This window comes from Homarus americanus, unplaced genomic scaffold (genome assembly GCF_018991925.1).
Source record: "Homarus americanus isolate GMGI-L3 unplaced genomic scaffold, GMGI_Hamer_2.0 scaffold16712, whole genome shotgun sequence".
In the NCBI taxonomy this organism is placed as follows: Eukaryota; Metazoa; Arthropoda; class Malacostraca; order Decapoda; family Nephropidae; genus Homarus; species Homarus americanus.
The window spans coordinates 7,323,257-7,395,345 of record NW_024757794.1 but is presented as its reverse complement, the minus strand read 5'-3'; the positions used below and the strand labels follow the sequence as shown (position 1 = coordinate 7,395,345).

General features: G+C 39.5%; 3 protein-coding genes across 5 annotated transcripts in view; 1 reads left to right on the top strand and 2 right to left on the bottom strand.

The window, feature by feature from the left end:
- The window catches only part of LOC121857685 (phenoloxidase-activating factor 3-like), a 12,987-nt gene extending 8,300 nt beyond the window's left edge, over nucleotides 1-4,687 (top strand). Inside the window, exons 4-7 of the mRNA XM_042353757.1 lie at nucleotides 214-319; nucleotides 2,108-2,313; nucleotides 3,315-3,604; nucleotides 4,192-4,687. Coding sequence (XP_042209691.1) covers nucleotides 214-319; nucleotides 2,108-2,313; nucleotides 3,315-3,604; nucleotides 4,192-4,302 — 713 coding nt within the window. The 3' untranslated portion in view covers nucleotides 4,303-4,687. The remainder of the gene's footprint in view (nucleotides 1-213; nucleotides 320-2,107; nucleotides 2,314-3,314; nucleotides 3,605-4,191) is intronic.
- An 11,999-nt stretch (nucleotides 4,688-16,686) lies between these two features.
- Nucleotides 16,687-24,869, bottom strand: LOC121857707 (phenoloxidase-activating factor 3-like). The gene is made up of 8 exons (XM_042353794.1): nucleotides 24,740-24,869; nucleotides 23,373-23,542; nucleotides 22,432-22,735; nucleotides 22,170-22,281; nucleotides 20,309-20,505; nucleotides 19,770-19,966; nucleotides 19,292-19,387; nucleotides 16,687-18,176 (listed from the first exon to the last, which is right to left on the bottom strand). Exons 1-8 carry the CDS (start codon nucleotides 24,834-24,836, stop codon nucleotides 18,066-18,068), a joined length of 1,284 nt encoding a protein of 427 aa, XP_042209728.1. The 5' UTR covers nucleotides 24,837-24,869; the 3' UTR covers nucleotides 16,687-18,065.
- An 8,766-nt stretch (nucleotides 24,870-33,635) lies between these two features.
- LOC121857688 (zinc finger protein 420-like) lies at nucleotides 33,636-52,805 on the bottom strand. Of its 3 annotated transcripts, none has more exons than XM_042353762.1 (4): nucleotides 51,487-52,805; nucleotides 49,154-49,251; nucleotides 47,124-47,279; nucleotides 33,636-38,951 (listed from the first exon to the last, which is right to left on the bottom strand). In XM_042353762.1, the coding sequence occupies exons 2-4, from the start codon at nucleotides 49,170-49,172 to the stop codon at nucleotides 36,811-36,813; spliced, it is 2,316 nt and encodes a 771-aa protein (XP_042209696.1). In that variant the 5' UTR covers nucleotides 49,173-49,251; nucleotides 51,487-52,805; the 3' UTR covers nucleotides 33,636-36,810. The 3 variants fall into 3 exon arrangements, with proteins under 3 accessions (XP_042209696.1, XP_042209694.1, XP_042209695.1); XM_042353760.1 differs by having other exon boundaries at nucleotides 52,206-52,805; XM_042353761.1 differs by lacking the exon at nucleotides 51,487-52,805 and having other exon boundaries at nucleotides 49,154-51,399.
- Between the last annotated feature and the right edge of the window lie 19,284 nt (nucleotides 52,806-72,089).

Below are 72,089 nucleotides of genomic sequence, written 5' to 3'. Positions count from 1 at the left end.
GAAGTATGGAAAGTGAGAGATGGACAGGAGGTAGGTAAGGGGAAGGGGAGGGCGGTAAGGAGGGAGACGGAAAGGGTTAGTAAGGGAGGGAGAGAGAAGGAGGCGGGGGGAAGAAGAGGAATTAACCAGGATAAAGAGGAGAGACAGATAGATTCCTCATGGTCATTATCTCTCACTCATTATCTCACACCTCATTATCTCTCACTCTCTCAGGTCAGTCCCAGCCAACTTGGGGGTGTGGAGGTGCGCTGATCACTGAGAGATACGTCCTTACTGCTGCTCACTGTCTGGACCTAGCGCATACAAACAACCTACCATTGTGAGTGCCCCTGAGTTAACCAGAGTTTACCCGAGTACACCAAAGTACACCTGAGTACATCTATGTATGCCAGAGTACACCTGAATATGCCAGAGTATACTTGAGTACACCTGAATACACCTCAGTACATCAGAATATACCCGAGTACACCAGAGTACACTCACTGTTGGTATACTGAGTCTCAGGTGTAATCTTATGTCCGACAATAAATCCCCAATATTGTATTTCCTCTCGTCTTTTATCAATGTTTTTCTTTAAATTCTTTTTAATGTTGTTTGTTTCCTTTTCATTAATTTATCGCCGTTTTTAATTTTCCTCTTTTGTTATTTTTTATTTCTTATTTAATTTTGTCTCGTAATTCTTTATTTCACTTTCTTTAGCTTCTCCAACTTTGTTTATTATAGTTTTATTTTGCATGTCTTCTTAACCCCTTGATTTTATGTTGTTATTATTTTTATTATTATTATTGTTATTATTATTATTTTTATTATTATTATTATTAGTAGTAGTAGTAGTAGTAGTAGTAGGAATGATAATAATAATGACACTGATAATAATGACGCTAATAATAATAATAATAATAATAATAATAATAATAATAATAATAATAATAATAATAATAATAATAATATATAATAATAGATGGCCGGCCCTAGGGGCGCCTAGACATGAATTTGTTTATGGTGTAGAAGATGTCGTCAACACAACAACCACACTCCAAATTAACCATTTGCATGACCCAGTGTCAAGGAACAGTCCGAGAAGACCGGACAACTCGCCAACTGCATTGGCTAGCTATTATCCCGGAACACGGTCCACAAACGATTAACATCCAGGTTCTCAATTACTGCTGGGTAGACAGAGGCAAATGGCGTAAAGAAACTTGCCCTTAGTTTCACCCTGATCGGGGATCGAGCCCCATTCCACTCGCTTGCGAGGCGCGCAACAACAACAATAATAACAATAACAATAACAAGAACATTAAATCAAGGGGTTAAGAAGACATGCAAAATACAACTATAATAAACAGAGTTGGAGAAGCTAAAGAAAGTGAAATAAAGAATTACGAGACAAAATTAAATAAGAAATAAAAAATAACAAAGGAGGAAAATTAAAAACGACGATAAATTAATGAAAAGGAAACAAACAACATTAAAAATAATTTAAAGAAAAAACATTGATAAAAGACGAGAGGAAATACAATATTGGGGATTTATTGTAGGACTCTTACCTGTGTTATTATTATTATTATTATTATTATTATTATTATTATTATTATTATTATTATTATTATCATTATTATTATTATTTTTATTATTATTATTATTTTTATTATTATTATTATTATTATTATTATTATTATTATTATTATTATTATTATTATTATTATTATTATTACCCGTCTCTTAATACAGTATATTTTCTATACCTTTTCCTCCATAGCTGGGATTCGTCTAAGGAAGATTTAGTGCACTGTGCGTTATGTTCACACTGTCCCTAACTGGGATCACCTGAAGACTAGCCCCCAACTTATTACACCTCATAATTAAAAAACTTAACTTTACCTGGGAAGATTTAAGTTAGGTTAGGTTAAGTTAGGTTTATCTAATTGAGGTTAGGTTAAATTTCATTTTGTTAAGGTTAGATGTAATTACCTATTGGGTGGTTAATCTTAAGGTGAAATAGATAGGGTAGGGAACCAATCATCAAGTGGTCCTCAATATGTACTACTGTACCTGTATATAAATCATGCAAGTATTAAAGGTGTCTCTCTTCTCTCTGCCTCAGAGCGACGATAAGACTCGGGGAACACAATCTTGGCACAGACCCAGACTGTGTACCTCTGCCAAAGGATGTTGCCGGCGAGGACTGTTCTCCACCCGCTCAGGACTTTACACCCGAGCAAACGATCCGTCACCCCTCCTTCAACAACCGCGGGGTATTCAACGATGATATAGGTCTCATCAGGCTCAATCGAAAGGTCAACTTTAACTGTGAGTGTTTGAAGGAATGTTGTTATTGTAAGGCGAGACAGGAATGTGACCTTTGTCTGGTAATAATCTTCAGGTAGTGAGTAGTCGATAATGCAAAGTTGGAAAGATTAAGAGTGGTAGAACGGTACCGCTCTTGCCCTGCAAGCGAGATGTCACGGGTTCGATTCCCGTGCCGGTGGAAAAGTTGTTTGGACATACTTCCTTGACCCCTTGGTCCCTGTACACCTACCAGTAATGTAGGTACCTGTTGTAAATCTAAAGTTGCGAATTCGTATTCAGGGAAAGTTGTTGGAGCTTCCAATAACTTGATGACATTGATTCTTCAGGCTTCTACGCCCTTGACTAAAAAAACCTATGACCCTTCAAGCTTCTACGCCCTTAACTCATGAGACATAAAGGCAAGCATTCTGGGCGCTGTAAACGCTTCTGAGCTTCACTTAACTCAGGGTGTAGGGGGGGTGCCCAATAAAAAAAAATGTCTGTCTCGCCTTATGTTATTGTTAGTAAGGAGAATGGAACCACTCACCTGAGGTTTAGCTCCCCCCCACTCCCCCAGCTTATTTCACCTGATGATTAAACACCTTAGTTCTAACCTAATTTAATCTAAATTAACCTAAGGTAACCCTATCTACTTTAATATAAGCTTATCTAAGCTAACCTAACCTAACCTAATATAATCTGAACTATCCCCTATGTAGCGTTAAGGTGTTTAATGTCAGGGGAATTTTTAACTATTGAGCTGCCAGATTTTATAAAATATAGTAACTCTAGAAGCCTAAATAGTCATCTGTCGCTAAAACAGACAAACAAACCTTAACATTTACCAACACTTTGAGTTACTTGAGAAGTTTATGAAAGACTTCGGCTGTATGTTTATTCCTGAAAAATAAATAAATAAATGTTAATATGTCAACAAGGAAGCAGTACAAATTGATGATCAGGTTAGAGGAGTTTTTTTTTTTTTGCTGGTTATGTCTCACCTTTCCAACCTGTGTTTACAGCAAACATCAAGCCTATCTGCCTGCCTCCCTCTGGCATCGATGTCCAAGCCTTCATCTCCGGTAGCACCGCCATCACAGCTGGCTGGGGACGAACGGAACAAGGCATTAATTCCCAGACCCTAAAGAAGGTTAAGTTACCTTTCGTGGACCTGAACACCTGCAACCCACTCTATCAAGGACAACTTGTGAACGGAATGATGTGCTTCGGCGGGGATGGTGAACGTGACGCGTGTTTCGGAGACTCTGGAGGACCTTTGTTCATATCAAAGAGTGCCGCTATATACACCGTGGTAAGATCTTCCTCCTCACTTGAATTTTTTTCGTTGATGGTGGTAGTGGAGGGTAGGAATAGGGGGTTCTTATACGTCTATTCTCTCACTATTCATTATCCGGGTATGGGGGTTAGGTATGGGTAGCGGGGGATGGAACTCTGAAACCCCTCACAACACACAAGGACAGGCCCCAGATCCTCACACTTCCTTAACTCCTCAACTCGTATCGTAAAACTCGCACAAGATAAAAACACAAATAATTTATTCTTCCTTCCCCAAAAATAATTTCTACTTACAACGTTTACAACTTGCTCAGGTTACCAAGATGGCGTCGAAATTACACTTCAAACTATATATGTAATCCTTACCATATATCTGTATTTGTGATTCTTAACATAAGTCCCCTCTTGTATTTTAATTCCCTACCATACATCCCCAAACAATGCATAATCCTTACCATAATCCTTCTTGAATGTTTAATCCCTACCACAAATCTCTCTGGTGTGTAATCCCTACTGTGAATCCCTCTTGAATTTCTTCTTAAATGTTTAATCTCTCTTCAATGTTTAATCCCTACCATAATCCCTTTCTTTCGTCCCCCTCAGCTCGGGGTGGTGTCGACGGGAATGCCGACATGCGGGGTGACAGGTGTTCCGGCCATCTACACCAACGTGGGTCTGTACAGAACTTGGATCACCCAGAACCTCAGGCCCTAGAACCTCCCCTCCCCCTGAATCTAGAAGAACCACTAGCAATAGAACTACTCTCCCGCTGAATCTAGAAGAACCAATAACAACAGAACCACTCTCCCCCTGAATCTAGAATCTACACCTTCAGTCATAGAACCATTGGCTCTACGCTCTACTTAGAACCTTTGGAAAAACACAATAGAAATACTGTACTCCTCCTCACCATGCAACACTGCTCTGACGTCTTTCGTATGCATATCTGTGACGTCAACGAAAACAATAACAAAGGCATTATTGATTTTAATCTTTTTTTGGAACTCATCCCAACAGTTCTGGATCTTAGGCGCGCGTAAGGAACGTTGGTTCCGTGATTGTACATGTATGGATTGTATTCATAAAATTGTTAATTGTTTATCCGTTTGGAAATCCTAATGTGTGTGTGTTGTAATAATAATAATAATAATAATAATAATAATAATAATAATAATAATAATAATAATAATAATTAACGGTTTATTGAAAAAGTTCTGCAGCCCGAAGACTGAAAATATACATTGGACATAAATGACTTATTACATGCATTGGTGGTTTAACAAAAGCCTTCATTAGAGAAAGGTAAAGGAACATACAGATTAATGTAGGATTGTACGTGTTGAACAGCAAACACGTAGTGTAGTAACTTCCTCCCAGATGGTGTTAGGAGGGACCTCACGTGATGTAGTGGTTCCCTCAGATGGTGTTATGAGGGACCTGACGTGGTGTAGTAATTCCCTCGCAGATGGTGTTATGAGGGACCACGTGGTGTAGTAATTCCCTCACAGATGGTGTTATGGGGGACCTCACGTGGTGTAATTACCTCACAGATGGTGTTATGAGGGTCCTCATGTGGTGTAGTAATTCCCTCACAGATGGTGTTATTAGGGACCTGACGTGGTGTGATAATTCCCTCACAGATGGTGTTATGAGGGACCTGACGTGGTGTAGTAATTCCCTCACAGATGGTGTTATGAGGGGGCCTCACGTGGTGTAGTAATTCCTTCACAGATGGTGTTATGAGGGTCCTCACGTGGTGTAGTAATTCCCTCACAGATGGTGTGATGAGGGACTTGACGTGGTGTAGTAATTCCCTCACATATGGTGTTATGAGGGACATTTGGTGTAGTAATTCCCTCACAGATGGTGTTATATGAGTGAGGTTTGGTCCCAGGCCTTCCTATCGTAGACGGATTAACACATCGCTGGTTATCACGGGCCGTTATCACTGGGTACCTGGGACCTCACTGTGTGAAGGTTAACTTGGGTACGACTGTTACATAAGAACATAAGAACATAAGAATGGAGGAAACTGCAGCGGGCCTATTGGCCCATACTGGGCAGTTCCGTTTACACCCAACCCCTATTGCTCATATGAGCATCCAACCTATGTTTGAAGCAATTCAGCGAATTCGAGTTAATGATGATATTTGGTAACTTGTTCCATTCATCAACTACTCTGTTTCCAAACCAGTGTTTACCTATTTCACGCCTAAATCTAAATTTGTCTAATTTAAAACCATTGTTACGAGTTCGCTCCTGGTTGGATAATTTGAGTACCTTTGTAATGTCCCCTTTGTTTAGCCCTGTCTTCCACTTATACACCTCTATCAGGTCGCCCCTCGCTCTACGTCTCTCGAGGGAGTGCAAATTAAGATGCTTTAACCTGTCTCTATACTCAAGGTTCCTAATGCCCGGGATTAGTCTTGTCATTCTCCTCTGAATTCTTTCCAAGGATTCTATATCCATTCTGTAATACGGTGACCAGAACTGAACTGCGTAATCCAGGTGTGGTCTCACAAGAGCAAGATACAGTTTTAGGATGACCTCGCTAGTCTTGTAACTAACACTCCTTTGTATGAACCCAAGTACTTTATTAGCCTTGTTACGAGCAAAAACACATTGTTTACTTGGCTTAAGGTTCCTACTTATCATTACTCCTAAATCTCTCTCGCAGTCGGATTTCTCTATGGCATCGTTGTTCATCTGGTATCTGGTTTCCCTGTTTACATCTCCTATACTGAGTACTTTACATTTGTCGACGTTGAATTTCATCTGCCATTTTTCAGACCATTGGAAAAATTTGTTTAGATCTTCCTGTAGTTTTGCCGAGTCCTCGTCAGATTTAATAACACGTCCTATTTTAGTGTCATCAGCAAATTTACTTATGTTGCTGTCTATGCCGATATCTATGTCGTTTATGTATATAATAAATAATAATGGTCCAAGTACTGAGCCTTGGGGAACTCCACTTGTGACGTTGCTCCAATGGGACTTAGTGCCGTTAATGCTCACTCGCTGTTTCCTGTCCTGTAACCACGCCCTAATCCATTTAAGGATACCTTTGATGCCATGAGCTTCTACCTTTCTAATTAGTCTTTCGTGGGGGACTCTGTCGAAGGCTTTGCTAAAGTCGAGATATACCACATCATAATTGTGCCCTCGTCCACTGATTCGAAAACTGATGAAAAGAATGTTAATAGATTAGTTAGGCAAGAACGTCCGCTTGTGAAGCCATGCTGGGAATCATTGATCAATCGGTGCTTCTCCAGGTGATTTCGAATAGAGTTTGAAATGATTGCTTCCAGTAATTTGCCTACTATTGATGTTAGACTGATTGGGACGGTAGTTAGAGGATAGTGATCTATCCCCTTCTTGAAAATCGGTATTACATTCGCTATCCTCCAGGATTCTGGTACTACACCTGTTTTTAAGGACATGTTAAACAACTTTGCTAAGGGCATACTAAGCTCTTCCTTACATTCCTTTAATACTCTGGCAAATATCTCATCGGGACCAGGTGACTTATTAGGCTTTAGTTTGTCTATTTGCTTACTAACATCGTTACTAGTCACTACTATCTCACTTAATTTGTTTTCTTCACTATCTCTGAATAGAGTCGGTGCCTCGGGTATCATGTTTAAATTTTCGGTGGTGAAAACTGTTGAAAAATATTTATTTAAATTATTGCTCATTTCTCCGTCGTTATCAGTGAGCTCGCCGGAGTCTGACCGTATTGGTCCAATCTTTTCTCGTGTTTTAGTTTGATACATTTGGTAGAATCCTTTGGGGTTTGTCTTCGCCTCCCTTGCTACCCTTACCTCATTATTCCTCTTTGCTTTCCTTATCTCGGTTTTAACTCTACTCGCCAATACCCTATAATAGTCCCGGAGGTGAATTTCGCCACGATTTATCCTTCTACCTATAGCCTTCCTTTGGCCAATGATGTTCTTTAAATAATTATTTATCCATTTAGGGTCATTGTTGTCTGATCTGAGTTTTTTGTATGGTATGTTCTGCCTTTGTGCATTAAGTAACTCACTATTTAAATTGTCGTGGAACTCGGCAATCTCAGATCTCGTTATCAGGTCGGTGTCATCTGTCAGGTTCACGGCCAAGCGCGACACCCCCTCTCTCAGCTGCCTCTTTAAACTGTCAAAGTTTGCCCTTCTGAAATCTGGTACTTTAGTGGAATTTTCCTTACGTCTGCCCTGAAAATCTAACTGGAATCGAATTTCTTTGTGATCGCTGTTTGCAAGTTCGTTCCCTACCTCGACATTGCTAATGAGGTTTTCTCTGTTCGTCAGAACTAAATCCAGTATATTATTACCCCGTGTGGGTTCGGTTATATGTTGACTTAGGAAACAGTCCTGGATCGTCTCGAGAAAATCCTCTGATTCTGAGTTACCCGTAAGGACAGTCCAATCTATTTGGCCAAGGTTAAAGTCGCCTACTATACAGACTTTGTTGTGTATGGAAGCCCTGCGCATTTCATCCCAGATAAGTCGCTCATTGACGCTATCGAGATTGGGGGGTCTATATATTACCCCCGTGATTAATTTTTCCCGACCGTCGCTTAATTCTATCCAAATTGTTTCTGTATTCCTCTCAGTTTTTATTTCCTTATTTATTTCACACTTCAGATTATCCCTAACATAGATTGCTACTCCGCCTCCTTTCCTGGTCTGCCTATCGGTATGGAACAGTTTGTAACCCGCAATTTGGTATTCGACTGGTAATTCACGTGTGTCTAGGTTGATCCATGTTTCAGTGAATGCAATTATATCGATTTCTTCGGTACATACCAAGGCCTTAATATCATCCATTTTGTTTCTCATACTTCTACTGTTCGCGTAGTATACATTTAAGTTAGTCGTGTTCTGAGTCCTTCCCTTACCGCGTTTAGTTTTAAACTCCCTGTCTAATTTAGTTTTGTCATCATTCCTAACACTATTTCCCTGTAATCTTTCGCCTTGTTTACCCGCTCCCACTGCAGTCTCCTCCACCCCCGTGCCCCTATGTTCTCTTAGCAGTTTAAAGACTTCGATATCTTTTGAACTGCCCCCTCTAGAGCCCCAGCCAGGGTTGCTACTCCATCCCTAGACAGGTGCACCCCATCCCTAGCATAAAGGTCCCTTCTACTGTTGAGTTGTTCTCACTGACTTAAGCACTGTTCACCACTGTTCACCTCTGTTTAACACTGGTTCCATTCCTTTCCTAAATGAAATTGTAACTTCTGGCGAGAACTTGTTGATATTCCGGTGGGGAGGAGGGTTCAGGGGAAGGGGTTGGTATGGGCCAACTTAACAGTTGACCTGGCTGCTCCGAGAGGAGCGCCAGGTACGTCTTGACCCTTCGGTGGTCAAGGATGTAGTGAGAATATGTGTGTATATGTATGCTGATTAGGTGTACTGTATTTTTTTCATATATTCAACTTCACGTTCATTAGTGTTCATTGATATGTTTGAAGGTTTAACGCTCTCAAGGCCTAACGTGTACAGCGCTGGACATGAAGTTCGCACTCACTCGTCTTTCTGATCGACGAAAATGCCCTCTGGCGGTGAGACTCCTGAGCCACAACAACACCACTTACTCATATCCAAGTGTCACTTTATATCAATACAGTTGTTACAGGCGCCACCGTGGTCCTCCGGCCTGACTGTGACTCCTTGGTGTTGTGTTTACATAATGTCAGCTGATGGTAGTCAGTGGTCACCGAGACTTCGTAGTGTTCGAGTGATCATTATTACTTCAGTTATTACGACAAATTACAAAATATCCAACAATAATATACTTTACATCTATTCTGAGACCTTCACTCTTTTAAAGGTAAGATGTAAGAGTTATTTACGGTTAACAAATTTATTGGCAAAGCTTGAAGTACAATTTGCCTATTATGAGTAACTCAGTTGGGTCATGACACTGACAGAGGTTCATACACAAAGAAATAGATCATATTTATGAACACTTTATATAGGACAGAGTCATGTGGGTGATGTCACTATTCATTGCCACGCAGGACAGTGGTTCATACACAATCGAAGTCATATTTTATTTGAGGACTAATCAGTGTTATTTTATAGAGAGGAATAGCAACAAAAGGCTGAAAATACACAATGAACAAATATGATTACATTGGGGAATGACTAATTTAAAAAGTGCTTTCATTACAAAAGAGGAAAAAACATGGAGAGAACATAAGTTACAGCAGGTGTACCTGGTCTTGTAGGCCTGGTGCAGCTGTGGCGTCAGACATCTGTACGAGGGCGGCACGTGACTATCTCTTCCCAAATTGGTAGTTGGATGTAATGATCAATAGGAGCTGATAGGACCAGTGTATTGAGTGCGTCTTGATAGTTGGATTATAATAACACTAACATTTTCGCCCAGGGATCCATTGTCATGGTGCTCAGCCCACTCGAGGGGGAAGACGACTGGCGGCAGCTCTCATGTGGTCGTGATGGCGGGATCCCAACTTCACACTTGGGTGTGATATGCCAGTCACGACCCTTGTTTACCACCACTGGCCATGACTCAGCAGTTGTATCCACTGTTTGTACTGTAAGGTTAGGGCAGGTAGGTTTAGATTGGATGGGTTAGGATAAGTTAAATTATATAATGGTAGTGTAAATTAGGGTACAATAAGGTAGGGTGAGTTAGGTTAGGTATGATAGGGTAGGTCACACGTATGGGAAAGACAGAGAAAAGAAAATGTGAAAGAGAGGGAGAACGGTGGTTATGGAGAATAGGAAAGACGATGGGAGAGGGAATATGTGAAAGAGATAGTGAAGTATGGAATTAGAGAGAGTGAGTGAGTGGTTCAGATAGCGTGCATGTGGTTGCTGTGTGTGTGTGTGCGTGCGTGCGCGTAAAGAATATGCCTCTGTGGACTTAAAAAAAATTACTGTCACTCCGGTATACCTCGTCTTGTTGTCACAGATGACGTCACAAGATGGCGTCTCATCCTCTCTCTCTCTCTCTAACACAAAAATAATGTAAGTATTAAATGAATTATCACGTGAATAGAGAAACATACAAAAACATTAAGCTCTTTTTGAGTGTGAGTATTGCCAGCTTTTTTTCTCTCTCTTTGAAAATCTATAAGTGTCACAAATTAGCCCCATTTTCCCCCACCCGGCAACTAACAACTAGCTCCACTCACCTGTTGACAGAAACACAGGTACACTCCATCAGAAAGAGACCAGAAGTTGTCATTGGGAACTCCAGCAGGTGGTTGTTGCTCGGGGCGGAAAAAACAAAGGCGATATTCACCTAACTAGCAACTCTAAACCTGTCTCAGCTGCGTCCAATCCCGTTTATTGGAATTATTAGAGAAACCCCGTTAAAGAACTCACACAACTTAACCGGATAATATAATTGAAAGCATTATTACACATAACCGGATGATAGACTTTAAGTATTATTACTCTTTTAGCGAACGAAACGTGTAAACATAACAACGTATCTACGGCAACCTTCATGTAGACGACCAATATGTAAAGAAAACGGATCATTGACCACATCCTCTTCTGTGTTGCCATAACAGAGCGTCTCGCATATTGCCATAACGGAGTCTCTTATGTGTTGCCATAATGAAGTCTCTTGTGTTGCCATAACGGAGTCTCTTGTGTATTGCCATAATGAAGTCTCTTGTGTGTTGCCATAACGAAGCTCTTGTGTATTGCCATAATGAAGTCTCTTGTGTGTTGCCATAATGAAGTCTCTTGTGTGTTGCCATGACGGAGCCTGTCGTGTGTTGCCATGAGAGAGAGAGAGAGGGGGGGGGGTGAGGATCGTCATTTGTTTGGGAAAATCCGCCTTGAAGGTTGCGTTCTCGTGACGTCCTCAGTGTTGCCAACAGGGGGGTGGTGAAATCAGATTAGTATGATGAACAAGAGAACTCGAATAGATCTGAGAAATAATGACAGTGTTAGCTCGCGGTAATTATTTCCTCAACTATGTTACATCAGGACAATTTACCTCTCTTCCGGTAATACATTATAAAGAATAAAATAAATAATTATTTCTGTTATTTTTATGCAATGACGTCACGATCTGTTTCTCTTTTCAGTCGTATGTGAATGAATTTGATTTAATCTCTCAGAAATTTGCTCTCTAGTTCAAAATTCAAAGACAAATTCGTTTTTTTCTTATTTTTTTCCGCTCCATTGTTATATTGATCTATTACATCATAAATAAAAAGCCTCTGGTCATTGTTTCTCAAAGGTTCCTGTGTACAGTTTTCGCATCATCTGAAGATTAAGAACCTTAGTTAATTTCACTTGAAGATTAACCACCAGAACTCTAACCTAACCAAACCTTACTTAACCCAACCTAACTTATCCAAAAATGACCAAACCAAACTTAGATTAACCTAACCTAACCTAACCAAACCTTACTTAACCCAACCTAACTTATCCAAAAATGACCAAACCAAACTTAGATTAACCTAACCTAACCCAACTAGACGTGTTATGTTAAACCTACAGTTACGAGAAGTTAATGTATAAACTTGTTAGACTCTTGAGGCTGTGGGTAGTAATAAAGGTTTAATTTCTAGGTCACCTGAAGATTAAACACCCTTAGTTTAGCTTACCAGATGACTAACCAACCGAACGCTACCTGTGAAGTTAGGTTGGGTTAGATTAAACTAGATTAGGTTACATTAGATTAGATTAGATTAGTTTCAGATAGGTTAGGTTATAATGAACTAAGCTAGATAAGTTGGCATAGATTAGATTAGATTAAGTTAGGTTATATTAGGTAGGATTAGGTTAAATTTAAGGTATCGTTTAGGTGTTTGAGATACTGGACACCTTGACAAAAATTAGCTTAGGTAAGGTTAGGTTAGGTTAGGTTAGCTTAGATTATATTTGGTTAGGTTAGGTTAGGCTAGGCTGCATCAAATATCATCAAGTAACTTATGAGGTAAAAGAGAATAATTGTGGAGGTTTGTGAGACTATTTATGCCTTGACAAAAGTTAACCTCCAGATCGTAATAGAATATAATTTCCTTGTGTATGAAAGTTTCCAGGAAGTAGATGATTATAATGGTCGACTCCTCTGTTTTTATTCACCACTGAGAGAGAGAAAATGTTGCCTGCTCTCACATCTACACACGTGAAAATGGTGAAACTTGTTGAGGTAACTGGAGAAAGTAGTCTAAAGTAACTGATGAAACTAACTGTAGTAACTGGTGAAACTAGCTAAAGTAACTGGTAAAAATACCTAAAGTAACTGGTAAAGAAAAAACTCAAAAAATCAACAAGAAATTCGTTTTAACAGCACAAACTACACTTAAAAAAACTCACTGTTGCATGTTGCTAAAGGAATCTAGAAACTTCCTACATTTAAGCGAGTTGTTCCATGAGTTGGCAATACTGAATGGTGGGAAAACCCGGGGAGGTTCTTTGATGACGGTCAGCCAATCCAACTCTGGCTTCCTCGTGCTGTTAGTGACGTCAATGTTCTTAATTTGTGTTTTTCCTTTCCGCGTTATTCACTAATGATCTTACTTCCGTACCTCTAGTATCGTCATCTGTTAGTTATTTATCTCTTGAGCCACTTCGTGAGTTAGTGGTGTCATTTTATAACAAATGTGATGTTAGCTGATGTCAATTGTTTGTTTATCCGTCACTAACTTTGGTTAGGGATAGAAATAAAAAGTAAAAGTCCAGTTACGTCCTCTGTTAGTTGGCTGTTGGATTTTTCATTTATGACGTCTTTACTCGTCTGTGTCTGGTTGCTTCATTTTGGTAACATTTTTTACGTCATTACTTCTCTGTGATTGGCTGGTTGTTTCAAGGTTATGGCTCGTTAGCCTCTTGGGCGATCGGTCACGTCTCTGTTACTTTTCTTTTTCTTTTATCCTCTTCACCAATTGATCGGCTCGTTAGCCTCTTGGGCGATCGGTTAAGTCTCTGTTACGCACTGTTGGCAAGTACTGGGCATGCACCGGCTCCTGAATGTACCTGAACCTGCTCCAGTGTTGGTCAAGTCTGGTCTTGAAACAGCTCACACTCGGTGTCGTCACAGCACTTTCTGGGAGATTGTTCCAACACTCCGAAAAAGTTTGCCCTCACTGTTTTTTGGACCTGCGGCTTCTTCAATCTTGAGCTGTGACCCCTTGTGGGGCGAGCGTCCGCCAGCTCCAAGTAAGGACACTCGACTGAGTAGTGCCCCTTGAGATGCTTATACACCTCAATTAGGTCGCCCCTTGCCCGTCTGTAGTATAAGCTAGGCAAGTTCAGGCGCTCCATCTCTCAGGGTAGCCGAGGTGCCGAAGTGCAGGCACCAGTCTGGTGGCCCTCCTTTGAACATTTTCAACCAACTGACAGTCCCTAGCATATCTCGGGGACCAGACGGGGTGACAGACTACAGATGGGGAAGCACTTCACACTTGAAGATCGTTACGAGGGACGGACCGTCCCTCGTAGATATCTGAACGACCTTCTTATAAGACCCGATAATTCATTTGTCTGATTTACCTTCTTCTCACAATGGCCCGAGAACTTCAGCTCATTATCAACATACACACCTAGGTGCTTCTCACATTCAGTCTCAAATAGTGCAGTTGCATCATCCCGTTGGGACATATGGTACGCCTCCTTACCGTTGGTACGCCCCAGGTGCATCCTCTTACACTTTGTGACATTGAATCTCAGCAACCATTTCTTCGACCATTCTTGGAGCTCACAGAGATCCTTCTGCAGCTCTTCACAGTCCGCTTGGTTCTTGATTTCCCGAAATAACTTGGCGTCATCGGCAAACATTTGTATGGAGGAGTGTACAACGTCAGGCATGTCATTTATGAAACAAACAAACAACAGCGGGGCCCAATACACTGCCCTGTGGTACCCCGCTTGTGAGAGGTACAGATGATGATTTCGTGCCATTAATCACTATACACTGCTTGTGGTCATGTAGAAAGTCTTCTATCCACGCTAGGACATTTCCCCGAATTCCGTACCCTTCCAGTTTGATTTTCAGCCTTTTGTGGGGATACACTCTCGAAAGGCTTGGCAAAATCTAGGTAAATATTGTCGATATTACCACCCCGTTCCAGAATATGGGTCCAAATATCCAATACCTTGAGCAATTGTGTTAAGCAGGAGCGCCCCGGCATAAAACCGTGTTGGCAATCCTTTACAAGGTTGTTTCGTAGTAGATGTTCCACCGCGGCATCTCTGATAATACTCTCAAGTACTTTACATATTATGCTGGTCAGGCTGAGCGGTCTATAGTTGTTCGTGGAGTGACGATCGCCTTTCTTGAAGATAGGACTCACATAAGCCACTTTCCAATCACTGGGGACCTTTTGTTCAACCAGGCATTTACAAAACAGGATCTTCAGGGGCTCGGCAAGCTCGTTGCATTGCACAACTCTCTTAGCACTCTGGGGTGCGCCATGTCAGGGCCGGGACTCTTATGAACCTTTAGCTTTGACAATGTATTTCTAATACCCTCTTCTATGAACCCAATGTGGGTCAGTGCTGTGTCAAACCGTCTGTCCTCAAGCGCAGGAAGGTTAATCGCACCCTCTCTTGTGAACACCGAGGAAAAGAAGCTGTTCAATGCCTCATCTTTATCCTGGTCAGAGTCTGCGTAACTACCATCTTCAAGCCTCAGGTCTGATACTCCTACTCGCGTTTTTAATTTCGAATTTGCATAGCGGTAAAACGCCTTTGGGTTTGACCTGACCTCGCTTGCAACCAGCCTTTGGAACTCCTTTTCAGCCCTTCTACATTCTATCTTTGCTTGGTTTCTGACTCTTGCATACATCCTCCTGTCCTGCTCATCATTTGACCCAACCCACATCTTGAATTTCTGGGTTTTCTTCTTAACATTGTCGACCACCGCATGGTTCATGTGTAGGGATCCTCTCGTATTCCTAGAGGCACTGGGTTTGGTCTTGGGTATACAGTATATTTATCGATCAAATGGGTCACTTTACTAGTTATGATATTCAGCGTAGTGTCTGCCTTAATGAGTCAGGCCAGTGGATACCCCTCATCCCGTTGTAATTTCCCTTGTAATATTTGCACCTTGGCCTGGCCTTATCTTGAACTAATTAACAGTTAAATCTGAATGACAACACTGTATGGTGACTGGTGCCAACTGGGGCAAGGTGTTTCAGTTTGGCCATCATACCCTCCTCGTTTGTTATGATGAGGTCTAGTGGCTTGGGTGTTTGCTCCCCTCTGTAATGTGTCGGGTCTCTAACATGTTGGAACAGAAAATTATCTCTCAGAGTTTCCACAAAAAGAGTAGCGAGGTTATTCAAGTCGTTTAGGGTGAACTCGTTTTCCAGTCGATGTTGCCATAGTTAAAGTCCCCCATGATAAGGAGGCGGCTAGGGTTGAGCATCGCCGCGTTGTATATTAAGGCTCTTAAGTTCCTTTGGTTTAGTGGGCCACAGTTTGGGATCTGTAGATACACCCGACGATAAGTAAGTCCCCTCCCTTTAATTTAATTTTACACCACTTGGACTCTTCAAAAAATATCCTCTCCCTGTACCCTCGCCTGGCTGGCTCTAAGGTCTTGCCTAGCTCCTCTGTGTGTTTGAGATTTTCCTTATGTAATTACTCGTCAGTGATTGGTTCTTTGATTTTTGAATATGTGGCTTCAAAGGCTTTAAAATGGAACCACGTAAAGTTAATTAAATGTTAACATAAATCTTTTTATTAAAGCCTGTTAGAATTTTTTTTAAATAAGTCCGTTGTCTTATCTTTTAGAAGAAAATTGGTTGAATGCTATTTGACTGATTTTATCGTTAAGTTTATATATAGCGAGATGCACTATATCAATGCTAAATTCCGTGTAAATATCTTTTTGATTATAGTTAATTTTGACGATAAACATTTAGGAACATTATATAATGGTTCGGCTTTATTATTGAATTTAAAAGAAAGAGAATAAAGTATCGTTAAAATTGCAGTGAAACTTTTATGCCGAGTGAAAAGATTATATGTAAATTTACCATCAATCTTAACTATACACAGGTCATATATGACAAGCTATTAGAGAATAAAATAACACTTGCATCATATCTTCAAGGCCGGGATATAGGTAAAGGTATCACAAAGAACAACTCTCAAGAACGGTAGTAATCATTTATTGAGGAAACGAAACCATCAGACATACGTAAGATTAACAACCGGAGAGCGGCGTCCCTCAAGGCCTTACCTTACCCACCTGTTCTCTTTGTCACGTTACACCATTTTATTAACTATATATTAAAAAAAGCATCATAGCAGTTTTACATATTAATACCTAACATAATAAAAATTCTCGCATCACTTGAAGACTAGGCATCCCAGCTTATTTCACCAGATGATTATTACACACCTTCACACTACCTTGGGGAGATAAGACGAGTAGAGGGGGGGGGGTGCGGGATGGCTTAATCATCATCTGATCCGAATTCCTTCCTTCGTCCCAATAGAACCCCCCCTCCATGTAGAACACAGCATCAAGATCTACAAACTCAACCAGTAGTGCACAACGCCTCCTCCCCCCAAAGTTCTTTCAGTGTGAGCGACTTGTGATACAGCAGCTAAGAATATCCTACTGTGATTTGAGTGTGGAGTTACTAGAATATTTAACGAGTCTTTGGTGATCACTAATTCATTATACTACCTGTACCCATGGAGTGTTTGGCCATTAGTTGAAGTAGAAAAGTGGTCGGGTTTAAGTGTTCGTGGTCATGTTAAAGTAGTCGTGTTAAAGCATTCGTATTAGTGGTTATGTTAAAGTGGTGCAAAAATTCAGGCGAGTTCCAAAGATATTTCCACTTCCACCCACACACAGTTTCCACCGGTCAGATCAGGAATGGTTGAGTAAACAAAACTAAATAAAATATTTTTACTGCAATTAAATAAAACTGGAGAGAGAGAGAGAGGGGACATATCGTAAAAACATCATATGTTTTATATACAAATGCTGTCATTGTTTACACCTGTTATAAAAACGTTTCCATTGTTTACACCTGTTATAAGAACGTTTTCACTGTTTACACCAGTTATAAAAACATTTTCTTTGTTTACACCTGTTATAAGAACGTTTCATTGTTTACACCTGTTATTATTTACACCTCCACGTTCTCGCTGGAGTGATTGACACCTTCTTGTTTTGTTACCCAAGGTGAAGTGCGACTTCCTTTGTCGACGTTCTTTTATACGTAGAAAGAGAGCTCTTATATTATGCTGGAGTCCGTTCGTCTGGCGTAGGTACTCCCATAGATATGTTTATTACCGGGTGAAAGAAAATTCCAGTCGCCGATAGAGGCTTCTGCTGGGGCTGGTGAGTGCTCGTGGTGGCGCTGGTTAGTGTTCGTGGTGGTGCTGATTAGTGCTCATGACGGCGATGGGGAATACTCATGGTGGTGCCGATGAGCGCTCGTGGTGGTGCTGGCGAGTGCTCGTGGTGGAGTTGGCGAGTGCTCGTGATGGCGCTGCAGTCTTGTTGTTAAGAGGTCGTTAAGGCTTTAGGTTGCTCAGAATCCATGGCCTATAAGAAGCCACGTTGGTATAGACGGCCGGCACTCCGGCCACCCCACACGAGGGCTGCCCGAACGAGACCATCCCCAGCTGCAAGAGAGAGAGAGAGTATGGGGGTCAGGGAGAGTATGTGGGGGGGTCAGGGAGAGTATGTGGGGGTCAGGCAGAGTATGTGGGAGATCAGGGAGAGAGTGGGGGATCAGGGAGAGTGTGTGTGTGTGTGTGTGTGTGGAGGGGTCAGGGATAGAGTGAGTGGAGGGGTCAGGGAGAGAATACGATGGCTTAACTTCCTGAGTACAGCGTCGTCATACTCAGGGGCATTAGGTCCTCGTATCTAAAGGGTTAAGACATCGTACCCGAAAGGATTACATCAGTGTGCTCAAGGGATTAATACAAAGTACTCAAGAGCTTACGACACATTTATCATTGGGCAAATTCATCGTTAGCATTGTATTCAAGGGTGGAGAGGCTAGCATTGTAGTCAAGAGTGAGAGGTTATATAGTTCATATTTGTACTCGGGGAGGTTAGCATTGTACTCAGGAAGGGTAGGTTAACATTGTACTAAAAAAAGGAGTTAGGATTGTACTCAAAAGGGAAGATAGCATAATGCTTTACATTTTTTTTTATCCTCTTCGCCACTGATCGGCTTGTTAGCCACTTGGGCGATCGGTCACGTCTCTGTCACGCACTGTTGGCAAATACTGGGCATGCACCGGCTCCTGAAAGTACCTGAACCCGCTCCTGTGTTGGTCAAGTCTTGTCTTGAAAGAGCTCACACTCGGTGCCGTCACAACACTTTCTGGTAGATTGTTCCAAGAGTTTACAACTCACTCCAAAAAAGTTTGCCCTCACTGTTTTTTGGACCTGCGGCTTCTTCAATCTTGAGCTGTGACCCCTTGTGGGGCGAGCGTCCACCAGCTCCAAGTAAGGACACTCAACTGAGTAGTGCCCCCCCGACATGCTTATACACCTCAACTAGGTCCCCCCTTGCCAGTCTGTAGTATAAGTTAGGCAAGTTCAGGCGCTCCAATCTCTCAGGGTAGCTGAGGTGCCGAAGTGCAGGCACCAGTCTGGTGGCCCTCCTTTGAACATTTTCAACCAACTGACAGAGGGAGAGGATAACATCATACGCAAGGGTGGGAGGTTAGCATTGTACTCAGGAGGGGAAGGTTAGCATTGTACTCAAGGAAACAGTCACACGTACCAGGACAGAGATAGGGCTGTTGGCAGTCGTGCCGACTATTGGTCCGCCTGAGTCACCAAAACAGGAGTCGCGTGGACCATCACCACCAAAACAGATCTGCCGAGAAGATATGAATTATTATTATTATTATTATTTTTTTTAGTATTTTTTGTATTGGTGTTGTTCTTCTTGTTCTGCCTTAGTATGTTGGTCCAGCACGTGTGGTCTCCGTTAGTAGCAATTCTCTCTCTGTGACCACTAGACCTGTAATAATGATGAGGATAGTGAAGATTGCAGGGAGACTGGGCAGTTACAGCAGTGATTCTCGTTACGGACGGATCCTCTACTCTGTGTGTGTGTAGGTGTGTGTGTGTGTGTGTGTGTGTGTGTGTGTGTGTGTGTGTCCTTACCTTACCATACCTAATTAACAAACTCCTTACCTGACGATGCCTAATTAACTCGCCTGACCATATCTAATTAATTAATGAACTCTCCTCACCTGTTCTTGTAGAAGGCCGTTGTTAAAGTGAGGGTTGCACTCGTCTTGGTTCACAAACGGCAATAACACCTTCTGCAGTATTTGGGTGTCCGGGCCTCTCTCAGTAACTCCCCAGCCTGAGACCGTCGCAAACCGCCCTCCGAGGAAGGTCTCGGTGTCGTGGTTGGCAGATGGCAGACACACCGGTCTCACAAAGTCTGTAATGATGGAGATAGAATGTGACTGATCTGTGGTTGTGAGAAGTATACTACAGTGGTTTGTACGGGACGAATGCGTAATAACGTGTCTTTGAGAGGAAAACCAATTCAATGATTATATGTCACTGAGTGAGTGCAGTGACTTAGTGTATGAGTGAGTGCGTGAGTGCAGTCACTTAGTGTATGAGTGAATGAAGTGACTTGGTGTATGAATGACGGAGTGACTTAATGTACGAGTGAGTGAAAGAATAAAATTATAAATCAAGAAACAACAAAATAAACCAACACCAATAATCATAAAATATAACAAAATAACTAAAATAAAATAATAATCTATCTTACTGTTGAAGATGGCTGGCCTATCCAGTCTGATGAGAGCTAAGTCATCCCCAATCGTGCCGCGCCTGTTGAAGGTTGGGTGAGGAATGATTTCAGCAGGTGAGAAGGTCTGATGGACAGGGGCACAAACTACTCCCGAGGGTAAGGTCTGACAGTCGCCTTCTGTTGACAGGTCGTGTTCACCTAATCTTATCATCGTCCTACGCAGGGAGAGAGAAGGTGGTGTTAAAGAGTCATGGTAAGAGGTGTTGGTTTTTTAGTACTCAAGGGGTTAGGTTTCTTAGTAATAAATGGCTTAGGTTTCTAGTATTCAAGGGGTTAGGTTTCTACTACGTAAGGGGTTAGGTTTCTAGTACTCAAGGGGTTAGGTTTCTTAGTAATAAGAACATACGAGTCTGCAATAGGCCGGTTGGCCTGCGCATGGCAGCTCCTGTCGAGAGTTACTACCACTCTCTTTCATCCATGAATCTATCTAGCCTCCTTTTGAAACTTTCCAGAGTTCCCGCACTTACTACAAAGTTGCTAAGCTTGTTCCACTCGTCCACCACCGTATTTGTGAACCAGTTTCTTCCTATCTCCCTCCTAAACCTAAACTTATCCAACTTGAATCCGTTGCTCCGAGTCCTATCCTGCTCGGATATTATAAGAACTTTATCTATATCCCCTTTATTGATTCCTTTCACCCACTTAAATACTTATATCATATCTCCCCGCAACCTTCGTCTTTCTAGGGAATGCAAGTTAAGTTTCTTTAACCTATCCTGATATGGAAGGTTTCTATGTCCAGGAATCATTTTTGTCATTCTTCGCTGCACCGACTCTAGTGAATTTATATCCATTCTATAATAGGGGCACCAGAACTGAACCGCATAATCGAGGTGCGACCTGACTAGCGCAAGATATAGTTGCAATAAGACCTCTGCACTCGTTACTTACACTTCTAGATATAAAACCCAATACTTTGTTTGCCTTATTTCGAACATTAACGCACTGTTTTCTAGGCCGTAGGTCCGGGCTTACAAGTACCCCTAGGTCTCTTTCACAAGTCGACTTCTCTAGGTTGATGTTGTTAAGGCTGTATACATTATTAGTATTTGTTCTTCCAATATTAATTACGCTGCACTTGCTGGTGTTGAATTTCAAATAAATGGCTTAGGTTTCTAGTACGTAAGGGGTTAGGTTTCTAGTACGCAAGGGTTTACGTTTTTTTAGTAATAAATGGGTTAGGTTTCTAGTACTCAAGGGGTCAGGTTTCTAGTATTCAAGGGTTAGGTTTCTATGATTCAAGGGGTTAGGTTTCTAGTACGTAAGGGTTAGATTTCTAGCACTCAAGGGGTAAGGTTTCTAGTCCTCATAGGGTTACGTTTTCTTAGTAATAAATGGGTTCGGTTTCTAGTACTCAAGGGGTTAGAGGTTTCTAGTATTCAAGGGGTTCGGTTTCTAGTACTCAAGAGTTACGTTTCTTAGTAATCAAGGGGTTAAGGAGTCAAACCCTCGATCCACACACACAAGATTTGAGTTATACTCGAGTCATGAAGTTTAGGTAAGACTGGACAGGCGAGTTTTTGTTCAGGAAGACGACGCCTGAACACCTCACTCCTGTCTCACTACTGCCTAATTCCTGTCTAACTCCTACCTTGCTCTTCCCTCACTTCAACATTCACCCTACCTCGCTCCAGACTCGCTCCAGACTCCCTCCTCACTTCCTCACCCCTCTACTATTCCAGACACTTCTTGGGATAAATATATTTTGACAGGATAATACAAGGTAGGACAGGAAAATGCATAAAATGAGAAACGGAAAATAAATAAAAGAAAAAATATCACAGGTCAATTACTGAGGTCAAGAGGTACGACTACTCACAGCTCACGGTTGAAGGTAAATTCGGGGGAGGTACAGTGGCCGGCGGTCAACACATAGCGGTCGTTAATGAGCGCTCCACCACAACCGAACACTACCTGAGGCTGGGACCTTGCTGGAAGAAACAACAACAACAATGGTGTCATATTAGCAGTCCCGCGAGTCTATTTTTTTAATAACTTCCAGGGGTCTTTAGTTGGTTTTAGGTTTTCTCTCTCTCATCTTGAGTCTCACACACACACAACGTAAGAGCAGGTAAACTTACAGGTGAAGCCGAGGAGAGCCATCCAGGGATAGGTTCCGATGATCGCATCCTCCCCGCCGAAGATGCGAATATTATCTAATAACCTGGTTGTACCACAGGAACTCGGCAGTAAAGCCTCTCCTCCTCCGTTACCAGGCGCGATCGTGGGTTGGGTTGGGACTGTGGGTGGAATGGTAGGTTGGGTTGGGACTGTGGGTGGAATGGTAGGTTGGGTTGGGACTGTGGGTGGAATGGTAGGTTGGGTTGGGACTGTGGGTGGAATGGTAGGTTGGGTTGGAAGGCCTATTCCGGTTGGGCAACACGCCTGTTAGGATGAGAAGATAGAGGAACACTACAGACGACGGTAAGTTTCAAAGAACTTCTTAATCATAAATAAATTTACAGGCGATTGAAATGTTTATAGGAGCCTCCAGTTGATAATCACTAACCAGATGTATTCCTGTACTGCGGAGTGAGTGAGTAAAGAAGACCGTCTATTATGTGTCTTCGAGCCTAAATATCAGTGTTAGGTCAACTTAAATATATCCAAAATTTCAGGAATCTTTTTATGCACACACGCAACGTTGCAAAATAGAATCGTGTCAACTTAAAACCTCTAAAATGACCCCCCCCCCTCCCTCCCCCTAACTGACAGTGGTGAGGGAGCCAGACCAACACACTCCAACCACCTCTAGTACAACTTAACATTCACCGTCACACCTGCAGAGAAACTAACCTCTGTATGTCTTGCTTCTGTTCGTCCGTATGTTCTTGTTAAACAGTTATGGCCTCGTATTGTTGTGGCGCGGGGAGGGACTTCACCACCTATATAACATGCAGGTATAATGGCGCCACTAACCTACCTGTTCCGGTCCCGATTATTGTCACAAATCTGACCACATAAGCCTTTACATCTTCGTCTACAACTACTCAAACGTAACCTTGTTGGTACAGTAACTCACCAGTGGTTGTCGTCGGTTGGTAAAGCCACAGAGGGCACGCCTTAATGTGTTGATGTCCTCTCTGGAAGGTCGTGGACGGCGGTTAAGGAGTGGAGCCAATGTTGGACAATCCAGTAAGTTGATACAGTTGTTGCCCGCCGGACACCGAGGGTCATTTTGTGGGAACGATGCTGAGGTAAAGGAATGTTTTGGGTCATTTTAGAGTGGTGGAGTATTGCATCTTGGAATTTACTTAAGTCATTGTTTTTAGATGAATATGAATTACATAGGTTTGTTATCAGTGCAGGTCAACTTTTTTCATCTTTTTAAAAAAATTAATATTATGTCGTCTGTTGTCATTATAGGATAATGTTTTAATATTTTCACAAGACTTGAACATCTCGAATGTTATCATAAAAAGTACCAAGCGAGAGCCTAAACGGATTCTATTTGTAACCATCATTTCTTTATTTTCAAAGCTTTCCTGGGAGATAGAAGGAATACACATTGGATTATACTAATTGAGAGAGTGTCACCTTGATTTAGAGGGCAGGTGGAGACTTCAGGTTACAACACTGGGGATTCCCCTGGCCTCACAGATACAGATTATTTACAGATTGCCCCGGAGGGGGCTAGTTTATTGGGCACCCCCTTACATCCTGTGCAAGGTGAAGCGCAGAAGCGTTTACAGTGCCCAACTGGGAAGCATGCCAAGTTCATGCTGGCCTTTATGACTCATGCATTAAGGGCGTGTTAGCCTGAAGGGTCATAGGTTTTGTCAGCAAGTTACATAAAGTGGCAGAATGATGAGAGAGTGTGTGTGTGTGTGTGTGTGTGTGTGTGTGTGTGTGCGTGCGTGCGTGCGTGTGGGGGGGGGGATTCCCGGTACATTTCATCTGTTTATAGCAAAGCGTGGCAGGTCCCTAATAATGTCAAGTGCCAGGCCAGTGACTAGGAGGAGGGATATCTGGTCAGGGAGGGAAGAGGTGTTGGTAACGGCTGGGGACCTGTAGGGGAAGGTCATAGGACAAGCCTCACACGCAAACACAAACATACGTCACAGAGGGAGGTTACGACCTCTTCCTAATTATAATACAAGTCTTAAACAAATGAGAAAACTATTGAAATTTTGGAATAATTATTACTTAACCCCTAGAGTATGATGCCAGTGAATTAGCCCATTGAATTAAATTAACCACTTAGGTACGATCCCGGTTAAATCATCGCACTCAAGGGGTTAAATCATCGCACTCAAGGGGTTAAGTCATCGACATACAGATGAAGATAAGTGTAGTCCGCTATATACATGTAAATCGAGTTATAAACGGGTGCAAACAGACACCCAAAGTCAGACGTAAACAATTGTTGAGAAACTAAAAGTAACTTACTTTGCCTGGCGCGTCTTTCATTGGACTCAGCCACGCCTCCCCACACGCCCACCAATACCACTACACACGCCACCGTCCTCCACACGTTCGGTGCCATGCTTTGTCTGTAAGAAATCAGTAAAGTTGTTTGATTTTTTTTTTCACATGCGTTTTTTGTTTGGGTTTTGAGAGGCTAGATGGATGACAGAACGCATTATGTCATCTGTAAACACGGATAATATTTTTTTTAAGAATATATGTTTGCTTATGTACAGTAAAATAGGATCAACTGAAGATCAGCCCCCCAGCATATTTCACCTGGAGATCAAACACCCTGACGCCAACCTAATCTAATCTCACTCAATCGAACTTCACCAAACCTATTCTTATCCAACCTAATCTAACCACAGTAGAAAGAATTAGGGTGATTAATCAACAGGTGAAATATGCCGATGGGAAAATAAGAAAACTAAAGGGTTTGTTAATGCTTTCACCAACCACGAAACCCGTCGAGGTTTATTTGGGTCAGGTGAGATCGTGTGATAAACTGGAGTCTATGTTTACACCGGCAAGGTAAACAGGTGTGAGAGCCAGGTGTTTGAACGTTGTTTATATTTTAAGTGTCTTGTTTTAATGTAAGTTAACGAGGTTTACAAACAACAACAATGATAAAAATATTAATAATAGTTACATAAACACAATGTCATTACAAATCCCCTCAGAAGAAAAGAAGAGTTCCCTTACCTTCAACATTTCGTAATTGTCTCCGTCGAACAAAAAAACTCAAGGGTAAATAAGTAACCTTGAGCTGGCTGACCTTCTAGTCCTCAAGCATGACCCGTCAAACCATCCCAGCCTATCTGGTGTTGTCGGTTTTTTTTCCCTGTTTCATTCCTTCTCTCCATATTTATTACGATTTTAAGAAGCATTTTTTAATTATGTATAAGTAAGAGTGTGTGTGTGTGTGTGTGTGTGTGTCCCCCAGAAAAAAAATATTAATATCGATCTTACATTTAAGAACATAAGAACACAAGAAAATAAGGAGTCTGCAATAGGCCGGTTGGCCTGTGCATGGCAGCTCCTGTCGAGAGTTACTACCACTCTCTATCATCCATGAATCTATCTAGCCTCCTTTTGAAACTTTCCAGAGTTAGCTTGGTGAAGTGCTTCCTAAGACGTAAATTAATTTGGTTGGCAAGACTTGTTTTTATATTATACCTGTACCTGTATTTTGTATTTTTTTCTTTTTATAATTGTTTGATATGTCGATTGTTTTATAAATTTTACTCGTCAGTCAGATGAATATTATTTAGTGTGGATTTACGTGTATGTATAGAACTGTACTCAAGACAAACAACTAACGCTCCATATTGTTAATGTTCACCTTGCCATTGTCACGGCAACGATAATAACAATAATAACAAGTGATGTATACTATATAGACGAGACCACAACGAGACCATTTGCAATTTTAGCCTTTATGTATCACGTGAAGATTACCCCCCCCCCCCCCAAAGTCCACACCTGAAGAGCTGCCCTTCAATTTGTTAACCAACCTGAAGTTTTACCACTTCCAAATTATCTGGGGAGGACAAACAATAAAATCAATATTAACAACACCAACAACCATAACACACAAACAGTCAGCTGTGATTCTAACATTATAGTATCATGGCGAAGTAAATACACATACATACACACAGCCATCCAAACAAACTACGTAGATCATGGGGTTTACCAATGGGTTTTTCCAAGGCTTTTAACAAAGGGCCACATGAACGGCTGGCTAGTCTCTTATATCCAGGAACATGGCATCACAGGCAAAACAAATATTGAAGTGGCCTCGCAAAAGGCTCGAAGGCTGGCGACAAAGAGTGGTCATAAACGGCTTTCATTCAGAATGGGAAAAAGGTTTTCAGTGAAAAAATATATATATTTCGAGCCACAATATCAAGTTTGTAGACGACACGAAGTGAGATGGCAAATCAGGACGACGTCGCAACCATGCAAAAAGGCGGCCCGACAAGTGGGGGCGCCCCAGCAGTGGGGAAACCAACCGAGATTTGTGAATTATAAAGTACACCTTCTAATACAAAGACCAAAAGATGTACCTTCAACTTTATAAGTGTCTCGTAGGGCCTCATCTGGACTACTGTATGTAGGCTTGGAAATCTTTGTTTTAGAAACACTTAACATCCCTAAAAAAAAAAAAGTGCAACACAGAGCGATTGAGATGATGCCGGAACTACGTCACCTCGATTATCCACCCTTCACACAACACAGTAGGGCAAATCTCATCGATATATTCAATTTTTGAAAGGAATGAAAAGCGTCAACCCGGGCCATTTTTTCGTGAAGTCATGCACCACCAACACGAAGGAACAACTTCAAGTTCGCAAAAGTATCATGCAGAACAAATATAAGAAAATACATCATCATACAGAGGGTAGTAGACCTATGGAACAGTCTACTCGATCAAGCTGTGGAATTGGGAACAGTACAGGACGTCAGAATAGACCTTGACAAGGCTATCAAAGGCAATGGATGGATCCTGCACACGTCACTGGCTTTCTTCCCTCGGCCTGACCATCTGTAGTTAGGGTATGGGTGGCCATTAGGTAAATAAGGTATATCACTGCCACTTCACTTGAACATCACCACCACCACTTCCCTTCAACATTACCACCACTACCACTTCAACATCATCACCACCACCACTTCCCTTCAACATTAACATTACCACCACCACCACCACTTCAACATCATCACCACCACCACCACTTCAACATCATCACCACCACCACCACTTCAACATCATCACCACCACCACCACTTCAACATCATCACCACCACCACTTCCCTTCAACATCACCACCACCACCACTTCCCTTCAACACCACCACCACCACTTGCCTTCAACACCACCACCACCACCACCACTTGCCTTCAACACCACCACCACCACCACTTGCCTTCAACACCACCAACATGTAACGTGGGCATATATGCGTTTTGTTTTTTCTTAACTTATGACGGGCATAAGTTATCAATTCCCTGCTTAGCCTAACAACCCAATCTAATTCCAACACATCCTAACCTAACCTAACTTAACCCAATCTAATCCTAACCTAACATTTCCAACTTGTCCAACAGTCGTGGGAGGATATATCCGTTTGTTATTCTTATATAGGTCAAGGGAAGTATGTGAAGGGAGAAAAGGTATATAATTCCTATATTATTAACATTATTATATCATATACCATTATCCCTGTACACTTATTACCGTAGAATGATAAACTCGCTCATACACACACATTTATTACAATAGGATTAAGACTTGTGAAAGTGGCCGCCCTTGTCGACTAATATCACGGCTAACCACACAGCTTTTCACTTATATCTAAACACACACACACACACTTTTCAATTAATCTCGGTTCTTCATGGAAAAATCACTCGTAATTCGCAGTTACTTCACCATCCAATCACAACCTCTATTCCAAACCTCATAAGCCACCTTACTGTGTTGTTAATGGTCATATAATATTGTGGGCGGAGTTTTGGCGTTTTGACAGGAGTTATAGACACAACACCAAACCTCTGTGCCTATAGGAGTATGTTTAAAACACCTGAACACTTAAAACAACAACGTTACTTCTCCAAACACCACAGCCATTTTTGCCTCCTCACCATTTTAAAGCATCAACGCCACTATCCCCAAACACAGTAACCACTTAGTACTTACCCCATCACCACTTTAAAATACCCCTTCCCTACACTGCCCATACAAGCCCACCAAGCCACAGGTGAGGTGACAACATTACCTGTCGTTTACTGAAGCACTAATGACCTTGGGCGGCTCGTACGTTGATTATATACAAAACGGGAGGGCTGACTGTCAGTTTCCAGATACCGCGAGATTTACAGGCATCACTTACCTGCTACTCACATCCGACTACTGTATTACTAATTCCTTTATTGAATGTTTTTTGTCAAATTTTAACAATACAATTATATGTTGTTCTTTATTTTCCTGTTTCAGATTTACCAAAGAAGGAAAATAATTGAAAGGAAATTTCCTGGGAACTTCACCAGGTGAGTGTGCAGTTGCTTTGACTTTGTTCAGTTTCGTGCGAGTACGTAGAGCAGTTTTTATTCGTATTATGCAGGTTTTTAAGTGAGTTAAGATTCCTCAGTTGATGAATTTTGATAGTGTAAACATACAATAAAAGAAACAGATGTTTTTAAATAGTAATTGTCGAAAGTAGCATGAAAGTACAATAACATCGCTCGGAAGGGCATATGGCGGAAGACATTCTGGGAAGCGCAACTAAACGATGGTAATTCCATCACCAGCGGCTTCACAGCTAGAGTCTAGAGTTTCGTACGTTCCTTCTCCGTCCCATTAACAATTGAGCTATCATATACTTTCCTACTACAGTCTCAGGGCAACTCTGTGGACATTTAGACATCTATGTTCAACAGTTTAACTATTCGATGACCCTTGTGTCAGTGTGCGATTCGATGGTCGTTGTGTAATCTATGTTTAAGGAAATATTAAAGGAGTGAGTCACAGGCAGTTGGGGTCGTAGTGGGTTGATGTAGAGTGTAGACGACAAGTTGCAACATCTGGAGATCCCCAGAAGGTAACGCTGCCTCCACACCACTGGCCTCCAGATCTTAGCACACCTGGACACTGTCTTCTACACTCCTGGCCTCCAAACCTCACTAAACATACCTGGCCTCCAAACCTCACTAAACATACCTGGCCTCCAAACCTCACTAAACACACCTGGCCTCCAAACCTCACTAAACACACCTGGCCTCCAAACTTCACTAAACACACCTGGCCTCCAAACCTCACTAAACACACCTGGCCTCCAAACCTCACTAAACACACCTGGCCTCCAAACCTCACTAAACACACCTGGCCTCCAAACCTCACTAAACACACCTGGCCTCCAAACCTCACTAAACACACCTGGCCTCCAAACCTCACTAAACACACCTGGCCTCCAAACCTCACTAAACACACCCGGCCTCCAAACCTCACTAAACATATCCGTCCTCCAAACCTCACTAAACACTTCTGACCTCCAAAGCTTACTTATTATATATAGTAGGGATGTGAGGTCAGATACAGAGTTGGGTTAGATAAAGAGTGGAGAATGTGTTAAGAGTCATTTATAAGTGGGTAAGACCTGAAGCAGAGAGGGGGAAGTGGGGGGGGGGGTGGTGCCGGTGCTGTTATGTCCGGGAGATGTTGCTGGGTTACATAGCGGTACAAGGGAGAGATCACTCGAATATTAAACACCTTAATCTTAACCTAATCCAACCTAACCTAACAAACAAATCTAACTTAACCTACAATAACCAGACCTAACCTAACATAACCAACCTAAACTAATATAGCATGATCAAACCTAACCTAACCTACCTTAACCCACTAGGTGTTTAATGATCAGGTGAAAATAAGCTTGGGAGGGGGGTGAGGGACAAATCTTTCCTGTGATCCCGACAAACAAGCCTTCGTGTGCTCTAGTAAGTCCCTGAAATAAAGAAAGGAATCACTAAACGAAATAGATGATAAAAAAGTTGATTTAAGTAACTAAAACATGAAGCTACTGTACATGAGAGATATCTGGGGATCCTAGTATAAAGTAGTAGACGAGGAATTGAAGGCGGCTTATTGCTAGGCGTAAATTTAAAAGGTTGATTATATAGTACGCCATACAATAATACGCATCTATGTTCATTTATATGAGTCAAGGCACCACCACATTGGAATTTTATACGTGTCCCAAATACCTGGTTCTTTATGAGTTGAAGGTTGGCACCGGGTGAGTTTACAAGTGCTGTGGTAGACTGAGGAGTGGGAAACCCGCTATCAGGTACTAACTTAGACTTCCTCATAAATAAAAACTAATGTGAGAAAGTCCGTCCTAGAAAACGCCAGGGCTATTACCATTATAAGGTTAGTCATAGAGGAATGTCGATGATACGAGTTAATGAAGGCAACAAGTAGGAACAATTATAATAACTTTCTCGTTATTAAGGATTACAGCGAGGTCTTGGATCCTATATAGATCTTAGATTACAGATGCCAGGGAAGAGAAAATTAAGAACTACAGGTGTTGTCTCAATTGCTCTTGTCTTCTTTACCTAACCTAACACCCTAAGTACCGTTAAGGTGTTTAATCATAAGGTGAAATAAGCTGGGGGTCTAATCGTCATATGACCTTCAGTTTGTATAGCACTGGTCGGTACTGAAATAGGCGGAGTACAATAACTTGACTGCATTTCTGTATTCAAAAGTTTGTATTTATACACCAACTCTTGACCTACGCAATCCTTGTATTTTCCTTGTTAACATGTAACTATTGTTTTGAGGAGTGAGGGATATTCTCGGTTACGTTTAGTCAACCCACTTCTGACCTGACATGCATCTTATCCTTAGGTTAAAAGATTATTTCACCTCAGAAAACTGTGCCTTTCTTAAGAGGAGTCGGTTCTACTGAAGAAGTTATAGCTTTCCTAGATTATATAGATGATAAGTCTTCATAATACTGTATTGTACTGTACTGTCAAGGTCTCACAATGTCAGTGAGATATTTACCTGCCTACCTGATTTACCTAATTGCCACCCAAACTACATGTGACCGTGACGAGTGAAGGAGACTAGTGGCCTGTGGAGGATCCCTCTATTGTCAATGATAGATTTGTCAACGGCTACTTTGAAGCTTCCACACCTTCAAACCTTAAGCTCGTAGACTGCTCCATAGGTTTATCACCGTGTGTGTGAAGACGTATATCCTTGTATCTGTCCTACATGACACTTTAGCAAGCTTGAAGTTGTACTCTTGTGTTACTGGTGTACAACAACCCGAAACAAATGTCCTGGGTTTAGGTTTTCCATTCATTTCAAGATCTTGTCTTACGAGATCCTCCACCCTATTGTTTCTTCTCTGGAGTTATTAGTCATAAAAGAAGTGTTGGCATTATATGGTGTTGTGAAGTGCTGCTGTTATGTAGTGCTGTTTAGTGTTGGTGTTGTGAAGTGTAAGAACATTTTACAACACCACATAACACCCAACACTTCGCAACACCACATAATATCAATACTTCACAACACCACATAATGCCAATACTTCACAACACCACATAACACAACACCAAGACTTCACATCACCAACACTACAGTACATAACGCCAACACTACATAACCCCAGTAGTGTTATGTGGGGTTGTGAAGTGCTGGTGTTATGTGTTATTATGAAGTGCTGGTGTTATGTGGTGTTATGAAGTGCTGGTGTTAAGTGTTATTATGAAGTGCTGGTGTTATGTGTTATTGTGAAGTGCTGGTGTTATGTGGTGTTTTGAAGTGCTGGTGTTGTGTGGTGTTATGAAGTGCTGGTGTTAAGTGTTATTATGAAGTGCTGGTGTTATGTGTTATTGTGAAGTGCTGGTGTTATGTGGTGTTTTGAAGTGCTGGTGTTATGTGTTATTGTGAAGTGCTGGTGTTAAGTGTCGAGTCATGTAAAGTGTTAGAATTATGTGGTGATGGGTGATGGAAAGTGTTGACTGTTAATGTGTTAGGAATTACAGTACGGGTACTTGTGTTGTATGCATATGTACTGGGGTTTCTTGTAATAATCTCCTCTATAATGTGTCATCTCTTGCCTCTGAAATTCAAGGTCAATTGAGAATTGGTTATTTGAAGTTTAGGGCAGTGGGTATTCAACTTCATGTCCGAGGTGGTCTATAAGCATTCTACCTCCTGCTGTTGAATTGAGATTTGCTCCTACATTAAATCTTCACTTATACTTACCCTTTTCTTTTTAACTCCACCCTTCCCCAAAATCAGGGGGATATACTGTAACAATTGGCATTATTGTCTGTAAATCACTTTCTTTACTTTTTACTTTTATCCACTTCACCAGTGATCAGCTTGTTAACCGCTTGGGCGGTCAGTCACATCTCTGTTATGCACTGTTGACAAGTACTGGGCATGCACTGGCTCCTGAATGTATCTGAACCTGCTCCAGTGTTGATCAAGTCTGGTCTTGAAACAGCTCACACTCAGTGCCATCACAACACTCTCTGGCAGGTTGTTCCAAGAGTTCACAACTCTCACTCCGAAAAGTTTGCCCTCACTGTTTTCTGAACTGATGGCTTCTTCAACCTTGAGCTGTGACCCCTTGTGGGGTGGACATCTGCCAGCTCCAGGTATGTACATTCAACCGAGTAGTGCCCCCCGAGATGTTTATACACTTCGATTAGGTCGCCCCGCACCCGTTTGTAAAATAAGCTAGGTAGTTGCAGGCATTCTAATTTCTCTGGGTAACTAGGTTCTGTAGAGCAGGCACCAGTCTGGTGACCTTCCTTTGGACATTTTCAATCAATTGACAGTCTCTTGTATACCTCGGGGACCAGACGGGGAAGTACCTCACTCTTGAAGATCGGGACAAGCAACAGACCATCCAGATATCTAAATGACCTTATAAGATCTACTTATTTCGATGCCTGATTCACCTTATCTTACAATGACCCGAGAACTTAAGTTCATTGTTGACATACACACCCAGGTCATTTTTCACATTTGGTCTCAATTAATGCAGTTTCCTCATCCTGCAATCTACTGGTACAGATAAATATGTTATCAAAAGTTGTATAGTACAAGGTACATCTGTTTGTAACACCAATTCGTCTGGAATATTTTAATATAATATGAAGCCACTTGGTTCAAAAGGTGAAGTTAAATGGATCATGTGAATTTTCTATAACATTTCTGCTTTGGGAGTTTTAGGAGTTGTGGTAGTCCTTTGGTCTTTTATTATCCATTGTGTTAAAGCTCTAGGGGGAGGGGGGGGGGTAGTTTGCACAGTAGGACTTGTTAATGGGGTTAAAAAATAAGTGATCACTAAAGTAATTTATTCTTGCACACTAAAAAAGTATATTTTTTATAACCATTTATATAAAAAAATAATCCTCTGAAGTACTATACTCTAAACAGTTTTAAAGCGAGTTTGGAAAATGATCGTAAAACAGTGAAGAAAGAGAAATGCAAAGTGTTAGCTTACAGTAAGAGAAAACTTTGTTCAGTATTGACTGTTGGGCAATATTGACTGAAAATATCTTTATAAAATTCACCATCCATATGAAAACTACACATGTGGAAAATACGATAGCATTGCACATACAGTTTTAATAAATATTTTGGTTCATACCCCAAAAGTCTTCACAGATCCATAAATTTAACAACAAAAACCAGTACAGGTAGTTTCCTTGTCTAATAGCTGAGGATACTAAAATAAACTAATAATAAGTACAGGAGGTCCCCGACTTACGAGCTCCTGCCGATACGAACGGTGTTAAACTTGAAATTTACAGTATTTTCTTTACCAGATGGCTTATTTTACTTTTATTTACTGTATTTTGTCATTTTATTTAATTTTTTGTCTTAAATTAAGTGATTTTAGATGTATGTATGGAATATGCTATGATATAGTGGGATTTTAAGCATTATTTTGTAAGTACAGTATGTACATAGCATGTGTTCCCACTTACATACAAATCAGACTTTAGAAAGTCCTCAGCAACGGAGCCCGGGGACCCCCTGTACTGTACACCTTGGTTGTGTCACTAATATTATATCACAATTCTGGCTCATTGCATGGATATTTATGTTGAGTGAACCAGCCTCTCAATACCAATCCTGAGTGAATGAATGAACATCTCACTTACTGAAAGAATTATTATTAATATATATTTTTTTTACAAAGATCTACTTTAGCAGCTAATAACCACTTTACCTATTTCCTAGGTATGGCATCTGTAGCAACAATTTCAATATAAAAGTTGACTGGTTGCTAAGTGAGTTGTACCACCATATGGATTACATTAAACCTGAAAGAAAAAAATTGCAGGCAGTGAACTCGCCAGTGTCGCAGCATGACTTGGTAGTTAGCAATCGCAATCAATCAACTCATTTATTGCAATTATCACTTATGTTTAGATTTTTCTCATAATCAATCTACTTTGGTTTTCCGGCTAAACAAAACACAAAGATTTCATTGCGATCATAAACAATTTTATATTCATCGTCAATTTAAAAATTAAAAGTTGAAGAGGAAATATACTGCATGCATTTTGGATTAAAACTATCAAGGGTGAAAAATCTTTTGTGTTTTCGAGATAAATTATCAAGAAAGTTCAACACAGCTGCATTTCATATATTTTGGAATAAACTTACCAAGGACAATAAATATTTTATGTTTGTTGGGATACTGGTAAATGTACAGTACTGTATCAAGAATAGACAATAATTCATGGACTCTACATTACAATATTCTGGAATAAACATATCAAGAACATAAAATAATTTGTATATTTTGGGGTAAAAGTATCAAGGGTATATATTTAATGCATTTAGGGATAAAAGTATTAAGAAGTATAACAACACTAGGTTATGGTTCATGTATGTTAAAGAAACAACAGTTAATGTGGCTCTACCAGTAACACTCATGATGGCTCAACTTGTTATCAGTCCAGCTGGAGTTTTTGAGCCATCAAATATTGGTCAAAATGACATCAAGTGCTTTAGCAAACCAACAACTAATATAAATTATATCTTAATTTCTTTGGTTAGTTTAAATACATTACAGTACAGTACAGGTACGTATAAAGGTTTCCAATAATCCCTTCAGACCAGGGATGGGTTGCACCATATCCCCCCTCTCTCATCTAAGAAGGCAAAATAATGTATAGATACAACAGAAGTGAACAATAAAATCAGACGATATGAAACCCCACATTACTTTCCAAACAGTGGCAATAGAGATTATATATTTAATACTAAAAGACTTAAATAGTTATATGGTAACAAAGCAAACACAGGGTCAGAGAGACAAATACGTATACTGCTGATATTTCTTCACGAAAGACTTTATAAAAGGCATGAAAACAGGAATACACCACCTATTTTTCTTTATAAGCATGTGATGTACTCGAGTTCATGCCTTTGATAAAGTCCTTCCCGACAGAATGTCAGGATTACAGTATATACAGTAATTGGCTCTCTGACATGTTTCCTTTCCTACCAAATAAACCTGTAAGACTTCTTCAGCCATAATACAGGGTGGGCGTAATATATATAAAGATACAACTTGGCCATCTATCACTGCTGTAAGAGATGTGATTTACTAGTTTATGGTAATACCCTTCCACAACAAGGCCCTAAATGTCACCCTGGCTTATCCCTGTTGCTTTTGGTGACCCAACATCATCACTTGGCAGCACAACCCTCCCCAGTGATGACAATCCTGGTAAAACAGATTTTTGTCTTCCAACTCCTACTTATTACACAACAATTTTCTTTAAAATGAAGTACTTGTACTCTGTACAGGCTATTTACTGAACAAGTTTTTTCATATAGTACTCCAAAGCTTGATGAAATGTACCCCTTTGTTTGTATCTAGATTTCTTATTTGAAAATCCTAATGAGACAGAACATATTCGAATTGGGGGTTTCTGTTTTATTGAGAGAATGAAGATTCACTTCCAAATATGGGAGTTAGCCTTTTAAAATAGTCAGTGTAAAAGTAGCCAGATATACAGTTGTTTTTCTCCATCTTTTGTATTGCACTAGGTGGCCAGAACCAAGAGCAAACAAATACTCTCCCATCTCTCTTCATGTCATAACATCCCCAATAATCCCTCAAAACCATGCTCTCCCATGAAATGCATATGGTACATGACAAACAGTAATTACAAAAGCACTTCTAGTATTTTGTAAATTGTCCTGGCCCAAATCATAACATTCCAGATATAAACTAAGATGGTTTATCTTTATGTAATAGAATTATTATACAGTACAGTACTGTACTTAAAATATAAATACAGTACTGCAAATACAAAAACTATATAGAGTAGTTTAGCATGTAAAACTTGGCACATAATAGCTAATAACATGGCTAATTCATTAGACATTATAATGACTGGTGCATATACTGTATGTTGTCCAGAAGAAATGCATAATTCAAATGCAGTACACTGAAGCAGTAAGTAACTGACACTTTTATTTTCCTGCAGAGTTAATTATCATCTGACATATGTGTCTTTTGTCGTGTGCTGTGTGTTCGTATCATGTGTCTGCCAAGGTTGTCTTTGCGGACAAATTTAGCCTTGCACAGTTTACATTCAAATGGTCTGTCACCAGTGTGAAGTAACATGTGTCCTCTGAAATTAGATGCACCAGAAATTTGGGAATTACATTCTTTGCACTCAATTTTGTGATATTGTCTAAGATTACTGGACACTTGACTCTGGTGGTCATACTCTTGTGAACCAAAGTTAGTCATCATCTTTTGCATGGGGAATGGCTTAAAGATTACATAGGGGGAGTTGTCACATACAGATTCAGCAGGTTTAACTTTTTTCTGTTCAATACAGCAGCCATTCTCTTCTGGGGACCCAACTGTCTGGGTCCTTTCCTCCATTTCACAATGATTACTTTGCATGAAAACGTCTCCAGCTTGAGTATCATCTAACCTTCCAACATCAATATGGTCAGTGGGCTCTGACTCAGTATCATGACATTCTTGATGTGGATGGTGACAAGAAGTCATATCCCGTATGGGTTGACGTGACACTTGCATTAGTTGAGAGGTTTGGTTGCATGTCATACCATTATACTCAAGACAAGAAGATGGGTTTCTGCCAACCATCACATTATCTTCTGGCTCTTTCTGGTTGTGCTCAAGTGTATGAGTTTGACAATGGAAGTACATGTTCTGGGAGTTTATAAATCTGATACTCCTCAACTCCTGCATGATGCTGAGAGGATAAAAGCCTTGTTCATGATACTGGGCACAATTTGGAGTTTCTATGAAAGTGTATGATGCTTCTGAATGAATCTGGATGTGAGTTTTTAGGTAACTTTCCTTCTTGAAAGTTTCACCACATAACCTACACTTCCAGCCCTCTCCTGTGTGTATCCTCTGATGGCCATCCAGGTGACCTTGAGTACTAAATGTGTGTCCACACTCTGAACACTTAAATGGTCTATCTCTATTGTAAAATTTCTCATGTCTTTTGAGATCTTTAAAGTTAAAAAATTCTATTCTACAGCCAGGACATTGATACTGATTTAATTTTCCTTGAAGAGACAAATGTCCTTGAAGATGTGTTTTAGTGCTGAATGTTGATAAACAATATAAACAGGTAAATGACTTAGGTTTGCAATGCTGAGAGTGATGCCTCTTCAGGCTTAAAACGGAGGCATATTTATGACCACATATTAAGCACTTATATGGGTAATCCATGGAGACTTGCTTTAAATGTCTTTGCAGGTGGCTGAAACTGGAATATTTCACTCCACATGCAAGACATTTAAATTCTTTTACTTGTGAGTGAACCTTTCTGGCATGTCTTTGCACACACTTAATATCTGAAAAGTGTAATGAACACAAACAACATGGTACCAACTTGGTCTGACTCTGACCGTGAACACGCTCATGATTTTTCCGATTGCTGTCCTGTAAAAAAGTGTGATTGCAATAAGAACACTTGAATCTGCCTTCAGTAGATTCAGCAGACACACACAATAGGTGTTCCTTTAAAAGCCTAGACTCCAAAAAAATTTGACCACACTCATCACATTCAAAGTGCTCTTCTTGAGTATGAGTCTTGAGATGTGACACTATCTTAGACTTCTGAAGAAATTGATGTCCACATTCATAACACTTGAAAGTTGCTTTGTTGGACATTTCTATGGAGTTTAGGCCATTTTGACTGTTCCCATTTTCAGAATCATTGAAACTCAACTCACTTATAGCTAAACACTTAGACATAATTTTAGTGGAATTTTCTGCAAAATCCAGCATCATTTGATTTCCTGCCATTTCATAATCCTGAAAAACTGTGCCCCTGTCAGCAAAATCTTGGAATGATGATTTAGTGAACTTTACTAATGAATTCAGTTCACTTTGACTCTTCTCTGTTTTAACATCTTTAAAAAATAATTTCCTCTTTGCACAATTTTCTTCAGTGTCCATTTCATCCTCAGTGTACCTAACATCAAAGTCATTGATATCCACATCACACTCAAAAGATGATCCTTCAACCATCCCTTCTTGATTCTCTGTCTCACAGCCATACAACTCTTTAAAAGTCCTCTCCCTAGGGCTTAAGAAGCTTGTAACTGTAACTCCTTCCTCTCTTGGTTCCACACCATCTGTTAAAGGAACAAAAAAGGTTAATCTGGATTAGGGTTTTTTTTTCTCTGCCAAACCTTTTCTTACCTTATGCAAGTGTCCAGAAACACATGCACAAATACAGTTAACCCTCACTTTACGCGGTCCCACATTCCGCGTTTCCACGTTTACGCGGTGCCCTGCCGGAACCCAGGATGCTCACATTCCGCGGTGCGTGTACCCCTTTACGAGGAGAGAGCGGCTGGCGAGCCGCGCCATTTTTGGATCCAAACCTCCCGCCATACGCCATGTTGTGTAAGCGGCGCGAACATGGTGCGCACAAGGTCGCCCAGTCATCAAAACATTACCAGTTCTTCACCCGCCACCCACCACAGCCTGCCCAAGTCAGTGATAGTGATAATTATGGTGAGGATATGGACTTATATGGACTTTGGGGAGTTTGACAAAGAGGCCCTGCAAGCCTCTGTGGTGGATAGTGATACAATTGATACAAGTGACACAGGTGAGGGCCAATAATCTGCCCTCTGCCTCGGAACCAACTGCCCATCCCCGTGTGCCCAGCCATTTTTTCTACTAATGTAAGTGTTAAAAAACCTAATATTATTGATATTTCTCTTAATTATTAATTGTGTGTGCATACCATCATAAAGTTAAGATAATATTTTTACTACAACATAGTTGTGTGTCGTCAAAACGTGGAGTTTGGGGATCGTCCCGGACTCCATTTCAATTAATCCCATATGTTATGTTATTCACTTTACGCATTTCTCACTTTACGCGGGACCCTCCGGGTTACATTAACCGCGTAAAGTGAGGGTTAACTGTACACACATTTTTCTGCCATTCATTCACATGCACATAGTCCACAAACTTCTCTCTTTGTACTAATCAGAGTCACTGCAAGGTTTTTAGCTACAATAATAAGAGTAAAGAATAATTATACAAAATCAAGCTTAATCTAAAAATCTTAAAGTATATACAGTACTGTAAACACAGCTCAACCAGTAACAACTGTACAGTGTGTGTGATGAGAAGCAGTAGAGTCAGCAGATATGAATGTCATTGCTGAAACTTACTCAGTGTCTTATCTGCAGTACTACAACACAAGATTGAATCAAACATTACTGAAGAGTACCTGAGCAAAATTATATTTCAGAGCAACGATAAAAATATCTTAAATTGAGTATTATTTTCCATTTTACTTGAGGGTACTCTCAATATTTTTAATACAGCTTACAACCTACTCGACTTACGACCTGCCTCAGTCGTACCAAAATTTTGTCAAATAACCATATTTTCGAGTCCCAAGTCAGTGATTGAGCTGTGTACTGACAAAATTTTCGTTTGTAATTCACTTTAAAATGGCTGGCAAGCTTAAAAGTGAGAGTTTTGTGGTGCTGAGAAGAAAAAGAGACACCCATTTTAGATTTTCTATGTACTGTATTCTTTAAGCATTTTCGACTTACGACCATTTTGACTTATGACCTGGATTTGGGTCCCTAACCCCGTCGTAAGTCGGGGGGGAGCTGTACTACATTTGTTTCTGATTATTTGTGAGAGGATTTTCCCATTATCATTTATTTGTATGTTTTTTGTGCATGTGTGTCTACACACATACACACACATATATACAATACAGGTAAAGGAAATTACTGTCTCTAGAATGAATGGTTCCCTGTCCCGGCCGCGAAAATGCCGACAACTTTAAAACTACCCCCAGACATTCTTGGGTACATGTGGAGTGTCATCCACAAATAATAGAAGACCGCGAAATAAAAATCTGCGAATTATCAGGGCGCACTCTACTATATTGTTAGGTGCTTTTGTCGAATATGGAATGGAGTTAGGCGAGTTAGCAACCTGCTGAGAGGGCGTGGAATAATTACTAACTGCTAATCCTTCCAGCATCATAGCCAAAAAAAGACTTACAAGTCTTAGAAAAATTAACACAATTGCCCACTGTTACATGCAGGGATTTTTCAACATAATAGGCTTTTCACAAATGTATATCATTTACCAAGAGTGATACCTTCAAGTGCTAATAACATGTTGATTTTGGTGCACAATTGACATCTACAGGGTGCAGGGTTTAGGGCAAATCAGTCTTTATGGGACCCCTTTAAAAACTGAATACCCTGTACTCTACATATATGCTTAATACAAAACTCACCTTCCCAAAAACATTTTCCCTACACCAGATAATAACCTAACCCTCTCTATGTTTAAAATTAAATTGATAATGAGGTCACTTACAGTACAATCTCAGTCAGGAGTTTTTTCAGTCTTTCAAAGTAATATTGAAAACATAAGACAAAAGCATATTGAACAGTTGGCCACAGAAATAAGTATACACACTGTAGCTGTAAGGTCCGAAAATGGTCTGGTAACGTTGAAACTGCGCCTCCAGACGCATGATGAAACTCAGCTCCCCCACCTGTTATCTCTAACTATTTTTTGTTTCCCTTTCTTTAATCTTTTATTTACTCCTCTTCCTTCCTTTACTAATCCAAACATCGGTGAAAAAAGTAGGGTAAGAGAAAAAGTGGGGGAGGAGGGGGGGAGCTGTAGATAACTGTAATCCCATTCGGCAACAAGTTTACTACCATTGGATACAATACAGTGGCCCCTCGGTTAACGAACTCAATCCGTTCCAGAAGGTCGTTCGTTAACCGAAACGTTCGTTAACCGAAACCATTGTTTCAATGGGTTTTTGGGTAATTGGTTCCAGCTCACCGAAAATTTCCTAACTTCAACAAAAATGGCGGAAAAATTTACTTACTTTGAGGTGTGTATGTAGAAGGCTCCTGGATGATGGTGATGATGTGCATTTGAAGTGGGAGGTGCAGGAGGAGAAGGGAGAAGAGAAGGAAGTGGAGGTGGAGGAGAAGCATTTTACTGCTTCTTGGAAGGTGAGTCACCTTCCATGAAAATGTCAGGAACCTCTGGACTGACAGATTCTCCACCATGAACATCCTCTCTCCTTCTTGAAGTGGAAGGCTGAGGGCTAGCATCTTGTTCCCTCTGCCTTTTACTGAAGAAAGTGTCAATTGTGGTCTGTGGGGCATCTGTCCTCCTCACCATTAACTTATGTTTAAAGAAGGAGACCACTGAGTCCTCAACATGACACAAAGCTAGTTCAGTTTTTTCCACTTCTGGGTGCTTTGAAGCCAGTTCCCTGAACTTCTCCCAGTGGTAAATCACATCTTTCAACTGTGTAGCTGACATATGGTCATCACTTTCAATTTCCTCCTCACCACTGTCAGCCTCTACCCGTAACATCTCATCCAGTTCCTTCAAGTCATTAGGAGTAAGTTCCTCCTCATGAGACATCACAAGCTCTTCCACATCCTTCTCCTCCACTTCAAGACCCAATGACTGACCAATGGACACAATCTCCTGGTCCAACTCTGTGTCATCCTCAAATCCCTCAAAATCATGGACTACTGATGGCCACAGTGCTTTCCATGAAGAATTGAGGGTTCTATTGGAGACTTCTTGCCATGATGACACAATCAATTTTACAGCCTCCAGGACGTTGAATTGTGTCTTCCAGAACTGTTTCAGTGTTAGTTCAGGATCAATGGAAGTTGCCTGATGACACCTCCTAAACATTTTCTTCATGTACAACTTCTTGAAGTTGCTGATCACATTCTGGTCCATTGGCTGTATGAGTGATGTAGTGTTTGGAGGCAAAAACAACACTTTCACAAAGTCAAATTTATACTCCAAATTTCTGGCAAGGTCAGGGTCATGACCAGGAGCATTATCCATGAGGAGAAGAGCCTTTACAGGAAGTTTATTGGTGGTTAGGTAGCTCTTGACAGAGGGGCAAAACACATCAATAGCCCATTCATTAAAGAACTGTCTTGTCACCCATGCCTTACGGTTGGACTTCCAATAAACTCCAAGCATTGTTCTTACCACTTTCTGTTGCTTGAACACCCTGGGGTTTTCAGAGTGGTAGACAAGCATAGGCTTCAGTCGGAAATCCCCTGAAGCATTGGCACCAAGCAATAGAGTGAGACGGTCTTTCATGGGTTTATGCCCAGGTAAAGAGGCTTCATCCTTGGTGATGAATGTTCTTTTGGGCATCTTTTTCCAGAACAGCCCAGTTTCGTCAACATTGAAAACTTGCTGTGGAAGATAATTTTCTTCTTCCATCAGTTTTTTAAATTCAATTAAAAACTTTGCTGCCCCTTCTTTATCAGCACTAGCAGCTTCACCATGCCTAACAACACTTAAAATGTCACTTCTTTTCTTAAATTTTTCGAACCAGCCTTTGCTAGCCCGAAAATCTTCAAATTCTGTTCCTGAAGAACTAGGTTGATCTGTCTTTAAATGTTCATAAATCTCCCTGGCTCTTTCACAAATGAAATCACCAGAAACTGAATCACCTTTCATCTGTTTTTCCCTAATCCAGATGATAAGTAACCTCTCAGTTTCTACGATTAGGGATCTACTTTTAAACACTCTTGTAGATTTGTCTCTCACGTTCACTTCCTTAAATTTGTCTTTTTGTGCAAGAATTGTCGACACAGTTGATGCCGACATGCCATATTCTTTGCATAGCGCATTTGATTTAATACCTTGTTCGTGTTTTTTTATTATTTCCTGCTTCATTTGGATTGAAATCACTTTTCTTGATCTCTTAGGCCCCATGCTGGATTCAAACAATGGCAACACGTATTTTTCAAAGTTAAACTAGCTGTAAATAAAGAATATTTTCTTTAAAATAACACTGCACTGCACTATATATTGTCAATATGTAAAATAATTTTCAAAATGACCAATAATTTGCTTGGAAACACAGAAAAAAAGCGTTTAGTTGAAGAGTGTCTCAAGCAAGATGTTACCTCCAGTGAAAACAGAGAGAGACTGACGCCTGTTTGCTGTGTTAAGAGGCTGGATGCCGCGCATTAAACTAGTCACTTTACCTTCAATTTTGTTCAATAATTGTTAAAATGACTAAAAAATTGAATATTAAACTTTTAAAATAATTGAATAGTATAAACTTCTTGATATTTACAAAAATAGTAAGGAATTTAAGCCCTAGAACCGATTAATGTATTGGCGGACTGATACTAAAGCTGGTTGCCCGGTCAGTGCAAGCGAAAACATGTTGAGGTCGGTTCGTAAGAAGTTCGTTAAGCGAAATTTTTTTCGTTAAGCGAATTGAAGATCCTTATGGAAGGCAGTTCGTTAATCGAAATTACGTTAACCGAGGGTGTTAAGTTAAGCGGTCACTGTATATTACTTGTAATATAAACACAAGACACTAGTCAAACATTCACAACAAATGTATTTATAACAAATATGTTGGAATAAAACATAAATTACAGGTCATTTTGTAATTTTGACTGTTCTGTTCAGGACAGTGTTACCAGATATTTTGTCTCAAACACGAACCGTAGGTGTATACTTATTTTTGTGGCCGACTGTACATGAGAATGTACCAAGGCTGTGCACTCACAAGGACTGACTAATGCGAACTGAAAGGAAGCTTTTTTGAAAGACACCAAACAGCTGTGTGCACTTCCCAGCAGGGTAGCCAGACATGCGACAAGTTTCACAGCCAACACTTGCACCATCTGATGGCCAAATTGGCCACACAGTTTTTAATTTTTGGCCAATATTCTGCCAAATATTTTTGATGGGAAAGCGTAAGGCTATTTTTACAATGCATATAAATTAAACAGTCCCCAATACAATATCTGCTCCAAATGCCTTTAATAAAACAAATTTTCACTTACAATTGAGAGCCCAGTAATTACATGACTATAAGATCCTATCTTCCCCAGGGTGTTGCTCAACGTCAAGAACATTTCATGACCCATAGCCCCAACAATGAGTACAAGGCCACCAAAATCGATGACAAATCTCGATCTTGAATCACTATAGAACCTCACAATAACACAAATATGCTCGTCTGTGGCCACATCTGTTGCTTTGTCAACAAGCATGGAGTACTTCTTGCCCTTTGCATCCTCTTTTAATTCCTCAAACAATGCTGGAGCAATTACTTTGGAGAGCAACTTACTGCACTTTGTGTGACGGAGTTGCAGATTCTCTATTTCACTTCCTTTACCATTCTTTTTCATTATTTCCCAAGATGGTCTAGACTTGCTGTTGAACAGTGGCAAGATATAGCGACAGTGAACTCTAACACAACTCTCTTTTTGTTTTCATTGTCCTGTTTCCATGAAGGGGTCATCACAGGCAGCGCCCTACACATGGATGTTGCAGTTACTCTGCTTGGGTGCCCTTTCAATTTTTCGTGATCTGCCAAAATTAGATGCTTTGGGAGCTATCTGTGTTCTACAAAGTATGTAATAAGCATTTTCACTTCCATCGCTGGCTCTACCAACCCAGACTTATTTTTCTTCCCATGATTTGTTAGATTTTCTACCACTGTCGTAGCTCCTTTTCAATTTACTAGTGGGGATTTTGAAAACTAGCTCTCAGAAACCAAAATTTCAGAAAGTACAGATGGCTTTGGTAGGTCTGTAGCTTAACCTGTATAACTGGACAAGTGCAGCCTGAACAAGTGAAATATGAGAACTAATGAGTCACATGTCAACACACAGCAACCTAGACTCGTCTTCAAAAGTATTAGATGAGAAATTAACTCGTACTGTATTTTACGAATTTTGGCCAAATAGTTTCCATCCATTTTTTCAAAGCTAGACATTTTTTTTTTCACAGCAAAATTTGCGTAATGTGGCCGTGAAAACAGCCACATGGCAATCCTGCTTCCCTGGACCAGACCCAGACTGGGTAGTCCGGGATGGGGTTATAGTTGGACCATCAAGTGTACTGTACATATGGTATGCATAAAATTTTCATTAAAAGTAATTTAAACTTTTTGTTTAATAGGATACAGTAATACTTTAATAATACAGAAAAGAACCTGCTGGTCTTGCACTGTACAGTGTACTAATAACTGAGGAATATACTGTACAGTACACAAGATTTCATTAAGCACGAAGTAGACTTGAGGGTAGACTCAACATTTTTAATACTACATTTGTTTCTGATTATTTGTGAGAGGATTTTCTCATTATTATTTATTTGTATGTGTTTAGTGTGTGAGCACGCACACACACACACACACACACACACACACACACACACATGCACACACACACACACACACACACACACACACACACACACACATACGGTATATACAATACTGTACAGGTAAAGGAAACTACAGTCTCTAGAACGAATGGCTCCCTGACCAGGCCACGAAAATGCCAGCAACTTTAAAACTAACCACAGTCATTCTTGGGTACATCCAGGGTGTCATCTGCGAATAATAGAGGACCACAAAATAAAAATCCGCGCATTAACCGGGTATACTATAATTAACAATGTAGACACTACCTGAAAGATGGACTAGTTGATCTTTGATTCTTATCTGTGATTTTGAGTTTTGTCTCAAATTTATTACCTGACACCTTGCTTTTTAAGATATTCCATTGGGTAAAGTTTTTGTTGAATTCCTTCACTGATTAATATGTCAGAGACAAGACACTAAAATTCGGACAGAAAGGCAGGTAAAGTGGCAAAAATAATTTAATTTGTAACACATACACAGAGCTTATCATGGGTGGCAGTGGCAATTACACCGCTCTTGCATAAATCTCAAGGTAAGCTAGCTGGAGAAAGACTGATATTATTGGAGATAACTTTAATTTTAAAACTTTATCCTCTTTGCTACTAATCGGTTCAATAGCCGCTTGGGTGGTCAGTTACGTCTCTGTTATGCACTGTTAGCAAGTAGAGGGCATGTACTGGTTCCAGGATGTACCTGAGCCAGTGTTGGTTAAGTCTGGTCTTGAATGAGCTCACACTCGGTGCCGTCATAACGCTCTCTGGCAGATCATTCCAAGAGTTCACAACCCTCACTCTGAAAAATTTACCCTGACAAGTTTTTGAATTTGTGGCTTCTTCAACCTTAAGCTATAACCTCTTGTCGGGTGGGCATCTGTCAGCTCCATATATGGACACTCAACTGAATAATGTCCTCCTATTTACAGGTCTTACAGCATGCTCTGATGTCCACCTTAGATATCAGGGCAGATGTGATCTAAGAATTAAAATTTTTATCCAAAACAGATAGTCCTTAAGTGGTGACCATCGACATACCATAACATAACTCTACTGTATATAATTCGGTCTAAACTAACCAAGTATTTGAGGTGAAGGTTTCTCCTCTCTGGTGTGGTCAAGGCTGGTAGATGCCTCTCTGGTATGGTCAGGACTTGTAGATGCCTCTCTGATGTGGTCAGGACTGGTAGATGCCTCTCTGGTGTAGTCCTGGCTGGAAGATGCAGCTTGGAGATCTGCACAAACAAAAATGAAGACTGAAAGTGAAGCCTATGATAAGAGAACCACAGTTAGACACCTTAATGCAAAGTTATGAACATATTTAAAGCTAATGTCTGACTTTACAATAATACGCACAACCAGGAAACTACGGCCTCTAGTAGCCCAGGCATTTAAAAACAAAACCTATTAACTAACTTAAAAAAAATAAATACATCAGAAATAACTAAGTATTCAGCAGCATCAAAAACAGATTGGGTCAAAGAATTTTGAGACATATCAGAGGCATAGGTGTCTGGATGTTTGGAGTCTTTTATCATAGAGGCATGAGACTAGCAACCTTTGCCCATAGTATTTGTGTTGCCCAAAAGACAAAGATGCTATGAAGACTGGAGTACAGTGGAGTTGTCAAATGTGTGTGTGTGTGTGTGTGTGTAGGTACAGTCTATGCTAATATAAGAAGAAATGGCTAGATTTATGTTGACTTAAAAAAATCTGGATATTCAAAGGTATAGAAGAGGTGAGCATGAAACTACAGTAGTAAGAAGAGTGTGTGAGAAAGTAGAAATAAAATAAAAATGAGGCCTTGCTGCTGAGTGACAAAATGTGGGGTTAAGTGATGGAATATACAGCAGTATGTACCAGAAGAAAATGGGACAGGTTAAAAATATGGTACTAAAGATAGGGTATTGTGAGTACAATACTTAGGTATTGTGAAACAACTAAATAACTGCACTAAAAGATTCTACGTGAGTGAGAGAGACAATGGTAATCAAGTAGGTGAGGCTCAGGAAGGTTTTGGAGTACAGGGCGTCCCCGGGTTACGAACGGGTTCCATTCCTGAGGACGTTCTTAAGTTGGATTTGTACATAAGTCGGAACATAGGCTACTTGCATACATACTTACAGAACAATGTTTAATATTCCACCATGTCATAGCCTTCAGTAAGTCCTTATATACATCTAAAATCACTTAAGACAAAAGAAAAAATAGAATGACAAAATACTGTACAGTAAATGATAGTAAAAAATAAGTCATCTGGTGAATAAAATCTGCAAATTTCAAATTTAAACCCCTTTAGTATCGGCGTCCGTTCATAAGTCAGGGACCCCCTGTACCGTACAGCATGAGGAAAGAATGGAAATACCGAATAGAGACTGGTCAAAATATGTACTGAAAGTGGATTGGTAGTAAAGAATACATGGTTTAAAAGGAAGGGAGTTCAAATGTATTCATGGGGGTACAGTATGTCAGTGGAGAAGATGAAAGGTTGTTTTAATGCATCAAAAGATAAAATACTGACATGTAAGTTGTGTTCAGAGGACCTGCATAAGGAATACCTAAGCATTACTTTGTACAAATGAGATAAAAGTGAGTGAAAGGTTCAGGATGAAAATGACCCTAAAAACTAATATTAGAAGTCCATAAATGTCACAAATCTTGTCTTCATTCACATTTTTTTTTCCACTCTTAATTCTCTTAAGTACTGTATACATACAAAAATTAATCCACATTTTTTTTTCCAACACAGCTCTTCACTACCTCACCCTCTGCTTGTACCATAAATCTTTCAGTGTTTACTCTACCATACACCTTCCCACTTATACTTAATGGGTAATAAATTTATACTTTAAATTTTTTGCATCCATTCTTTATTGCCTTTCCTTTTTTATAGATAAACTAAACATGCTCTCTGCCTTTCCTGGGGTACTTTTCTTTTCCCTCTGTTATACACAATTTATACCACCTTTATCATCTACAGTAGTTCTTATGGATAAATGAGTAGGTGCTATCAATAGTCTCCCCCTATGGTATACACACACACACAAGGGGCAAAAGACTGTCTTAAGTTATTGAGAAGCAGAATTTACACAAGCAGATGGTGACTAACAATAAAGGTTCTTGTCCATGATGCGTTCTGAGCAACGTTCTGGTATAGCGGAAGTATTGTGTGGGATTCCTCTCTTAACACCGTTGTCAAGCAACCTCCTGAAAAATTATATATAATCAGTAACATAAATTATTCATGGGTGACAATAAAGTAAAAACATTCTTGTAACTTATGTTGGAGTTCAATATACTGTACTGTACATCACAAAATGCAAAAATTTTCACATGGGTGGTTATATTACAGACAGTGCATCAATTACTCGTGTCTCCATCCTTTGGACTCTCTAATCGCAGAATTTTAATCAGACAAAAAAAATCATAATTTAGTGCTAATTGTCAATTGTATTTAAACCAACTTGAGGTTTGTGTTCTGCTGCAGTGTTCCACTGTGTACTGACTATAATTGCACCCATGGTAATTATGGCAACCAAAAAATTATCAATGGATGCCTTACCATCTCCAGCATCAACTAAACAATAAACAAAAAACGTAGATATAACACAGCAACAGATGCAGGTGAGACTGTAAAGAAACTCTTGCATGAATTTGAAAATGGAACAGAAGTAATAAGATATTGAAGTTATACAGTTAAAATGATTGACACAGGAATTGAAAAGTGGAAAAATATAAGGTCAAAATTTCTAGCATTACTGGTTACTTCAGTCAATTGTCAATTCTCATACATCTGCCAGTGTTAGTGGTACAATGGTTTCCTTGGCTGATTTCCAAAATTTAGAAAATTCCTAATCTAATTCATTTCCATTCTCAATCTTGTCAGACAATTGACATACTGTAGTACTACCTGTATATGTTAGTAACACAGCAAATAATAATAATGACAGTATTAGTGATTTTTCTTATTTTCTTATGGGGTATTTTACTATTCAGATTTTCAGAGAGCCCCATGTGCAGGTGCAGGGGCTAGATTATTATGCTCATGGTTATTTATTTTTGACCTTTTTCATCAAACACCTTCATCAACTAGATGTGTCTTTAGTTTTTCTTATTTTCTTCAGTTTTAACTAAGTTTTGTGTGAAGCAACAGGGATAAACCAAAGAGAGATTCAAGGGTCTTGTTGAGAAAGGGAAATGCCACAGTGGAACACATTGCAGCAGTTAACTAGAGAATGAAAGAGTGAATTATGTGTGAGTCTGTGTTTGCTCTTGATTCTAGCCATACTGTGACTGACCTGTATACAGGAAAATACAGAAAAAATATTAAAAAGACAGTTTAGAGAGTGAGAAGGAAAAGTCTTCAGCATTTGGTTCAATGTAATGGTAAAATATGTTGCAATATTCACTTGTAGTTTGAATTGTATTGATATAAAATTACTATAGCATTTGGGTTAGGCCTGTCAAGGTAACATATGTTGTTTAAATTTAATAAAAAGAAAATATAATGTAAACACAAACTTTCTCAAACCAGGCTACAATAAGTAAGGTTTACAGAGTCAGAAGATAAATGAAAAGGAAAAGTAATCAGAGACGTGACCGATCGCCCAAGCGGCTAACAAGCCGATCAGTGGCGAAGAGGATAAAAGTAAAAAAAGTAAAAGTAAACTTGTGGCAGATTTTGAAAACAGCCACAGCTTAATAAAACGGGACTGATTAATAGATTTATATTCCACATTTTTCTTTTTGTTTAGTAAAGGCACATAGATTATATACTATACTATACTAGTTGGAAAGGACTGCAGTGGAAGTAAGCTTATAATAACACTTTTGTACTGTATATACTGTACAGTCATTGACCAAATGGCCTGAATGTTATTGTTTGTATGCCTACAGTGTGTATGTATGCTGAACAAATGTGAACTTATATGACAAATTTAACAAGAAATATCAATCGACTACATGGTGAACTACTGAATCAGAATTGTAAGCCCAAATATTTCTTAAATTAAGTTTTTGAATCTAGTAAACTTCAAGGTATTATTATATATACTTGCAATGGAGAGTTTAATTATAAAATTGATTACAGGTATAAGTACTCTATAGATTTACTATACATGCTTGGCAACAAACTCAATTAAGCTCAGCACCAGGACAATTCACACACGTCATCAATTCAGTTGCGAGATTGACATAGAACTTAAGAACAGAGTACACTGCAGCGGGCCTATTAACCCATAATAGGCAGCCCCATTTACATCCGTCCAACCTATATTTGAAGCTTAACAGCACATTCGAGTTAATGATGATGTTCAGTAACTTGCTCCACTCATCCACTGCTCTATTTCCAAACAAGTGTTTACCTATCTTACGCTTAAATCTAAATTTGTCTAATTTAAAACCATTGCTACAAGTTCACTCCTGGTTGGATAGTTTAAGTACCTTTATTATATCACCTTTGTTTAACCCTGACTTCCATTTATACATCTCGATCATATCGCCCCTCACTCCACATTTCTCGAGGGAGTGAGTGCAAATTCAGATGCTTTGATCTGTCTCTATGCTCAAGGTTCCTAATGCTTGAGATTAGTCTTATCCTCTTCTGAATGCTTTCTATGGATTTCATATCCATTCTGTACTACGGTGACCGAAACTGAACCGCATAATCCAAGTGGGGTCTCAGAAGTGCAAGATGTTGTTTTAAGATAATGTCACTAGTCTTGTAACTAACACTCCTTTGTATGAACCCAAGTACTTTTTAAGTGTTGTTTCGAGCATATACACATTGCTGTTGATGGTTAAGCTTCCTACTAATCATTACCCCTAAATTTTTCTCATAATTGAATTTCTCTCAATGTTGTTCATCTGATATCTGGTTTCTGTATTTACATGTCCTAGGTCAAGTACATACAGTACTTTATATTTTCCCACATTAAATTTTATCTGCCATTTTTCAGACCACGCAAAAAATATTTTTAGATCTTGTAATTTTAGAGTCCTTGTTAGATTTTATTACACGCCCTATTTTAGCGTCATCAGCAAATTTACTTATGTTGCTGTCTACACCCATGGCTATGTCGTTTATATGATAAATAGTAATGGTCCAAGTACTGAGCCTTGCGGCATTCCACTTGTGACATTACCCCAATCGGATTTAGTACCATTTATGTTGACTCTGTTTCCTGATCTGTAACCACGCTCTTATCCAATTTAAAATATTGCATCCAATTCCACGAGCCTTAGTTTTACTTATTAATCATTCATGTGGGATCCTGTCGAAGGCTTTGCAAGGTAAACCACATCATGATCATGTCCGTCATCCACTGATTTGGAAACAGTTGGAGAATAATAGATTTATCATACATGAACGCCCACTTGTGAAGTCATGCTGGGAATCATTGCTCAGCTTGTGTTTCTAGAGACGATTTTCGAATTGAGTTTAAAATAATTGCTTCCAGCGATTTCCCCTACATTTGATGTTAAAACTGATCGGGAATAGTCAGAGAAAAGTAATCTATCTCTCTTCTTGGAAATCGGTATCACAGTTTCTATCTTCCAGGATTCTGGTACTACGCCCGTTTTTAATGACATGTTAAATAAGTTTGCTAAGGGCTTATCATGAAACGTAGCCCACGACCACCACAACATTACAGTAGTACTGTAATACTCCAAGCGGGTTTCTAACTTCCTACTAAAATGCAAAAACAAAGTAAATCAACTGAAAAGGGCACAAGTATCATCATTATTCATGCTAAGAGGATATATTTATTTTCCAAGTATATAAACTTAAATTTCATATAAAAACTTTCTGTTTTGAAATTATACAGATAAAGAGCTATTTACAGAACTAATTTTAACGAGCTTATATACAAAGTGATTAATGATTTCAACTTTATACAACGATGAAAATATAAAGTTTTAATATGGAACCTCAAATTATTTATACAAGTCAGAAATATATCCAAGAAACACGAATATTGAATTTATATGTGGCGTCTCCTGTTGTTTTAGCTTGATTTCGCATTTCTGGACAACCTCTCCAAATAGCATCATAACACAAGGCGTTCATATGTGCACGAATTTAATAAATAAATAAAATAGACACATAACCTTCACCTGTAGTGTAATATGGATATCCAAATGTATATACTATATTGTTACAGATTACCAAGACTTCATTTTTTTTGTGCCCATCACCGCGGTCACAAGTTGGAATGATTAAAGGTGTTTGTTATCCAGTGTGACCCTAGCAAACATACAGGTTTTCACCGGTGTTCTCTTATAATAACAAAGAAGGAAAATGAATACTTTAACAAAGTATATGATATGTAGGGCCTTTGTATTAGTTTTACTATATATATTTTTTGCATGATTTGGTTGACTGATTCAATGATGGGTGGATCCAGGAATATCAAAGGGAGGGGGGGGCTCCAAGAAGAACTTTGTGGGTAGGTGAACATGGCGAGGACAGCGATCGCACCTCATTATTTTTGGGAAAAATCTGTCCAATTTCATGGGAATTTTGAGGCCATTCTGAAGCCATGTGCACATGATATTAGGAGATATTCTGAGGTCAATAGTAATTACTTTTTACGAGACAAAAACGCCCGAGTACAATACTACATTAAAGAAAAAGTATTGGAATTTTCTGATGAAAAGGGGTCCGGACCCTGAGAACCCCTTTAAATCGTCCCTGGGTGGGCGTTGGAAATCTGTTAATTGTCCTAAACTGCATACTCAACAATAGGTTGCGGAACGACGGCGTCTGATTCGCTAATTAGTGAGATACTGTGGGGTATGGGTTGTTTGGTTCACACTCAGGATGGGATGGAGAAAGGAAACTCACAATGTGCTCTCTGTATACATGTTATATTGGATGTACAATGCAGCTTGGTGCTGGGAAGGCAGCATGGTTACAAGCGTGATGTAGAGAGAGCTGGTTGGTGAGGATGCTCAGAGGAGGACAGCTTGTGGGTCGCCATGCTCGCCGGCGGGAGCGAGGGCCGCCAGGCAGCGGCGGAGGAGGAGGTGTTGCTTGCTGGTTGGTGTAGGTAGAAAGAGAGAGAGCGGTCACCACGAGGTCAGATCTTAAATAGCGGAGGTAGGCGTGGCTTAGTAGTTGACCTCCGTCATGTAAGGCGGCGCTGGTTGACCTAGACCACGAGGCACACACTGTGGAATTCGCGGGGTCGGCTACTCAGCGACAAACCGTTTGTAGGGGAGAAATCCACTACAATACAAGGCGCACGAGAATGAAATTAGCCAATCAGATGTCATCCAACAAGCGGCTAACGAGCCGAACAGGATAAAAGTACTGTAATATATTCATGTTGTCTATGTATGACAACAAGGGACAAAGTCTAATCACCCACAACCAGCACACACACACACACACTCACACACACAGAGCCTACCTCTTACGTTTCTTCTCATCCGATAGTAGCTGTCGCTGTCTTTCTCTGTACCGAAGGACGAAGGCTGGAGGCTTGGCGTCCATACCTGGCATGTGAAGATACAAGTTAATAATAATTAACACCAAAAAACCTACCTCGGTAATTTGTTTACGATAAATTTTTGTTGTTGCGTTTAATCAGCAAGTCTCATATTTTGTAAAAGTTAAAAAAAATCAACCAATTACATGGCAATATATATATATATATATATATATATATATATATATATACACACGATTTATCAAACTAAAGTGATGAAATTACCAGATAGCAAACTCATTCTCAAATCTTTTTTTCTTTTGTGAAGTACAAGATTAACAGTTTCGTACTAAAAATATCACAGGTTACGGCAAAGAAACCACAAGTTAAAAACAATTGTCAGGGCAAGCTTTAGCGGAGTGAGGGTTGTGAACTCTTGGAACAATCTGCCAGAGAGAGTTGTGACGGCACCAAATGTGAGCTCACTTAAGACCAACACAGGCGCAGGTGGCTACAGATACATCGTGAGCCAGTACATGTCCAGCAGTACAGTACTGTACTTATCGGCAGTGCGTACAGTAACGCAACCGACCGCCCAAGTGGCTAGAGCCGATTAGTGGCGAAGAGGACAAATGACTAACACAACCGAGTTCTATTACTACTGTATGCTTAGTCTAGTAGTATTAATACCACCACAAATAAACTAGTCACGTAACCTAGTGCTATTAGTACCACAAATCTAGTACTATTATTACACGTAGATTAGCAAAATTACTACCGCACCTAACCTCCTAGACTACAACTAAATATTGAGTTATTTTAAGGATCTTTTAAGTATTTCATATCATGTAATATATTTTGTATGTCAGGATAGGTAGGTTGGGCAGGTTAGATTAATTAATTTGATATCGTATAAACTGTTCCTAATCTGTTGTTTTCTAAAGTAAGGAATAAGTTATCTTCAAAAGAAAACTATTAAAGAATATAAGTAAATTACATGCAAAAATAAAGGTAAATATTGTCTTAATATTTTCCTTACGAAACGCATTAAATTAAACATAAGAAGATTAAAATGGCGGACAACATCCAACTCACTGTATCAATATTTACCTAACTGAATCATCATCTCGTAGTTCTTGTAGATGTTGTGGTAGCGAGTCTGCTCGATGGACGCCATGCTCTCCCATTCATTGTTCTTGAAGAATCTTTTCACCATCTTGTTGTGAGGATGGTCCTTTTAAATTAAAGTTAATGAGAACGGGAATACTCTCAGCCGCCATCGGACTCTTCTATACTGACTGGCCGATGGCTGTTATATATAATGGTATAAATGAACAATGTTAGATATTGTGCTACGAACGACAGCATTAGTCTATTTTTTAATTAAAATCTTTTAATGTAAACGAATCTAACTTAATCTAGCTTGAAAATTTTAGAATAGATTCTTATTAGATTTAGGTAAAATTATTTTATTCATTTACTATTAAAATAAAGTGCTGTTAAACATTTATTTATTATTTTTAAACAATCTACAGTACCTAAAATTAACCAAACCTTGTCTAAGTACTGTATAATAATTGTAGGATAGTTTTATATTAGGCGAAGACAGATTTAGTTCTTTTTTTTTAAGAAAATTAATTAGCAGTGTAAGAGTGTTGTTGGTAATATATTTTAACATTGTTTACGCTACTGACGTTCATTAACTGGAGAAGTTATAAAAAAAAAACTTTTGATAAGAAGGAAGTTTCATAATTAAATTGCTTCTTGCGAATTTGATACCCGGTAGCAAAATTTTTTAACTGCAGTGCATTTGCCCACTAGAATATGAGTGTTTACTTTGTGAGATTATGGGCAGTAATGGCAGTCGTTATATGTTTTTTTTCCTCTTCAACATCTAAGCTCTTAATCACGTAATAACGTTAGTAAATGCACTAGTGCATCAAAAATTATATGACGTAGGCAGTCACGGTCGCTTTCCAGTACAGGGTAAACTATTAAAAGTAGTGAGGGATTCACTATTATACAGATCGGCCTGGTTCACGAATTTTAGTTATATTTACATCAACTTGATTTTTTATACAATGGTGAAAAGTTGTGCAGAGAAAAATTGCACAAACAGGTGGAAGGCAGCTTCAAGAAATGCTTTACCCAACATTTCGATTTAGGTGAGACAACTTTATGGTCGTGTCACGGTAAAGGGTTAAGCTTATTTTGCCTTATTATGAGGCTCTGGGTAGCGGTTTAGGGTATACGGAAAATTAATAAAGGAATTTTGGGGAGATGTTGAGTACAATGATTACATTCATTTTTGTTGCAGTTAGAAATAACCTAACCTAACCTTACCGAGCCTAACCCTTATGTAGTAATAACCTCATTTAAGTTTGGGGCTAAGATAATGGTTAGCTGAGATAACGATGGTTAGATTAATATATTTTGCATGTAACAAAAACAAATTTCAATATTCTAATTTTAAATGAACTCAACTGTATTTATAAATGCAAATATTGCACGGTATCGTCTGGTACTGGCCAGTATTGCTCAGTCTTTCAAGGTAGCTAAATGTCAATTATCCTACGTTACCATGCAAAAACTATAATGTATTTGCCGTTATTAGTTATGCATGTGTAAAAGTAGTACAAAACTCTTTAATCGATATATAACACAACCTATAGTCTAGTTGAGAGGAAATATACAGACTATAAAAGATGTCAGTGAATGATTTAAAGCACATTAGCTAGGTTGTCTTAACTAACATATATTGTACCACATTGTCGACAAAGTTAAGTGTCGGTACCCAAGTAACTTTTGATTCTACCATTTGTTGTTGATTACAATAAGAAGTTCATAGGAAAGTAAAGTGTGAATAATACAGATCTGAAAATAACATAATTTAATGTATTCCAAGTGCCACGAAGTAATGAGAGTGGCTACCAAAGGCACCAACACCTGACAAGCTGTTTTAGGCACTACCAACGGTCATATAACTCCTCAGTTTTGCTTCATATCTCTTCACATTTTTTTGCCACATTCGTTTCATTAACTATTATAATCACTTATTTTTAAGTTATATAGTAATATATTATACGATAACACGTTTACGTCACAATGGGAATTTCTGTTGCAGTTCTTGGGCGATCTCCTTCCACTTGCCTTTCTTTAATTTTTTTTTTTTTTTTGAAGTACTCTTGTCTGTGGTCTCTAATAATTTGTGCTGTACTTCACAACCCCAAATAACCTGCCTAGAGGACGAGAAAAGGCTACGTTCGGGTGCCGGGGAGGAAGGACTTGGTGTGTTGTGTAGAGTGAAGGAAGGAAGGACTTGGTGTGTTGTGTAGGCGTGAAGGAATGAAGGACTTGGTGTGTTGTGTAGGCGTGAAGGAAGGAAGGACTTGGTGTGTTGTGTAGGAGTGAGGGAAGGAAGGACTTGGTGTGTTGTGTAGGAGTGAAGGAAGGAAGGACTTGGTGTGTTGTGTAGGCGTGAAGGAAGGAAGGACTTGGTGTGTTGTGTAGGAGTGAGGGAAGGAAGGACTTGGTGTGTTGTGTAGTGAGGAAGGAAGGACTTGGTGTGTTGTGTAGGAGTGAGGGAAGGAAGGACTTGGTGTGTTGTGTAGGAGTGAGGGAAGGAAGGACTTGGTGTGTTGTGTAGGAGTGAGGGAAGGAAGGACTTGGTGTGTTGTGTAGGAGTGAAGGAAGGAAGGACTTGGTGTGTTGTGTAGGAGTGAGGGAAGGAAGGACTTGGTGTGTTGTGTAGGAGTGAAGGAAGGAAGTCACACCAGGCTCTGTTAACCTAGTCTGTACGTTGCTGGAGAGATCAGGGTCATTGGCTGCTGAAGGTCTGTGGTCTACCTCTGGATGTTATTCTCTTCATTTACCTGCAGAGAAAAAAATAACAGTGGTTCAAAATTTCACAAGACAAAGACTAAAATGGTTAACACTGACTTACAATAAATATATTTTAAACTACAAGAGTATTTATTAAGTTTACATCTAAAATATTTAAACTTCTTACAAATAAGGTCTTTTACCTAAACATTATAATAACTATCAAACTCAAAATAAGTAATTTAATCAAGAAAATTACTTTGAGTTGAAAATTATGAGACATTTAAGATAACTGAGTAATTGAACTTATTACTAAAAACCTCGGAAAAAAATCAGTATATTAAGACACGACCAAAATTTACAAATATAACAAACTTAATTCAGTGATAATTTACCGGTACCTTCAATGTAGAGTTTGTTGAAGAAACATTAGAGGATTTCATTCTTTGGTCTGAACTTGTGGTATTTCTTCCTTAAGGCTTCCTCAAGGTTGGAGGGGGGGGGGCATCTTACAACTGTTATCACACAAATTACAAAAATAAAAAGTATGAATTGTTGTTTAAAGTAATTTTTATATTAATTAGTTTAGTAAAATATACCAGAATTGATTTTATCCATGACACTCGTACAACTTTTGAAAATATAAATCAATAATTCATATCTGCATTGAATAAAATCTCATCTAAATACCGAAACCTGTCTCGAAAAATTTATGCATTGTAAGATTAAATGATTTGAATGTCCAATATTTTTTTTTTTTAATTTAATGTAAAATTAAAATAAGAATTGGTTTCAAATACTTAAAAATGAAGAATATTTTAAGGTTTCCTCAGCTAGAGGGTCCAACACAAACTGTCAGTGAGTCATCCATACTCCGCTACCCTCCACCACTCTCTTCATTCTCATCCATCTCTCGAAGCATCACTCCCGCAAGGAGATATTTCTAAATCGTACGAGGCACAGCTCAAGTCGTACAGTAATCAATTTAAAATTGATTACTGTACGTGCGTTTAAAAATTCCTAGTTTCTGTAATTTTCTACAAGTTTTCTGTGAAAGAAATGCACCGTAGGGGAAACATGTGTATTTTCACTGCAGAAATACCAAAGTCTGGACGAATGAAGGAAACATGGGATAATGTTTACGTCTTTGATTACCTCAGATAGTTGCGACCCTGCCTTGAGGGCTGCCATCAGATAAGTGTGGAAAATGGCCGCAAAATATTGTTCATTATGGTACTTCGACTCTTAAATTTTCTTTGCAATAAATCCTCTCCACATAAACACGTCATCTGTTGTCTTCTATCACAGAACACTTTAAAATCACCTCTAACATCACTTTCCAGCAATATAACATAAGCCTCCTCGCTTCACAAGTTAAATAAAAATATACCTGTGTTACTCCTTTAGCCACACCGGGAGTATATCATTACTGCTGGAACATATAAGGGGGAAATATGGTTGTATCATTAAACTTTTTTATATAATCCTGGTAGAATAACACCAAGATAGGGATTCTTCTCCTAAGATTACTGAAAAATCACCATAAATAAAGGATAAACTTTCGAACAAATCACATGGTGTGGAAAAGCAGTACACAATAGTGTAAAGGTTCAGTATTTACGATAACTAACAGTAGTTAGTTTAACAAATTTATTGACAAAGCTTGTAGTACAGTTTGCTTATTCTGAGTAATTCAGTCAGGTCTTGACACTGAGGGTGGTATCACTTCTCACTGCCACGCAGGACAGAGGTTCATACACAAAGAAATACAACAGTAGAGGTTTTAGTAAGACAGCACATCTTGTGTTACCCAATACTGTTAGGATGTAACCTGGACGACTTTAATGACAGCTGACATGGCCTGCAGGATGCGAGTACAGTATTACAGCTGACTTGGGTTAACATTTCGGGGTGACCGTTCATGAAACTTTATGGATTCTTATATACTGTAAGGAGATACAGTATAGCAAACCCCCCAAAACTAAAACTTTACTCTATTGCGTTTCCGGCGTAAATTTGTAGTTTTCGCGTTAGTTTCACTTTTTTTTTATTTCTCTTAATAAATAAAAAATTCGCGGGTAAATTTTTTGTTTACTTCTAACTCAGCCAATCAGCGGAAGTGTCTACCAAAGACTATACCAGGGAAAGGAAAGCTCGAGCTTTTGGATGTGCGTGTAGTAAGGGCCTCACAGGCTGATGGCGTTGGTATCGGGGAGAACGTTGTTTGTTTGTTTACCGAATACGTCAACTTCGGTGGCGCCAAGTTTGTACACAGCAGCCATGCCTCACCCGTATTTCCAGTGCGGAAAATCCAAAGAAATTCATCCTACTTTTATATTTCATCGATTCCCTCGAAAACAGGAACAGTTGAGTGTATATATAATGCATAATTAACACAATATATGAATGTTGGGGTGTATGCCGGTTTGGCATCACTGTATCGGTTCAAACGGACGCGGAGCTCACTGCTCAGCCAGAACTTCTGACTCAGACGTCTCGGTGTGAGGACATGTCTTGCCCACCCCCCACCCCCCTCTGCCATCTTCGCCAATAAACGGACTATGAACGCGGCCTTTACTTATCCCCGGGTTGGCACCCTAGCATGGCGCAGAGTAGGAACTAGAATTTATTTTGGACCTTGCTGAAAGATGTCGCTGATTCCGGCTTTGCGGCGCACAGTTAATTCAATAGCTTTAGTACGAGCTTTCCTATATTTCGTATATAGTCTTTGGTGTCGATGTGATACTCCTGCGCATGTTCGATTTCTTACTCAGCCAATCAGCGCAAGTCTAACACGAATTTGAATTAATGGGAAGGTGGCTTGTGTGTGTAACGGTTCGTTGGAAGACTGGCAAGTATTTGAAAAGTAGCCGCAGCTGTTGACATCTTTAGGTCTCCGTCCTTGGTTCAGTCAAGTCTCCAAGAAGTAATTCAGACTGTTTGTATCGTCAAAAACGTCACGTTTAGTGTTGTAGTAAAAGACTGACACTACCGAAGGGAAACAAAATATCCCGTATGTGGGTTTACGGTTTCCGTGTTCAATGGCAAATGGTTGGACAATGCTGCACCACTTCCTTCTTCAAGTGGCATCACTTTATCTTCCTCCAACTGATAATTAAGGTAAGTTTTGGCTAGGTAAAGTTAGGTTAGGTTAACACACCTGGGGCTCTGCCTCCCTGGATAGGAGGTTAGGTCAGGTCCTTCTGGTTTTCTGGTTAGGTTAAGTTAGACATGTATACCGACCGATATTTGCCAGTCGTGTTTGTGTGTTTTAATCCTACAATGTTGGTATTGGGGAGTACTCCAAAAGTACTAATTTCCGCTGGAAATGAAAGTCATATTCGTGTGAAACGGTGAGACACGATATAAGTACTTTTGAAAGTAATTTCCGTGGATGGTCACTACGGAATATTTACCCTGACGTCCTACGGGGGACAAGTATGACCCCCCCCCAAAAAAAAAAAATAATAAAATAAAATAAATAAACACAATATCAAGGATTTACTGTCAATTTCGTATTCAGCTATTTTGCCTTAGCGGCGTCTTATACCTACAGTAGACAGCATCAACGTTTCCCCAGCAGCGACGTGGATGAGAAGGTAAACCAACCAGACCTACCCAACCCGATCTACCTTCCTAGGACTGAAATATTTTGTTTTATCAAATATGAGTTTACGTTTGTTGGTTTAGGATCAGTTTGTTTATACTGTATATGGTTAATAATGGGAGGAAGACGAACATGGCGGTGTTCACAAAAAATAAAACCAAAAGTAGGACATTTGCAATTCCTCCATTTCTTTCTCTTCGTGAACTAAAAAAAATTTTCTTCTGTAAAAAATCCCCTAACGTGGCTCGTTCCCTCAAGTCTGACGTCTAAAATATGACTGTTTTGCGTAACTTTCTGAGGGCACAATTAAGGTAAAGTAACGGGAACTAAGTACACCTGTTATATATGGGAACACTTGTACCTGTCAGCCGGAAATATACGTCAACGGGCTTTACTCGTCAGCATAAGGAGCCGTCAGCCAGTAGTGTTAGTAGGCATCAGCCAGCAGTACCCACTAGCGTCAGCAGCCGTCAGCCAGCAGCACCCACTAGCGTCAGCAACCAGCAGTACCCAGTAGCATCACCAGCACTTAGTAGCATCAGCAGTCGTCAGCCAGCAGTACCCATTAGCGTCAGCAGCCGTCAGCCAGCAGCACCCACTAGCGTCAGCAACCAGCAGTACCCAGTAGCATCACCAGCACTTAGTAGCATCAGCAGTCGTCAGCCAGCAGTACCCATTAGCGTCAGCCAGCAGTACATGGCAGCCGTCAGCCAGCAGTAGAGAACGCGTCAGAAGTAGTCACCAGCAGCATAACGCAGAATGAGGTGGGTTGGCGTGTGTGTGTTGTCAATATCATCTCTTGAGACGTCTGAATGAAGCCTCGACTCATCATATCAAACCATCAACCGTCTAAATTCCACTTTACTAAAGAAGATCTAAACATTATTACTGAACCACTAAAGAGAAAATAACCCAAATTAATAATAATTAACCACTTGATAAAGCTTAATTGCTTACTACTTTACTGAATATCATTGAGGGAATTGATTCAATGCTCGACCCGGTGTTTTTTTGTGATTCTGGAAATGACGTCATCAGTGGGCGGGGGATAATAAGCAAGGTGTTTGGACTATCAATCAACTGTTGTGTTTGTAATAGTTATTTACATGACAATAGACTAAATTTATTCTAAAATTATCATACACTTGCGACCTTATTGTAAAGTATAAAGGTGTGAACATAAAAACACACATTATTAATTGTTATTTTAGTATTGTTTTCATGATCATGTTTATATTATCATTATTACTATCATTATTAACTTCCTGGGTACGAGGGTCTCTGTGTTGTATAAAACTCTCCGGCGTGAGCCAAATAGAATGTTAAAAGTGGCGTCCAGTAGTGAAGGGGTTAGTGAGGGGCAGATAATGGACTGGGAACTGAGAGGCGTCTTCAGGTCACCCTCCCTAGTGTGTTAGTCCTCAGGTCACTCAGTAAATTTTGGTAGATAGGTAGATAAAGGAAGAAATCAGCATTACCAACCACATCCTGACAAGCCATTACAGTAATTATCAGATTATGAAATATATAACTGCTGAATAATTCTTCATATCTCTAATTAGCTTGTTTTCTTTGTAATGTAACTTCATTATATATCACAATTACTACTTGGTAATGGTTGAAAACCTGGCGTCTTAAAGGATGAACGAGTTAGGTTTCCTGTGATGTCTAGCAGGTCATTTTGGTGCGGTGCTTGCCTGGTGTATTTGGCATTGAGAGGAAGAGGCTGTGACAATGGGAACGGTTTGGCATTGAGAGGCGCTTTGACAATGACTCAGCAGCATCAAGATCATGGCTGACAATCTGATCTGAGAGAGCTTTGGTTTACTCGCTTCCTCATTATGGCCTCTGATTGCTAGGCCCCGCCACTACTGCTGCTGCCAGGGAGGTCGAGGGTGTTGATGGACCGGGAAGCTTTGGTGTTGCATCTCAGTTCGACTTCATTCTTTTCTTGGATCATGGAAATACTTTTTGGGGTTAGTAGAGTTCTTGAGGGAATCTATAGCCAGGGACACAGGTGATAAGTGTATTTTGGCACCAATAAGAACATAAGAATGGAGGAAATTGCAGCGGGCCTATTAGCCCATACTGGGCAGTCCCGTTTACACCCAACCCCTGTTGCTCATATAAGCATCCAACCTATGTTTGAAGCTATTCAGCGTATTCGAGTTAATGATGATATTTGGTAACTTGTTCCATTCATCCACTATGTTTCCAAACCAGTGTTTACCTATTTCACGCCTAAATCTAAATTTGTCTAATTTAAAACCATTGTTGCGAGTTCGCTCCTGGTTGGATAGTTTGAGTACCTTTGTAATGTCCTTGTTTAGCCCTGCCTTCCACTTATACACCTCTATCAGGTCGCCCTCGCTCTACGTCTCTCGAGGAGTGCAAATTAAGATGCTTTAACCTGTCTCTATACTCAAGGTTCCTAATGCCCGGGATTAGTCTTTCCAATGATTCTATATCCATTCTGTAATAGGGTGACCAGAACTGAACTGCGTAATCCAGGTGTGGTCTCACAAGAGCAAGATACAGTTTTAGGATGACCTCGCTAGTCTTGTAACTAACACTCCTTTGTATGAACTCAAGTACTTTATTAGCCTTGTTACGAGCAAAAACACATTGTTTACTTGGCTTAAGGTGACGTAACCTTAATCCAAAGAAACTGCAAGTACAGACAGTTCTTGGAGGTAACTTCTCTGGTGTAATAGTTGTGAAATCTTGGTATAACTTAAGTGTTGTGATAGGGTGAGGCTGTGTATGGCAACTCCAACCTATTTCATAACAGGCCGTGTCTTTGTTCACCCTTGTGTATCATTAGATAAAGCCGACTTGTAATATGTTGACGAGATGACCTTACGCTTTGTGATAGTCTGTGTTTTAGTGGATAATGCGTATAGACAGTAATACCATCAAAATATCGGAAGCTTACATTAATTTCACTCTGAACCGTTTTATGTTTTATCTTCATGGTCATTAGCTGGGTATAATTTCCACTTTGATTAGTAGCGCTCTTTTTTACCATCAAATATGTAATAGATTCTAAAAATAAATGAATTTATGATAGTTTTCCGCGCTCGGAGCGTTACAACCTGAGTGGAAAATGACACCCGGCAACTCAGTCAACCACCCTCGACCCAGGCCCCTCTCGTCCACCGCTGTACAGACTACCGACACCGAGTTAGTGTCTATCTTACAGGTAAACCGTACTGGTGTATCGCCGCTCCCTCCGCCAACTCACACCACGTGGGTATACCTCAAATTATAAGATAAATTGTACATATTTTATTGTAACTCGAAAAGTACATTTACAAAAGTTATACATACGAAAAATTATTTAGTGACTGCCTCTGAACTTTTTGTGTTAAAAGCCAACACTCCTCTGTGTACTGTTTGGCAAGACCTACCGAACTGTCATTCGATAAAAACATCAGATGTTACTCTGACGAAGAAAGTGGTAACGCCAGAACACGAGCGGGAGAGGAGATCAACATTCTACAACATTACGGTAAGACTGACTAGTTCCTTGGATAAGATATGTTGTCTCACTGCGAGAGTAAATGGAATATCCAAAACCAATGATGATAGTATAATAGGCTGTTTCCCCAACCATTATTTGTTACCAATTTCTTTACACAAATTATTATCCAGCTCAGGTGAAGGATAGCAGGAGTTTAAGGACTCTTAGTAATAATGTCATGTAGCTGTGACTGTACGTGTCTGTGGCTGGTGTCTTGACGTAGATGAATCATTAATGAATTAAGGACAGCCTAGTATAGTCTCGTTAAAATGCTCAGGTACACTTGCTTGTGTTAAATTAACATATAATATTTAGATTTTTTTGTGATCAACGTAAAACTATCAGTGATCAATAAACCAAAGACATTGATAAAACGATAACTTAAGATTTTTGACCGATAAACTAACCCTTAAAATCTGGTTTAGGTTCGTGCCTCACTGTTTTAAGTTTTTGGTTTTGTTAAGTAATTCTCCTTGGTCATGTCATTTATTTTGTTTACACACGAAAAATTCTCAAATGTTACGATAAATTTAATTTTTGATAAATTATTTAAAAAATGTGGAAAAAACAATATAGTGTGGTTCATAAGTCTCTAGCCGTGTTTATTCGATACCTGGAAGTCATTGTCTCAGTCCTTTGGATACTAAGGTTTTCTGTACGCAAGGAGGTTATTTGGCCAAAACTGAACTCGACCTCCTCTAACCCCCAAACTTTAAAGTAAGGTTTTCACTCGACAGTCAGGTGGACCCCAGGGCGCAAACCTCCTCACCTCCCCCAATAAAAACAAGAGGAGATCGCTTTGTCCTCTCGCTTGTTGTACCTCCTCTCTCCCCTTCCTAAAAAAACAACACTAGAACATCAACACCCCAATTAGAACGGTCGTGGGTGATAGTAATATACGTGTGACAAACTTTTTAAGTAAATATTTGTAACTTTTTTTTATAACACATAGTAGTGCTCGCTACACCACTTGCCAGTAGGTGTCAATTTATACTTTTAAACGAGATACAAAAAGTGACATTTGCAAACTTATAGAATAAACGACACTTGAGGGGTGCCAGTCCTACTGTGTGGTGTCTAATGGTCACACTTGAGAAAGGTGCTACTTGTATTAAAAGTGTGTTTACAAATGCGCTGTGTACAGTATCTAACCACGTAATTCAACAACACTTGTGACGTGTACTGTAGGGTTTACACTTGATTAATTCTGCAGGGTTGTGGGTTAGCATTAAAAGGTCATTGTTAAGAAGTAATATTGTTTAAAGTATCACGTGGAGGGAAGAGTTGACCTCACCAGTGTAGACTTACACAACAGGTATTGCAGAATAAATTATAGACAAATCACTTTGATGGCCGGTTATTGACTCTGAGAGAAGAGTTCAAGGTAACTTCATGACAGGATACTGACCAAACTATTATTACTGATATTATTATCCGAAGGTGTAGACCCGAGTCACTTTTGAAAAACTTAGGTGAAGGTTACGTCAGAGGCCACCTGCAGTAGTGTTCGTGAAGTCTAGAGGAATGGGCTGACGTTTGGTTTATACAGCAAATATTACATGTAAACGTGTTGATCTTTTGGATCAGAAAGACTTGTGATAAGGTTTTTTGTATTTTTTAGCAGAAAGGATCAACGTGCATTCTACAAAAAGATTTTTAAATATTGTATTGTAGTTGTGTCGGCACCAACAGTGAGAGTTTGTGTGTTTCGCAAACAGTGTTTGTTTGTTTACCGAGTGCGTAGCTGTCAGTTGGTCCTATTTGAATTGCATATTTTATGCTAACTAAATAAACCACATATATATATATATATATATATATATATATATATATATATATATATATATATATATATATATATATATATATTGTGTGTGTGTTTTACGTTTTTTGGGAATCGGTTATTTTGCAAAATGACCGCCATGCATATTCGTAATTTTGCAAAATAACTTAGAAACAGACAAACTAAACTAACCTAACCTTATGGTTTTGTCAGCACATAGTTTAAAGTTATTAAAAAATAGAACAGTGATACACTTAACTGTGTATCAAGCTGCACGAGCCATCCTAACCTAACCTTATTCAACCATAAAGTTAGGTTAGTTTAGGTTGTCTGTCTATAAGTTATTTTGCAATATTACCAATACGCGTGCCGCTCATTTTGCAAAATAACCAATTCCGGTGATTAAATTAAAAGGTATAAATCGGTGCCTTTTGATCTACAGTTGTGAACTGTAAGTTTCCAACAGTAATAACTTGAGTCAGTTATAAGTGGAGGAAATACAGTACAGTACCCTGGTGGTGATCCTCTCGCTCATCTCCACGAGTCCTCACAATGGTTCACACTCGGGTGGTTCTCTTGTGTGCTGATGGAGTTAGTAACACAGTTAAAAGCTTCAGCGCGATGCTCAAACACTCGTGTAATGAACAGTATCTTGGCTCCTGACTTTAATGAAACACCTAAGAAATACGACATGGCTAAATTATGTATTAAAACAGTTAATCAGTTAAACAGAGGCTTACAAAAACATTAATGGTGCTCTGGCTTGAATATATAAGGTTATAAAGGAATCATTGGCTTATGTAAGTTAGTTTATAAGATGATTTTAACTTGCGAACGTAATTATTAGGTTTGTGTTAAAGAAATAATTATGAAATAGGCTGTAACGTCTTTAGTTGGGTAAGTGGACTAATATATCCTTGGCTGTAATTTACTCATTTCTGTAGTAATCCCACAAACATAAATGCTGATGAACTATATATAAAATACAAGTAGTGATTTCTTATATATTTATTTACGGGTATTTATTTATTTATTTATTTATTTATTCATTCATTTATAAGCATGGTACTATTAGCTAACCTTGTGTTAAAATAAATCTACCTAAAGCTCGAGTTCTGGATTTCACAAACAAGAACTAATTTTAACAGCATCTGGCAATTCGAACCCCGTCCTATCCTTACCTCTCTAATGACATGCCTATAGATGCTACACCATGCAAAGCCTCAACTGACCCCTTTTTTTTTAATGGTAGCGATGTGTTATGATATGAAGGGAAGAGACACGGACAGACACAGAGCGCGAGACTGAATACAAACGTTCAATAAATAATAATTTACGCCCGAGGAAATTGATGTCCTTCACTTGCCCTTCACTTTACTCGACTGATAAATAATGACCCAAACTTCATTATTATTTATGTAATGGCACCCACATTGTCTTTGGTTTTATTATAATGATATAGATGAATAAATAGTACATAAACAATAGTAATAAAGATAGAAAGAAAGTATAGGAAATAATACAAATTAAATAACACTAGGATAAAAATAGTCTTCTCATGTTAGCCAGTTACTATTATCAGATATTCTTGTTGTTTCGCTTTTGTGTTTGTACGGTAAGTAATATTTCTAGACCAGCAAGGAAGACATGAGGAAATTACTTGTCTTCTATGTCCAGGGAATGTGTCAGGGGAATAATAACGTTTGGAATATCCTAGTGTTCAGGTAATATCCTAGTGACCAGGTAATATCCTAGTGTCTATCATAGTGACCAGGGAATATCCTAGTGTCTATCATAGTGACCAGGAATATCCTAGTGACCAGGTAATATCCTAGTGTCCAGGTGATATCCTAGTGACCAGGTAATATCCTAGTGTCTATCATAGTGACCAGGGAATATCCTAGTGACCAGGTAATATCCTAGTGTCCAGGTGATATCCTAGTGACCAGGTAATATCCTAGTGACCAGGTAATATCCTAGTGTCCAGGTGATATCCTAGTTTTCAAGGTAATATCCTAGTGACCAGGTAATACCCTAGTGACCAGGTAATATCTGTGTCTATCATAGTGACCAGGGAATATCCTAGTGTCAGGTAATATCCTAGTGTCAGGTGATATCCTAGTGACCAGGTAATATCCTAGTGTCCAGGTGATATCCTAGTTTTCAAGGTAATATCCTAGTGACCAGGTAATATCCTAGTGACCAGGTAATATTTTAGTGTCCAGGTAATATCCTAGTGTCAGAGAAATAAGTATATGTGTCGAGAATACCCAAGAATATCATCATAGCTACACATTTTTATAGAACATTGAAGACCAAGTATTACAATGTCAGAACTAAATATATTATATCGTGAAAAATATTGAGGTAAAAATTCTTGACTCGGGAGATGATGGAGGAAACAAGTGACAAACGGTGTCGCGATTATTTATATATTTTTTCTTGTAGTTTTGATAAATAATTAGAACGGATAAATTCGATGACAGCAAAGAAGAATTCCGATTCCGGCTGTGAAGAATGTGCGTCATCGCATAGTCTGGCGAAGAAAACATAACGTGCCTAAATTTAAATCTACACTACTACGATAATTAATATAAATAATCACGTATTCCCTGAGTAAACATATATATATATATATATATATATATATATATATATATATATATATATATATATATATATATATATATATATATATATATATATAAGATGCAGTTGTCGGAAACCAAATATTACTCTTTAAAAACAAACCCTAATGCATATCCTCGGGGCACAAGCTTCGCACGGCACATGGAGGCGGGGTGGGATAGGGAAGCACATGCTGCCTATACTACCAGATAAATTTGAAGGCTGTTTGTGAAGCCAAACTCTCCTCCCCCTCTTGTTAATCAAACGCAACTATGGGAAGCTCTAGGATTTCGCTGATGCCGAGTTTCTGTGAGAAGTGATGGTACCCTGAGCTATTATTATTATTGTTGTTATGACTATTATTATTGCAGTAGTTTTATTATTATTGTTGTTGTCTTGACTTATTATTGTTGTAGTTATTATTATTTTTATTTATTATTATTATTTTTTATTATTATTATTATTATTATTTATTTATTATAATAATATTCCCCGATCCACAGTAACTTAAACCCGCAACGCTTGGTCAACTTATGCAAACACTATTAGTACCGTATCCCCTCTCACTCAAAACGTAAACAAACAAGGTCTTTGTGTAGTGAGAGAGACGGCGTCGGGTTGTAATAAAAACACATGTAATTATACGACTTTGTTCACGAAATTACTTAATCAATTGTTTTTATACACCTCGAGTAATATATCGGGAGAGAGTATTTTATTTTTGCTTTAATTTCTCTTGGGGGGAATGAATGTGTATTGCTGTGTGTGTGTGTGTGTGTGTGTGTGTGTGTGTGTGTGTGTGTGTGTGTGTGTGTGTGTGTGTCCTCAGATGAATAAAATCGTGTGTTTTATTTGGCGTATGTAAATTGTTATGTGTTGCAGTTTTCAGTGAGGGGGGAACGAGTCTTTACTAACCCCCTCTCTCTCTCTCTCTCTCTCTCTCTCTCTCTCTCTCTCACGTGCTTTCCTATCTAACGCTTTTTATTATATTCTCCCTTGCCCCTTCTCCCTACCTCTCTTCCTCTATTTCTCCTATTCCCCCCTCCCTCTCTTACCTCCTCCCTGCCTCTCCTTCCTTGACCATTCCCCTTTCTCCCCTTCTCCTCCTTCCCTCTCTCTCCATCTCTCCATCAAACAGTCATCAGCCAATGCTTGTGTTTTATCAGCTGGGTAACGCGTCAACCTTATCAGTATAATTTCCTGGCGCCGATAACGTTATCACATAAAACTCGGCCTAATTATCATATCAGGTAACCCGTTGTACTAAGGGATTGAGTGACAGGTTTAAAACGAGATTAAGTTTGACCGAGAGTATATTATGGGTTATTGTATATTATATTATATTATATTATATTAGATTGGATTATATTATATTTCAGATGATATACACTGATGTCACCCATAAATAAGTGTGTATAAATTAGTGGTCAGAATGTACCTTGTTCTGGTATATTACATTACTGAGGAACACACACACACACACACACACACACACACACACACACACACACACACACACTTGATTAAGCTACAATTACGTATAGCTTTTAAAATGTTTCGTACAACTAGTAATAACATTATAGTAGACAGTTAATTACGTATACCAGTTACCTAGACGCGTGCGCCATTGACTGACTGTGTTGATATGTTGACAGCTACTTAATAAGCCTGTCAGAGTTCTGTTTTTCTTACTGATCTTTTTTTTTTTTTTTTACATCGTTCTGTTAGGAATTTATTACATGGTAGTTTCCGAAAATTCATGGTGGCGTAAATATATGATTGGGGGTTGGGGGGGTTATGTGTGTTTTTCATTCATTCATCTCTTTCCTCTCTCTCTCTCTCTCTCTCTCTCTCCTCTTTTTTTTTTCTCTCTCTCTCTTTTTCCCTTCCGTTCCTCTCATCTTTTCTCGTCATTCTTACCGTTCCTCTCTCTCCTCCACCCTCCTCTCTTGCTCTCCCTCCCTTTAGTTTTTCTATCCTTCGTGTCTCATGTTTTCTCTCTCCCTCCTCTCTCTCATGTTCTTCTCCTCCTCTTGTGTTCTCATTCTCCTCTTTCTTCCTCGTGTTCTCCTGCCTCCCCCCTCCTCCTCCCTCATCTCGTTCCTCATTCCCTCCCTCCTTCTCTCCCTCTAGTCATCAACAAAGAGTGCAGTATGTTTTCAAGCAGTCGTTTTTGAAGCTCTGGAGAAGCGCGTTACGAGATCTTGGTGGGGTGAAACGAGGCATAAACAACACTCAGCGTCTGTTCTG

Excerpts from the sequence above, each read along its gene's own strand:
- LOC121857707 (XM_042353794.1), bottom strand. The coding sequence starts at position 24,836 with ATGGCACCGAACGTGTGGAGGACGGTGGCGTGTGTAGTGGTATTGGTG. Across the intron at positions 22,282-22,431 it reads GGCTCTCCTCGGCTTCACCT|CAAGGTCCCAGCCTCAGGTA; the intron begins GTAAGTTTACCT and ends TGTTTCTTCCAG. Across the intron at positions 20,506-22,169 it reads TTTACCTTCAACCGTGAGCT|GACGATGATAAGATTAGGTG; the intron begins GTGAGTAGTCGT and ends CTCCCTGCGTAG.
- LOC121857688 (XM_042353762.1), bottom strand. Across the intron at positions 38,952-47,123 it reads ACCTTCACCTCAAATACTTG|ATGGTGTGGAACCAAGAGAG; the intron begins GTTAGTTTAGAC and ends TTCCTTTAACAG.